General features: G+C 40.9%; 4 protein-coding genes across 4 annotated transcripts; 2 read left to right on the forward strand and 2 right to left on the reverse strand.

The window, feature by feature from the left end:
- Window positions 1–8,880: 8,880 nt before the first annotated feature.
- ppm1lb (protein phosphatase, Mg2+/Mn2+ dependent, 1Lb) lies at window positions 8,881–33,153 on the reverse strand. The gene is made up of 4 exons (XM_084419025.1): window positions 32,192–33,153; window positions 15,391–15,550; window positions 14,817–14,978; window positions 8,881–9,716 (listed from the first exon to the last, which is right to left on the reverse strand). The coding sequence occupies exons 1-4, from the start codon at window positions 32,657–32,659 to the stop codon at window positions 9,370–9,372; spliced, it is 1,137 nt and encodes a 378-aa protein (XP_084275151.1). The 5' UTR covers window positions 32,660–33,153; the 3' UTR covers window positions 8,881–9,369.
- A 9,964-nt stretch (window positions 33,154–43,117) lies between these two features.
- LOC311296494 (uncharacterized protein) lies at window positions 43,118–44,958 on the forward strand. The gene is made up of 3 exons (XM_084418320.1): window positions 43,118–43,331; window positions 43,906–43,975; window positions 44,533–44,958. The coding sequence occupies exons 1-3, from the start codon at window positions 43,225–43,227 to the stop codon at window positions 44,689–44,691; spliced, it is 336 nt and encodes a 111-aa protein (XP_084274446.1). The 5' UTR covers window positions 43,118–43,224; the 3' UTR covers window positions 44,692–44,958.
- Window positions 44,676–48,176, reverse strand: LOC311296492 (uncharacterized protein; the record flags this gene model as incomplete). The annotated part of the gene is made up of 11 exons (XM_084418318.1): window positions 47,840–48,176; window positions 47,624–47,735; window positions 47,106–47,307; window positions 46,742–47,009; window positions 46,487–46,664; window positions 46,304–46,380; window positions 46,035–46,215; window positions 45,673–45,921; window positions 45,192–45,363; window positions 44,959–45,107; window positions 44,676–44,854 (listed from the first exon to the last, which is right to left on the reverse strand). The coding sequence occupies exons 1-11, from the start codon at window positions 48,116–48,118 to the stop codon at window positions 44,676–44,678; spliced, it is 2,046 nt and encodes a 681-aa protein (XP_084274444.1). The 5' UTR covers window positions 48,119–48,176.
- A 1,247-nt stretch (window positions 48,177–49,423) lies between these two features.
- nmd3 (NMD3 ribosome export adaptor) lies at window positions 49,424–64,222 on the forward strand. Its single transcript, XM_084418319.1, has 16 exons — window positions 49,424–49,565; window positions 49,772–49,817; window positions 50,035–50,169; window positions 51,997–52,093; window positions 52,174–52,254; window positions 52,332–52,460; window positions 55,169–55,259; window positions 55,330–55,408; window positions 57,446–57,542; window positions 58,834–58,951; window positions 60,202–60,347; window positions 60,539–60,651; window positions 60,733–60,805; window positions 62,599–62,705; window positions 63,801–63,871; window positions 63,956–64,222. The coding sequence occupies exons 2-16, from the start codon at window positions 49,774–49,776 to the stop codon at window positions 64,090–64,092; spliced, it is 1,518 nt and encodes a 505-aa protein (XP_084274445.1). The 5' UTR covers window positions 49,424–49,565; window positions 49,772–49,773; the 3' UTR covers window positions 64,093–64,222.
- Window positions 64,223–72,089: the final 7,867 nt, after the last annotated feature.

Here is a 72,089-nt window from a genome sequence, read left to right on the forward strand (position 1 = left end):
CACCAGGGAAGGTCTGTTGACTCCTTCCCCTCAAGCCTGGCTGTGGGCCTCTACCAGATTTTCCAGCAAGACCACTAAGGCTTGTATTTTCCTCCAGGAGAGGAGACGTCTCTGACCCTGGATCCCAGTTCTTCCGCTGAGAAACTGTCACAGGCTCTGTAGGAATATCCTAACAACACCACAACTTGCCATGAAATCAAAGCAACCGAGATCCCCAACATGTGAGGCCTCCATCTCCAAGGTTTTTACAGCAGGCCCCTCATCGGACCCCTTCCTGACGTTGGCTCCAGGCCTGTTAATGGCATGAGAAAAAGTAGATGTCATGACAGGCCTCCGCCCAGTTGAACAGGTTAAGGTGATGGACTAGAAATCCATTGGGGTCTCCCCCAAACATTAATATACCAACAAATGTTGTTAAATAGGTTGTGGTCTTAGAGTTTAAATGAAATTAATCTATACACACTGTCTAACAAATCAATACTTTAAACTATCTTTGGTGTTTGCGTCTACATATCTCTGGTATGAATCCTTACTTATAAATCCAGGTAGGTTGTCAATGGTATTCCTAGTGACAGGCTCACCTCTTACTGCCATTTCTGCATTTATAACGGGAGGCTGATTTGGAGGGTCTCCTTTTGCTGCATGACTGGGTGTCTGAGGAACTCCACTGTCTACCTGAGAGGGACTCGGACAGACTCCAGTTGCTGTGGGACTCTGAAGAACTACTCCTTCAGCTGTGTGAGAGGGATTTACTAGGGCCTCTTCTCTGGCTGTGTGAGAGAGACTCACTGGACTGATCTCTCTGACTGTGTGGGAGGTACTTATTAGGGCTTTACCAGTGACTGTGGGAGAGGGACTTACTAGAGCTTCTCCTGTGACTGTGGGAGAGGGACTTACAAGAGCTTCTCCTGTGACTGTGGGAGAGGGACTTACTAGAGCTTCTCCTGTGACTGTGGGAGAGGGACTTACTGGGACTTCTCCTGTGACTGTGGGAGAGGGACTTACTAGAGCTTCTCCAGTGACTGTGGGAGAGGGACTTACTAGGGCTTCTCCTGTGACTGTGTGAGAGGGACTTACTGGGGCTTCTCCTGTGACTGTGGGAGAGGGACTTACTGGGGCTTCTCCTGTGACTGTGGGAGAGGGACTTACTGGGGCTTCTCCTGTGACTGTGGGAGAGGGACTTACTAGAGCTTCTCCTGTGACTGTGGGAGAGGGACTTACTAGAGCTTCTGTGACTGTGTGAGAGGGACTTACTAGAGCTTCTCCTGTGACTGTGGGAGAGGGACTTATTGGGGCTTCTCCTGTGACTGTGGGAGAGGGACTTACTAGAGCTTCTCCGGTGACTGTGGGAGAGGGACTTAATAGAGCTTCTCCTGTGACTGTGTGAGAGGGACTTACTAGAGCTTCTCCTGTGACTGTGGGAGAGGGACCTATTGGGGCTTCTCCTGTGACTGTGGGAGAGGGACTTACTGGGGCTTCTCCTGTGACTGTGGGAGAGGGAATTACTAGGGCTTCTCCTGTGACTGTGGGAGAGGGACTTACTAGAGCTTCTCCAGTGACTGTGGGAGAGGGACTTAAGCCTGTTTTATACTTCTGCGTCGAACTGCCGCCGTAGCTACGTCGTAGGCTGTGTGTAGCGCGCGTACCCTTCAGCGTACCCTGACGTGCACCTCTCCAAAAATGTAACAACGCGTCAATTCTACGCGGACACAAGCGCTGTGATTGGTCTGCCAGAACCCCTCAACGCGGACAACGACACAGAAGTATAAATTAAAACCAACACGTTGCCTACGGCGTATAGGCTCCGGCGTATGTCCGACGCAGAAGTATAATGAGGCCTTTCCTAGAGCTTCTCCAGTGACTGTGGGAAAGGGACTTACTAGAGCTTCTCCTGTGACTGTGGGAGAGGGACTTAAGGTCCTTTCACACTGGACGCGATTTTGACGCACAAATAATTTGTGCGATGGTTTTATATTTTGATCAGCTGTTTTGTGTAATGAGTGCTTCCACACCGAACGCGAATGTGCTGTGGCGAAAAAACTACTTTTATTTTTTTTGCTTCGATGTCGTTTTTTTTTTTACTTTTGCCGCGACAGAAAAGGCTTCAGCCAATCACATACTACAAGGACAACGATTTGAAAGACAGTGTGTGGTGTAGTATTGCCAACCAACTCGGTTCTCACGACTGTGAGTATGTTGTGTGATAGTTTTAGTCGTTGTATAGTCCTGTGCTGTGTAGGCTAGCAGGCTAAACTACATTTGGGATAGAAAGCTAACACTATTATCGTCAAAGATAGAGACAGAGAGCGTGTTTACTTTGAACATGTAACAAAATGTAGTGACACTATTTAGGGCTGCTTTTAGTATACTATACATTCTTTGTGTGATATCTATAGTTTCTAGTCAGATGATTTTAACTTGTTACTTCGTGTGTTACATGTAATGTGTATTGACATTACAAAACGCACTGTTTAGTTGAAGATGCAAAAAAACTGTGGAAAAACCTCAGGGACACCTATGTGAGAAAAAGGAGAGAGGAAAAGGAAACTAAAAGTGGACATTAGCATACTCCCCTTCAGACTCTGTTCTTTAAGATTGGGTGCACCCAAAACCTTCTTTTCTGTCTTTGAAAGAAAATGAAAAGCTCGTCTTCACTGGATGATGATGATGATGATGAAGTGTCCATGTTTTCTCAGCTGTCGGCGCGAAAGTTTTGGAATGTTGAAGCTCTGAAAGTCACAGACGTCGCAAATTCGCGTCGCGGCTGCTGTGAATGGTTTTGACGCGAACTATTCGCACACAAACTATTCGCTTTTTCGTTTCGCTTTTTCGTTACGCATCCGGTGTGAAAGGGCCTTTACTGGGGCTTCTCCTGTGATTGTGGGAGAGGGACTTACTAGGGCTTCTCTTGTGACTGTAGGAGAGGGACTTACTAGGGCTTCTCCTGTGACTGTGGGAGAGGGACTTACTAGAGCTTCTCTAGTGACTGTGTGAGAGGGACTTACTTGGGCTTCTCCTGTGATTGTGGGAGAGGGACTTACTAGAGCTTCTCCTGTGACTGTAGGAGAGGGACTTACTAGAGCTTCTCCTGTGACTGTGGGAGAGGGACTTACTAGAGCTTCTCTAGTGACTGTGTGAGAGGGACTTACTTGGGCTTCTCCTGTGATTGTGGGAGAGGGACTTACTAGAGCTTCTCCTGTGACTGTAGGAGAGGGACTTACTAGGGCTTCTCCTGTGACTGTGGGAGAGGGACTTACTAGAGCTTCTCTAGTGACTGTGTGAGAGGGACTTACTTGGGCTTCTCCTGTGATTGTGGGAGAGGGACTTACTAGAGCTTCTCCTGTGACTGTGGGAGAGGGACTTACTAGAGCTTCTCTAGTGACTGTGTGAGAGGGACTTACTTGGGCTTCTCCTGTGATTGTGGGAGAGGGACTTACTAGGGCTTCTCTTGTGACTGTAGGAGAGGGACTTACTAGGGCTTCTCCTATGACTGTGGGAGAGGGACTTACTAGAGCTTCTCCAGTGACTGTGTGAGAGGGACTTACTGGGGCAGGAAAAAAATCCATGATGTCAACATATTCAATTCAATTCAAATTTATTTGTATAGCGTTTTTCACAATACATATTGTTTCAAAGCAGCTTTACAGAAAGTGCATTTCAGAAATGTACATAGAAAAATAAAGTTAGTTAATCATGTATTAATTTAGGGCATAAACATATCGCCAGCGTCGAGTCGTCTCTTCACAGGCGTCGAGTCGTCTCTTCACAGGCGTCGAGTCATCTCTTCACATGCTTCGAGTCGTCTCTGCACGGGTGTTGGGGCATCTGTAGTTTCCATGGGAGGCTGGATACAAACTGGAGCTGACGATCTGTATTTACCTCGGGACTAGCGTCCTGAGATAACAACAGAAAAGCAGATGGGAAAAAAACATATACTTGTTCTAATTGGAGGAGAAAATAGATATTGTTCATTGAAATGTATCCTTTCACATTTCACTGGGATGCCATTATTATGTGACGCTCAGTATCAAATAAAAAAGCACGGGATCCCTTGCAAAACTGCCCCTGCGTAATGTATCGAATCATATGCGGCTATCTTCAGATTCCTATAGGGAATTAACGTTATACTAGCAACTAATAAAAAAAAATTGAGGCCTAGCTAGAGTTATACATACACTAATTGGAAGCCCTTCTGAGTTCTCTCCACCTTTTGAACGCTTTTCAGATGTAAATTCGGGACTTCACGTTCCTTCTCCTTTTCCCTTTTCTTTGTTATTTGTTCATCGCAACATTGTCTCTTTGGTCATGTGTTGGCCATATCAAAATTCTCAAGAATATACCATTTTAACGTTAGTCGTTGTTAGGACATCTCTCCTCTAGCTAACTTTCCTCTTCATGCTTCTCTCTCCTCCACTCCACACACACCCCCCTTCATGTGCTCGCGCACTTACCCCCCAACCCCCACCCCCAAGTCATTCTTGTCGGTTATTGGCAGGAACACTGTTTGTTATGTTTCGTGGTCAAGGCTAGTTTTTTTTTTTCTTGCCGTTTGTGGAGCTTGGGCTGTCTACAGAGATCGTGTTTTTTTACAGTGTGTTCAGGGGACAGGCAGCTAGTGGATAGTGAGGAGATGTTTGCTGGATGTGACAAAAAAAGTTTTGACATCGCTTAGAGCACCTTTAAACAAGTTGACAGGACAGTTAAGGCGTAGTCTGGCAATGTTTGTAAGATTAAAAAAAAAGATTTTTTGACTTTCTTTTGGCGTACTTTCATGTCTCGATTCTCCCTCAACACAGGCCGTTCTTTTGCTTTGCGTTCGAGGGTCAAGCATATCAGTACAAAGTCCTCCCCTTCGGGCTGTCCCTGTCTCCCTGCGTCTTCACGAAAATCGTGGAGGCGGCCCTTGTTCCCCTAAGAGAACGTGTTGTTCTCATTCTCAACTATCTCGACGACTGGCTTATACTGGCCAGTCACGAGAACAGTTGTGCGAACACAGGGACATGGTGTTCAGTCACCTCAGCCAGTTGGGACTTCAGGTCAACTGGGAAAAAAGCAAACTCTCCCTTGTGCAGAGGATCTCTCTTCACGGTATGGAGCTGGACTCGGTCGACCAGACTGCACGCCTCACTGAGGCACGTGTCCGGTCAGTGTTGAACTGCTTAAATTTGTTCAAAGGCAGGATAGCGGCCCACTGAAATTGTTTCAGAGGCACCTGGGACATATGGCAGCCGCAGTAACGCCGCTCGGTTTGCTTCATATGAGGCCGCTTCAGCACTGGCTTCACAGCAGAGTCCCTAGATGGGCGCGGCAACGCGGCACGCACAAACCTTCCGTCTGTGGTCGGACCCTTCATTTCTACGGGCATCCAGGCATGCTGCTGTCTACAGATGCCTCTACCACCATCTGGGGGTCCATGTACAACGGGCATGCAGTTTCAGGGATTTGGACGCGTCCACAACTGCATTGGCACATCAACTGCCTCGAGTTGCAAGCAATACATCTTGCACTGGGCCGCCTAAAAAAGCAGCTACAGGGCAAACGCGTATTGGTCCGTATGGACAACACTACGACCGCTGCGTACATCAACTGGCAAGGTGGTCTACGTTCTTGTCACATATCGCAACTGACAGTTATCTGACAGATAGAGCTGTTGGCTGGGCGACACCTAAAAGGTTCACTAGATTATAGCCTTCGTGTAGAGCCGGTATCCTCCTATGTTCTCACCTCAATCGGGGTAAAAATACAGAGAGGCCCCTGCTTAGTGTCGGCTTGCTTAGTTCTCTACGGGCAAACCCTGTTGAGTTCCTCCATCACCCTCATAAGATTATTGAAACCGATGCTAGGCTGGATGCCCATATGTAGAGATCCCGAGGGGATCCCACATGTGTATTCTTCCATGGTATAGCTCCTAATCGGAAGCCTGTGTCTTTCCCTTGGCACAGTCCGTCTTTGCCAGGTGTAGCCTCCTCCCTAACTAGGCCGCAGCCTCCCAAGAGACATTCTAAATGTAGCACATATATGTAAAATCCACATAATACCTCCCTGCGGGCAGGATGTGGCTTTTGCAGCATTCCTTTTCCAGTGGAAAGGGCAAGTGTTATTCAATGTCATCCGAATCTCACTGAGTGGGTCATGCAGAACAGCAGTGATCGACCTTCTTTGCTTAAGTCCTGTCTCATCTTCCGCCCCAATAGGCGTGGAGGGATCCTTGAAGAAGGGAACGGAGACCTCATGTCCTGTCACCACGGGTGCTGTACCACTGCTGGCCGGCCGGGGTCTCTGGCTCAACTCCTCAGCGAAAACCTGAAGTGCGATCGCACATGCTTCCGGATTTATACCTGCGCCGTATATACACTCAAAGTAGATTGGTCTCTCTAGCAATATTGTCTTGATGCTAGAAATGTTTTGAAATCCACAAATGTGCGCGGTGATCCTCAAATGCACAAGAAGCGATCCACAAATGTACAGGAAGCGATTCACAAATGAATGCCAGGCAGAGTTCTGTTTGTGACAAAACAACATATTTGTTAATCTCTTTACATTCATTTGTGGATCATAATTTGTTTGGAATAAAGGAGCAATTATAACCTCATATTCAGGGCCTGATGATGGTCCTGCATCCAGCCTCCTTGCACTCAACAGCAAGATTTGCGTACGTCTACCTCTTCCTCTCTTCTGCTCCTCCTACCATGTAACAGTTGACTCAATAAGGAGAGCGGTCTTGACACCACTGGACCATGTCACTATATCAGGACGTAGACTTGTGCTGGTAATCAATCCTTGCCAGAATTGGCAAGAGAGCTGCTTCAACACGCCTCTCCCCATGTTCCTATCAGAGAGCTCCGCCGTGTGCAGTCAGTCTCCCAAGACATCTAATGGACTGGTCGGCCAGCAGTGGAATTTTCTCGCCACCCACAACAAGGAGATCAATGTAATCAGGAGGAACCATCATGATGCAAGGAAGCACATAGTAGGCAGAGAGGCACATTATATACAGCCTGTAAAGTTTGTGAGACAAAAAATGACATTAAGTTGTTTTAAAGGCAGTAAGTTAAATAAGCCTACAAATGACCACAGACACTGAGTCTTGGGTTCCATGTCAGCAACTGAGAAAAGCCTGAGAGAAATTAAAACAAAGATGAAAAAAGATGGAGATTCACACACTGAAACTTTTCTAAAAACTTTTCAAACTTTGTTAGAAACAACAAAATGGCCTGTGCTTCCCTCAAAGCTGTGCTTGTTTTTGTTTTCTCTGTCGTCTCTACAAATGATAAAATACAACCTTTAAGCATTTTTAATAAAATATTTATTATCAATTATATTTTTTGTATATTTTTAAAATACCCATTACACAGTAAATTAAACAATCTTGAACACAACAAATGATTCAGAGTCATGTTTTATTTTTATTAAATAAGCATGTCTCACCAATTGTCATAATTGATAAACACACGCACAGGAATAACATCAGTAAAAGGAGCCTAATTTGCAGAAGCTTCGTAACATTATTTGATGATGCTTTTGACGCTTCTGAAAGTCAGGCTCCATTGACTGATATTGCATCACCTTGTGTTAATATTTAATATAAACATTCATTTTGTTATTCTTCGTCTCAGAGAGACATCAATATGTAAAATAATACACTGACAATTGACACTGTAAACACAAATTCTGGACAAACACAACACTTCTGGCAAATAAATTCATGATAGAAAGAGAAATAAAATAAGTTTGTTCATTAAAATAAGGCAACATATTTGGATTAAAATCTTCCAATGATCATACTGAGTCAAGTCAAGGCTGTGAAAGTCAGATATACCTGAAATACGTTTTAGTAAAGTAGTTTGGTAACACTTTGTTTTACAGTGTCCTTATTACATGTAGTCACTGTAGTAACGACTATAAATTATGCATAATTACATGCGATTAAGCAAAACCCTAATCCTACCCTAACCCTATAGAAAATACATGTTGTTAATTAAAATGACTCATTTATTAATAACTATACTTACATTGTAATAAAGACACCTTTAAATAAAGTGTAACAGTAGTGTGCTGATGTGTTTTTGAAACAATCATCACGTCCACATCTGACAGTTATAGGCATAAACAAGTGAAACTTTTGCTTGGTATAAATGTCTTCATATTAACAGAAAACGCCTTCCAACAGAACTAGGCACACGACACTTCAGCGCCTGTTAAATATGACCGTTTCTGTAACTTATGAGTTTGGAGTGATGACATGAGGTCAACAGATGCAGTCACGTTGCTTTGTGTGAGAAACAGACCCACTTTCGCGTCTTTATTCCCCCCTCCGCCAAAGGGAAACTTCGGAAAATGTTCAGATTTGGACAAGGTTTGTTTGTGCCCTGAATGTGTTCTGCACCAGTTCAAAGAAGAGGAATGAACATTTATTTTTCTTTACATGTGTGTGTATATCTGTATTATTATATATTCAAGTGTACATGGATTTGCTATGGTATGGAAGCTTGTTTCCATCACAGAATAAAACATTTTAAAAGATAATTGTGACTTTATTTTTCAGAATTGCGAGATATAAAGTCAGAATTGCGTGATATATCGCAATTGCGTGTTATAAAGAGTTTAAATTCGCAATTCTTACTATAAAGTCGGAATTGCGAAATGTAAACTCTTTATAACACACAATTATATGCAATACGCCAGTGGTTCCCAATTCCAGTCCTCGTGACCCACTGCTCTGCACATTTTGTAGGTCTCTCTTATCTGACACACTCAGTTCAGTTCATGGAGTCTCTCCTAATGAGCTGATGATCTGATTCAGGTGTGTTAAATAAGGGAGACATACAAAATGTGCAGAGCAGTGGGTCACGAGGACTGGAATTGGGAACTGTAGCGGAGGTTTTCAGGCAGTTACTTGATACTTCAGAGCTTGACACACATGGTCACTATCACAGTTTACCTGTTTCTCCATGATTCATGGTTTACACACTGTACGTGTTGGCTGGGTTATTTCTTAAGGCAACCTACTGTTAATTATTGAAAATATTATATGTAATAACCAGGGAAATTAAAACCAACATGACAGATAAAAACAGATCAAAGTGAGGAATAATGATAATATTTGAACAGATTTATATGAGAGAACTGTGTAAATATTCTTCAAAAATTCCCTTTTTATGTTCCTCGAGGGAGCTATACCTTTAATGAAGAAGTGATTGCTTAAATCTGTACCATTAAATTTAAATACAAAGCGTTGCTTCTCCAAAAAATACAGCCTTTTAACATTTTTATCTAACGCTAAAGTTATGCATAATGATAAACGCTCATCCAGTCACTCAGATATCGGTTTGCAGTCCATGATCACATGTGAGTTCAGATCCGTCTTCACTAGCCAGCAGCTTTGGAGCCTCTCTTTCTGAACTTGACCACCATCACAGTGATGTTGTCCGGACAGCCGCGGTAGAAGGACTGCAGGACGATGCTCTTCGCACCGAAGTGCGGCTCATCCAGACGCTCTTTGATGAAGTGCACGGCTTCCTCGCTGCTGAAGGCGTCCCAGAGTCCATCTGAGGCCAGAATCATGAACTGAGGCTGTAGTTTGTCCAGGTCAAAGTTCAGCACATCAGGGTCAGGGATCAGCACCTTCAGCTTCTTTAGCGGATAGTCGCCAAGTGAACGGGACATGGCAAGAACGCCTTGCACACGCCAGGAGCCGTTGAAACTGATGAAGCCACCTAAATCAGAGAAGCTGATTACTGCTGGATTAAAGCAGGCCAGTCATTCAATAAGACAATTCAAGGTGTTTCAGAAAAGAAAATTTTGTTTTGTTTTGTAGGAAGTCGAGAGACCATGTGTTTCAGATGCACACACAATGACAGTTCTGCTAATAAATCTATAACAGTTGCAGAACATATTTAACTCTTTCCCTGCCATTGACGGAATTTTCCAGCTTTCAGTGTTTCCACTGTTATACGGTAGGGGGCGCTATTACACATCTAATGAAAGAGTACAGCATCTCCTGATCACAACACAGGTGAAGAAGAAGCAGAAACAAGCAATATCATATGTAATCATATGCATATGCAAAATAACACGATCATCAACAATAAACAGCATATAAATAAAAACTAATGTTACTGAATGAAATGTCGACCCAGGACGAGTTACAGGACTGTGAAGCTTTGAGGGTGTTGATGGACTCAGTCTACTCCATCTGTGTTTTCATCATCTTTGAATCTGATCCAGATGTAGTCTTTGACAAAAACATGATTTTCTCAGCTTTTTGCTCAAAATGTAAAAAATTTTATGAAACTTATTCAAGTGTTGATAATAAAAGGCATGAAGCTCTGTTCTTTCTTTTGCTAGATTGCATGTTCAGATATTCAATCAACAAAATATTCTGAGGGCCATGAAACGTTTGTGAAAATGATCCGAAATGCTGGCGGTGACAGGCAACTTCTTTAGAAAATGCTGGTCGAGGAAAGAGTTAAACTGCAATTTAATGTCAGCTTCAGAGATGTTTGGCAGAATGTCATGAAGGTCGTATTTAACACCTAAATTAAAAAAATTGGCATTTGTTTCATGTCAGAACCAGTAATGGTGATTGTATTTTCCTCCCTCTTGTGATGTACATTACAGTGAAACTGTTTCAGGAAAAGTAAAAACAAAACATGTGGGCGGGGCTTGATTGACACAATCTCATGTGATTGAAGGTTGATGGAGGGGAGGGATGACTGTGCACATCATCAGAAGAAAAAAAAATATGAGGGGGAGGAGACTGAAATATTTCATAAAAAATAAGAATGATCCATTTTGATTTCATAGTGACTTTAACAGAAAAGTTATTTTAAGACCATTAATATGGTTTTCATTAAAAAATTTTTTTTTTTTTGACAATTATTCACTTTTCGGGCCACCTTGTATGTATATAGCAGGTCTCCTCTCACTTTGAGAGTTGTTGAAATGAGACTATAACTCACTTCAGACAGATGATGTTCATCTCAATATCTGGCTTAGGCATGTGTGTACTAGGAATTTTTTGGAGGTGGTCTGCTTGAAGCATCCTCGCCTTGAGCCCCTCAGCATCTGAGTGTAGGTTCTTTAGAGCTAGAGCCCATCAGTTCATCTTCTGTAATGTCTAGTTTCCCTGGTACTGGCCTCCTCTTATTACAAGAGTCGTCTAACCTAGGCCCACCTTTGCACTATCCAGCTAGGCCTTAAGTTGGTTTTCCTCTAGGCTCCTTGAATTAAAACTCAAGTCACAAGGCTGAATGTAGCTGGCCTCATAGTTGAGGCCTCCATTTCCCTCGGGCTTAGCAGTGAAACAAGGAAACTTGTCTTTTAATACAAGATAAATAGGCCTCGACCAAGAATTTATTTTTATTTTTTCTCAGGGTCATGCTGATGGTACTCCCCTTGTTAGGGTCATGGTTAGAGTGCTTTGCTACCCACAGCTCTAGTTTATTCAGCCTTCACCACTGGGGTTCAGGTAGAGACACATGAAGTACTCCCTTCCATTTGGGTCGGTTTTGAGTACACCCCCTTAGAGCCTAAGCATTGCCATGGGCTGACGCTCTTGACATTCGAAGCTGTAGGCCTTTCAGTAGGCCGCCTTGATAGTCCTGTAGCGTAAGATTGTACTCCCCTTGTTTAAAGGGTCGATAGCACTTCTGCTTAGTACACTGCCTGTTGGCGATGTAAAGTAAGTATAACCAGGCCCACAGAAATGTCTGTGAGAGCACCTAAGACGTCTGAGGCTAGCTCTGCTAACAAGTATCGCCATCAAGTAGTTAGGCCTTCACAGGCCTCCTTGAAGGCAAATCCCCAATGAGTTGGATGTTTAGCAGAGATGGGGGACTCGAGTCACATGACTTGACTCGAGTCAGACTCGAGTCGCAAAATTAAGGACTTGAGACTTGCTTGACTAAATAAAGAAAATGACTCGACTTGACTTTGACTTGAGATCCAATGACTCGAGACTTGACTTGACTTGAACTGTATGACTCGAGAATGACTTGATATACATTTTTATATAAATCATCGCAACATCAATTGATGAACAAAATGAAAGCAACGGAACCATTGACGCCAGTCATCAGATTCTGCGCGATTGCGTGACGCTGCACAAGCCCTGAAAAAACAAACATCGCGGTGAGCGCGGCAGCGCGCTAAATACAAAAACATCTCACAGCATCGTTTCTTTTTGGATATAAAGACTAAAATTGACCATATTCATACAAGAAGATTTGCTGTACGCATAATAACTGGCAAGGGATATCGGACGACCATCACAAGCTCGAACAGTCGAACTTCATTCACCACGTCTAAAAGTAAGCTATGGCTTAACCTGTTTGTTAATTTGACTTTCTTTAAAACTAAATCTTTAAATCTAGAGAGAATATTGGTCAAAACAGCATGCCTCTTTATACACAATTATGTTTTCAAATGTAGCTTAATGTTGTCAATATTCAAATGATAATTAATGATGGCATATGTTTTGTATAACATTTGCCACATTTCTTTCGAATCATGCTTTAAAGCCAAATATATTGTTCTTTCCAATGACAAAAAACAACATAGAAAACATAGTTGTGTTTTATGTTTCTCTTAAAGCAGGGTTAGATGTTATCAGGGGGTTGGGGGCAAAATGCCAGCAGAATTAATATGCACCCAAAATTCAAAATGTGGTGGAAAAATTGCCCTAGTATGAGTTATTTTTATAATTAGCCTAGGCGGATTTAACTTCATATTTAAAAATATATAACTTATATAAAGGGGATGCCAGTTTGAAGAATGCCATTTGGTGGCATAGGAACCATTATACTTTTTGTGAATTGTTTAAATACCTTTTAATGGTCTTCTGCAATGTTTGAGGCATATTTATTTTTTCATGATTTAATGTTGGCCTAATTTCAGTTACATTTACATTTTAGGCTATGTAGTTTGAAATTTTATTTATTTTTTATTTTTTCGATTTTTATTGTAGTAATCACTCAGCTGTATGTGGAAATGCATATTTTAAAAAAAATGTTGCAAATAAAACCATAGTCCACAACTTCTGTAGTTTTAACTTATTTTAATATATAAATTCAGTGAAATCATCAAACGTGTGTATGACTTGCCAGTGACTTGTGACCCAAGCTACGACTTGACTTGACTTGCTTGACATAAAGCAGTGACTTGACTTGACTTGACTTGCTTTTCGCAAAATTGACTTGGACTTGCTTGAGACTTGAAGGTTAAAGACTTGAGACTTGCTTGTGACTTGCACATGTGTGACTTACTCCCACCTCTGATGTTTAGCATTAATTATCACGTTGCAGGCTCCCTTGGAGCCTCCCTGATTTTAGCCCAGAGCCTGGTCAATATATATCAGGTTGAACAAAGTGTTTCAGATACTATCTGAGGTTCGCTCTGTATGAATACTTAGCTCCCTAAAGTCTGGTGGGAAGGTCGAAGGACTCTCACGAGGCCTCCCTGTTATAGCAGCCCTAGAGCTGGAGGCGCTCCCCTTATTAGGGTCCCTTTTTTAGAGTGCCCAGCATCCACAGGGCCTTGAAGCACTGTGTAGATCCAGGATTGAGTAGAGTTACTCCCCACGTTTGCAAGGGTTATAAAGTGCTATGTTATGTTTTGTCACAGCCATAATTTGGCATGCACTCGCCTCAGCATGGCGGTGTTGGTATATCATTCCCCAAAGCGTCATCTACCCAGTGCGAGTTCCCTTTCGAAAGGGAACGTCTCAGGTTACGACTGTAACCTATGTGACACTGCGTCGCTAGCCATGCCTCGGGGATGCCTGCTGAACTGTCCCTTCAGACGATAAGTGGGTGACATGTTCTCTAGGCACCCTTTTTATACTTCCGGGTCGCACCAGTAGTTACGTCATAGGCTGTCGCCGGTCAATAACAATTGCCATGATTGGATAAGCTTTCAGACCCCGGTTCACGCGGAGGCGTTCCCCATAGCATCATCGACACAGTGCGAGTTTCCTTTCAAAAAGGGAACCCTTTTGCTGTTCTGCTCTGCTGCAAACGAGATGTATAACCAGACAGCAGCTTCTGGCAGCGTTCCTCATGAGCAATGGCCTCCAGTTCAGTAATATTCTTGGGTTTGCGTCCTGCAACCACCTTCTTCAAATCCCACCAAAATCCCACCAGAGATTTTCCATGTGGTTCAAGTCCCCAAAGTCCCCAGTTTCCATGGGGTTCAAGACTGTGATGCCACTGTAGACTCTTCCATGATTTCTTCTGCAACCAAGCCTTGGTGAAATTTGAGGTATACTTGGAATCACTGTCCTGTTGGAAGGTCCAAGCTTAAGCTTCCTCACTGATGGCAAGACGTTTTCTCCGAGGATTTCCTGATACTTCAATGAATCCACTTGCCTTTCCAGTACCAGAGGATGCAAACGTAACACTTAACAAACCTAGCCAGTTCAGATATTTCATGTGTTCTAGCTCAAGCACACCTGGTGCAACTAATGAAGCCCTTGATTAGTGATACAGCACCTGTTTTGCAGATTTGTGCTGTTGTGAGGGATTATATTCAGGGGGTTGAATAATTTTGAGACTGCAGACGTCATTAAAAGTAGCATTTTCAGTTGAATTTGGGGAAACAATTTAAAAGTGAATTTGCATAATAGATCCCCTTTAAATCAGTGTAAAGGAAGTATAACTACTACTACTCTAATACTTTACAATTATCACATTACAGTAATGAGATTTTTGGGCTAAAATGTTTTTAATTGACAGGACATCAATGTGACGATGCAAAAAAACAATCCTAAACAAAATTTAATATATATACATGCATGACTGCAGTAGGCTGCTACTCACCTGCTTTCTTGATTCTCTTTCGCTCTTTGACCTGGTAGGGTTTGTGGTCATGTGACAGCGGGACGGCATTACCGTCTTTATCGCACAGCACTGCCCTGGAATCGCCAACATTAGCTACAGTCAAGTCCTTCTCAGACAGCAGAGCCACCAGACACGTGGTACCTGAGCGAGACACAAACCGGATGTTCAGCTCTGGGCTGAACTTACCCGTTTACAAGACTGAAAACCTTCATAAAAGGGAACTCTGAGTTATCAATGGAAAACCCAGGCCGGTTTCATAGGTTTCAACCAATAAAAAAATAAAAAAATCAAATGAATTATTTTTTAAACAGACTGCAACAATGAACATTTTGTCAGAACCTCTAGTAAATCACATGATATTTTGTTTAGTAGCCTATTCAGAATCTACTGAATACTGTCAGGTACTTTTTTCAAAGCAGCACAGAGTATGACACGACAGTGCAGAATGACCTCATCACGTCATGTTTGATTCTCAGGTCGAAGGTCAAATTGTCGTAGACTTGCACTTAGTATATCGTGATTCTGAGCCATCCATCGGACGGTGAGCTCTCACCTGCTTCATCATAGGAGGCCGACAGTTTCTCCAGCATCTCTTTGTCCATGTTGAGGATCTGCTGCCGGAGGACGGACTGAGGAGTACGAGCGCTGTTTTCTTTCTGAAGCTGCTGGCGCAACATGACGGGAAGACGAGACTTGGCGTACTCTGCAGCTGCCTGAGAGACAAACACAGATGACATTTCTCATTCTTGAGCAATACGTCAGGGGATTCACATCAATTTATGAACACGCTCTTCTGCGCATGACTGTGGTCATTTAGTGTTCATCATACAGTGCATCCGGAAAGTATTCACAGCACTTCACTTTTTCCACATTTTGTTATGTTACAGGACTTATTCCAAAATGGATTAAATTAATTAATTTCCTCAAAATTCTACAAACAATACCCCATAATAACAACGTGAAAGAAGTTTGTTTGAAATCTTTGCTAATTTATATATAAAAAAAAAAAAAAGGCCTTTGCCATGACACTCAAAATGGAACTCAGGTGCCTCCTGTTTCCACTGATCATCCTTGAGATGTTTCTACAACTTGATTGGAGTCCACCTGTGGTAAACTCAGTTGATTGGACATGATTTGGAAAGGCACACACTTGTCTATATAAGGTCCCACATTTAACAGTTGCATGTCAGAGCACAAACCAAGCCATGAAGTCCAAGGAATTATCTTTAGACCGCAGAGACAGGGTTGTATTGAGGCACAGAGCTGGGGAAGGGTACAAAAATATTTCTGCAGCATTGAAGCTCCCAATAGTGATGGCAAAATGAGGCTTCCTGAACCACTGAGATCTCGCAGCCCATCGGCTTCAGCCAAAGGTTCATTACTCGAAGCTTCATTCAGCATTGCTCACTAGTGACACCTAGCTACTGTGCAGAGAAAAAGCAGACAAATTAATTCATTTCCACTTACTGTTAATGTCTGTAACCTTTCATTTGCAATAATAAAAAGACCTAAGCAGACATTTGTCCATTACCTGTGTATAATATAAAATATGTATCTTTCTCTGTCTGCATTAAAAACGCATGTGCTCATTTCAGGCAGATATCCAATAAGAAGAAATGAGCACAAGCTACGATGGAAAGACATTTACTTAATAAATCCCTCGATGCGCAACAAAACAATCAGCAGAGGCTGTGATTGGATAACTGGACTAACCAGCGGACCAATGGCATCGCAGCATCTCAGATGTTGGTTTGGTGGTCCTGAAACGCCTGAGTGTTAGGGCCCTATTTTAGCGATCTAAAGCGCATGGTCTAAAGCGCATGGAGCAAGTGCACTTAGGGCGTGTCCGAATCCACTTTTGCTAGTTTAACGACGGGAAAAATGGTCGGCAAGCCCAACGCATGGTCTAAAGGGTTGTCCCTAAAGGGTTGTCCCTATTCTCTTAATGAGTAATGGGTGAGTTTTGGGCATAACATGCAATAAACCAATCAGAGTCTCATCTCCCATTCCCTTTAAAAACCAGTTGCGCTCGTGCCATCGCTATTTACATGGCGGAATTTGCAAGTGGAAAGACTGAATGGTTTTCTAGTGAGGAAACGGATCTGCTCGTGCGCGAGGTTAAAGCGGACCATCTACGGGACAAAGTGCAAGCGTTGTGGACCCGCCTATAGGCGCATATTACTAACGCCCTCCTTCCCAGGAAGTGACGATTTTGTTCTCTTGAACACATGGGATGGAAATGCTGCTTTATTTGCAAATGTTTTATGCCATATTCCAATTTTGAGCACAAGGTAAATTCACGCTTTGAATGTAAACATGGCTAATATTACTCTGAGAAATGGTCTGTTCGCGAGCGTCAGCAAGTCTTGTTTTATGTAACTGCATCAGCTCTGGGCACACACGTGACCTTTCAGCGTGATTACGTAATGTGTGGCCCATCACAGCTTGTGCAAGACCAGCATTTGTGGTTAAAAGTATATAAATGTTTCTTTATAAAATGTCCGCTGGTTTGTCTAGATAAGACTCTTATTCCTCGGCTGGATCGTGTCGAGACTTTGAAGCTGCACTGAAACTCACATTTGGACCTTTGACCCGTTGGACCCCATTGAAGACACTATATGGAGGAACATCCTGGAGTGTTTTCCTCAAAAACCTTCATTTCTTTTCGACTGAAGAAAGAAAGACATGAACATCTTGGATGACGTGGGGGAGAGTAAATTATCAGGAAATTTTAATTCTGTAGTGAACAAATCCTAATTGAACTTGTAGGGTCATTAAGGGCTTTCGTAACTAGCCACCAGGGTGATTCCCCGAAAACGAATGATTCCCCTAGGAACGTTTTCTGGTTGCATTCGCTCCGCCAGTAGGAACTCTGAAGTGACGTGACCTTTATTTTGATGACCCTGAGAACGCCAGAGCCTGAGCTCACAGTGCTCGCATTCTCCGTGTTCATTAGTTCACGATCTGTCTGACAGTCCTGTCTAATGTGTTATTATTAGGGCTGGGACGACACACCTATCTCCCGATTTTAGTTATTTATTTTAACACTAGACCATGGGGAAAAGTGAAATCATACACTTATACAGACTGTACATGATGTATAAGATGAATCATATTTACTAAAACAATTCATCACATCTTTCTGACTTATTTCAGAATAATCATACAATCCTGCATTCTCTTGAATAAATGATTCAATAACAAATACATTTTTTAAGTCACATGTTGACACCTTGTGGCGAAACAATGTAACCGATAAATGCGTTATTTTAAGCGCCAAATCAAAGGCTGATTTACTCTATTTTGATCGCTATCGTAGACATCAGTGTTTATATTTGAACCTTAAACTTTTATCCCAGTACTTCTATGATGATTTGAACTATTGCCTCACAGAAATAATGACACTATGAGGTTGAAAAGACTGAAGCTGTTTCATGACGACTCTCTCCGGGTCAGCGGCAACAGATCTGAATGTCACGATATGATTTTATCAAAGTTTAATAGACAGACGAAATGGAAGAAGATTGTGTGTGTTTGAATGGAGATCAGTGTTTTAGAGATGAATGGTGCAGCTCTAGTGTCTTCTCTCTCAGTATCTGAGCTGTGCGAGGGCTTTCAGTGCGTTCAGTCTCACGACTCTTCCACGCAAACCCTAACACTCATAGATAACGACACATCTCATCCTCTGTTGGAACGAAAGTGGCCAACTTCGGTCAACCTCGCCTATAAGCAAGGACAAAAATAAAGCAATTGAATTTGAATTAATATGATTCTGTAATAAAAAAATTTATTTTCAAATCGTAAAAAAAAAATTGCGATACCTAGGTGAATCGATTTTTTCTCCAAGCCCTAGTTATTATATAGAACTATTATTCATAGAAAGTAGACAGTAATGGAAAGTAAGTAGCGTATGCCGTGTGGTTGATGTCCAGTGATGCTAGCAGAGCAGAAATACATAATCACGTTTCGCTTGGTCTCCTCAAAGTTACGTTGGATTTTCTCCTCAGCGTAAAGGTTTAGAGGCCCATCTATCACTGTTTTCCATGTTCGTAGAGTTAGTTTCTGGAGTAAATATATAGGCTATAATCTGTGTGTTTACAAAGACTTTTTAAAAATGGCGGGTGCTGGTGTTTCGCGTGCGTTCGGTCAATCAGCGTACACTAACGTCACGGATAGTTCATATAGTGCTGGTTTAGACCGACTCTGAAGAGGGAGTAAATGAGTTCCTCCAAAAGGAGTTCCTAGAACTAAACTCGTTCCTAGTTCCTGCGGTTTCCTACACAGAAACCCAACTGAACTCATCCCTCATACTGTAAACATGAGCGGGAAAGTTAACAGTATATTCATGTATGATGCCTCAGTTAGGCATCATTTTCAACACCGTTGAACAAAATCAACACTATCCACTAACATCATAAGAGAAATCCCCCGAAAATGTCCAACCAGTCAGCATGTACTCAAAACTGACCCTTTTCTTCTTCTTCATGCTTGTTACTGTTATTACTGTGAATGAATCATCTGTGCATGTCCTTGTTTGACTGCTTCACTGATACTACTGTGTACTTGATAAACTAACTGGAGGAAAAAATAGTTGGCTGGGGGTGGAAATGATGCCACAATTGAGGCCGAACCCGTCTAAAACTGAATAGAAATCATTTACGCTTTTAATATCAAAATGTTTTATAGTTATCTGGTGTTGTATTTGTTCCTTGCACTGGCAGTCAAGTTTAAAGCAAACGAGTTTGGTACCAGCATTTTTGCATCTGCTGCCTGAGGGTTAATACAAATGAATATTTTTACATGTACACTCAGTAGATCAACGTTCACAGTGATTTTAATAGTAACACGCATGACAGAAGCTTCGGCTGATGAAAATCAAGACACTGGCATTCCACATGTCTGTATTTGCATCTGCTTTTCCTGCTTGTGTTTGGTTACAATTACGAACAACTAGATTTGTACTCAGGATAAGACACTTTGCCCTTGCAGAACTCACCAACCCATGTTTGGGTCAAGAATGGACAAATCCAACCGTTGGGTTTAAAAATGAAATGTTGGATGCTGGAGCCTACAGGATGAGCATCATTTTACATTAACTGACTCAAACATAATCAAATGTTCAGCGTCCTGTTCTGACACAACCTCAGTCTTTCTCAGTGAAAGAAATATACTAATTTGAGCTTTTATTCTGTTTACACACTAATTTTAGGCATAAGGGCTTGGCGGAATAATGCGTTTGCCCCATTTGTGTCCTTCTGTGTCATTAGCCGCGTTTCCATTACCCTTCAAACTGCGCAAATTGAAATTGCTAATTGAAAATACGCCCAATGGAAACACGCAATTTTCGCAAAAACTCCCATTTATCGCAAAAAAGTTTTCCCGCTCGCATGAGGAGGTTTTTCAGGCAATTCGAGAAAGAAATATTTCTCAAAACTGCAATGGAAACAGTTTTTGCGCATTTACAGGTCACCTGACGTAGACGACACGGTGTGTTTGGACAGAAGACGAGACAGAGCTCTTTATTAAATTCATAATAGACAGGAGAATTACAGGAATAATGTATTCTAAACCTCAAATAAATGCCACAATCAAGACCTGGAAGCAGATCTTAGGTAGAAACACCCAGAAACTCCTCATATGTGCCGCTCACTAGTGTAATAAGGGTCGTTTCTTATCATTAATGCTTGGAAAACACACACACATCTCCTTCCATTAATAATAATGGCCAGTGCAGTGGCTGGGATATACTACATAAACCCACCAATGCACGTTGCCATGGTTTTTGGAATGATTTTACTGATCGCGAGAGGAAAAAAAGTTTCAGTTTCATAACATCGGTTAATGGAAACGCTGTCATTTCGCAATAGTTTTTTGTCGACATTTATAAAAAAAATAATAAAAAAATAAAATAAATAAATTCGCAAAAGTTTTGCGCAAATCTGTAATGGAAACGCGCCTATTGAGTCCCCTGTCCATCTTGACTGTCAGATATACATCTATATAACATACAGCATGGAATCCAACACCGATCATAGTGTAACTACAAATTATTCAACTTCTTCAGCAGTCAGCATTTCTCAAATGGACTAAAAACAACTAACTCTGACATAGAGCTGCATGATTAATCATTTAAAGGTGGTGATCTTGATTCAAACACCCATGTGATCTTGTTTCTAAAGGACAATGATTCAGCTCTATGTCTATTAAACCTTTGACTAGTCCGATCACAGTGAACATTCAGATCTGTGTTCTGAGCCGGAGAGAGCAGGTGTCATGTGTAGGTATGAAACAGCTTCACAAACAGCCTTTTCATCCACAGAGTATTGGTACTTCTGTGTTAAAAATATTCAAATTATTGGGATGAAAGTTTATAGCTCGGATATAAACACTGATGTCTATGGAAACTTGACCCTTCAAATAAATGTTGTATCAATTTCATCATTGCACCAGTAGGTGGAGACAAGTGACTGTTAAAAATGCATTTGTCATTGAATCATTCAAGAGATTCATTCAAAAACACGGATTCATCCAGTAATGAAACAAGTGAAGCATTTATGAGCGAGTCATTAATTCAAACCGATTAAAAAATACAGCAATTAATCTCTAGTAAATTACAGCGGGGGAAATAATTATTTGATCCCCTGCTGATTTTGTAAGCTCGCCCACTTACAAAGAAATGAAGGGTCTATAATTTTTTATGGCTGGTTTGTTTTAATGGAAAGAGACAGAATATCAACCAAAAAAATCCAGAAAAACATTTTAAATAAAGGTTATAAATTGCATTTCAGTGAGTGAAATAAGTATGCCCACGCAAAACATGCCTTAGTACTTGGTGGAGAAACCCTTGTTGGCAAGCACAGAGGTAAGACGTGCTTGGCAATTTTGCTAACTTTTTCACTTTGTTGATAAAGACCGGAGGATGGAAACTTGGCTGTTGATCCCAATGACTGTATCAGTGCTGCTCACCGAGGCTTGCAATGGATTTATCTCTCTTATTCTTGAGTCTTTGATAGAAGCAACAAAACTATTCATTATCTGCTTTTTAATTCTGCGCTGGTCTTTTTCATCCATGACCTTCAGCCTGAATGAGAGTAAGGGATGTTCTGATCCTTCCTACCAAACACTGATTATCCGGGGAATGTTGATGTTTCTGTGGACGATGTGTCCGTGTAGGACGGAGTGACCCAGCGGGTGAATAACTCCTGTTTCAAACTAACCCACAATGACAAAACAAGATAAAAACTTTGTTTGCAATGTGACTACAATTACTTCATTATATCTCATTTTTCACACTTATGCGTATACTTATGAACATATTATATCTACCACTAAAATAAAAAAACATTTACTTACCTTTTTACTTTTCTATTCGTTTGCACGGTTGCCTGCACCTTTTAAAGTTTGATTTCTCTGTTTGCATTATGCACTAATAAAGACTTTACCTCAATTTTTAACATCGTACGTATTGTGTGTATTACAGCACTAACTTGTTTACTAATAGTTTCAAGAAGAATTGAGTGAAAGCATAAATATGAGGTATGAAACGTATGAAATTGCTCACCCAGACTTTGAAGAGTGCAACAGGTCAATACAACTGATATACCTTCGTCAACATTACAAACAGCGATTCTGTGAACATTGTAATCTTAACCTAACAGAAGCACACATTACTAGTGAGGGTGACGACGACTCTGAACTATTCCCTTAAATGTTTCCCAATCCATCTGAAGAATTTCAAAGCACTTCAACTACTCCCTTCACATGTTATTGATCTTGATCAAAGGATGTCCATCCTCTCTGAACTGAAAATATTCTGCCCATATGATTGTATTTATCAGCACATGAGATCCATCTAAGCTGGAGTAATTCCTGCTGCCTTTCCTTTTAATTCATTTCCTTAGTGATTTCCTTTCACAAGCTACATTTACATGCAGCACTTTTGTTTCAATCGGACTGAATCTCTGAACCTAATGTTTACATGAACGCTACACGTGATCGGGTTGATGTGCGCGTTTATATGTCACAACCTTCGGATCGAGCTCATTCAGATCGATTAAGGTGTTTACATGAAGGCTTTTCAGTCCGATTGAGCCGTACATCTGAATAATACTAACGGATTATTTGGTTGCATGTAAACGATTATTAGCCACTGTCTGACAGTCCGACTGAAAGCTGACAGAGAATTTTTTGTAATCAGAAGCACTCACACACACACACACACACACACACACACACTCACACACACACACACACACACACACACACACATTGACTACTACACAAGATCTTCCTGTACTGGAAAAAGCTTAACTAATCTCCTCTGATCTGAGTTATCACCAGTTAGCACAACACTTAGCTTGCACACGCACGTTTAATTTAAATTAGCACAAGTTCATTCTTTTTCATTTTAAGTTTAATTTGACAGTCTGTTGGAAACAAGTTTGCGTCGATGGATGAAATCCAGCTGTGCATCACCTTTCCATCAGACGGCAGCGTCCAAACATGTGCTCAGCAGAAACAGACCGTCCTCTTCAGCGAAACACAGATGTGTGGAGGGAAAACAAGACAGAATAACAGCGCGTGTCTTAGTTTGAGAAGTCCAGAGTAAACGAGAGCCTCGGTGTTGTACACCACACATACTCAAGCATGTGCTCGCCTATACCTTGACATACTTACACAACCTAAAAACTTTAACCTAGAGCAACAACTCTCATACTTCGCTGGCTTTGTATGCGATCCCTGCAGAGGTTCGACAGTGAATCTGACTCACTCAAAGTACCCATGGGTGATCCACAATAACATGTGGTCTGTTCTTCATTTAAATCACAATCACAGATACATATGTGAAGCATGCCTCAATCCCAAAAGCATTCACAGGACCTCAAAAACACATTACAGAGCTGGAACAGGCTACAAAAGCACTTCTCAAGACCCGGTGTTCATGAATCCACAGTATTTACAGATTCTGGATCATTCTGCATCATACAGAGATCACTATAGGAGCACAATCCTGAAACGGATGAGGAAGAACACAAGAATAACAGCAAAACACCTCCAGAAGACTGTGAAAGTCTTTGCTCATGCATCTACTATCATGAAAACACTGAGCCAGAATGGCGTTCACGAAAGGACAACAGGCAGGAAAACACTGCCGACAATAATATACTGAGGCATCAGGCATATCAGCTGTTTTCCCAAAAAGCAGATATTCTCAAATGCAATGACAGTACAGGTATCAACAAGCACCAAGAATTCGAGTATTGGTATCACACTTGCTCTGGAAGAAAGTGGTATAGGAAAACATCCCCAATGGCACTGGTGTACTGTGCAGCAGCACGTGAAAAACACTCTGGCAATGGCTTAATACTGTCACACCAGTATACCATGCAACACTCACTGTTGCCCACACATCAATCAAAGGCTCACACACAAACATGCATGCACACACACACACACACATATAGACACACAAACTCACACACACAGTTCTCAAAAAATGCTCACACATGCTCAAACACTCACTAGAGATGTGTGACGGTTCTCGGTAAAAAAACGAGCCATGCCAAAATATAATCTCACCTCTCTTTTTCTTTTTTGCAAGTTATGCTTCTCTTGAAGCTGGATCAGGTTTAATGCTCTCCCTGTGCTTCTCAGTCCCACTCTATATTAAGTGTCTTTAACTACCATGTAAATTAATCATTTGATTCAATGCACAATGTACATACATGTTTTACACAGTACTTGTATTTTCTAAAAATAACCTGCATTTCTGAGATTACATCTATAATGACAGTGTTGCCCTTCCCTTTAAATCACTCATCCCAGTCCCACCAAACCTGTCCAAACCTTTACCAGTCTCCGCCTCAGTGTTTTACACTACAACATCAACAAGTACACCGTACCTAACATTTTATTTCACGTGAGTACATAGTAGTTAAAGACACCTAATATAAAGTGTGACCGATTTTCTTTACTTGATATGACAGTGGCATCTAAAATTATTGAAACAATTATCATGAATATAATTGAAACATCTTTAACTTAAAACTAATATTTTACAATAAATACATAATCTTAGCTTAAATTAATTATTTATTTATCTTAAATAATATTATTTTTTCATGGGTGTTTTGCTGTGGTGTGCATAAATGTATGAATTATATAGGGGAAAAAATAATTTTAACCTAAATTAACCTTTTGTGAGAATCACCCTTCAATCTGATGGTTTACTTTGCTGGATATAGAAGATGATAAGAAAATTAACACGTTAAACAAGATAAAGGACGTCCGCTTACTTTTACGATAAGTAAGCAATTACAATTACTGACAGCCCTAAAAATAATATTTATTATTTGAATATACTGAAAATTAATTCAAACTAAAAGCATGTATTATTATTTCAACTGCGTCCATTGCAGATCCTGCCATTTCTACTTGCTTTTCCGCCTGAGCTTTTCCGGGTCAGTCCGTCTAGTTGTACCGTGTAAATGCATATCGGATATGAAAAAGATGTAAGCTGGTCGTCAAAAAAAATCTGATACTCAACACATGGGAAATGGGCATCAAGATCTGCAGTGTAAATGCGGCTCACACACACACACACACACACACACACACACACACACACACACACACACACACGCACACACACACACACTTACTCGCCCACATCATTCTCTTCCAGACGCTCGCCCACACCTCACACATGCTCATCTAAACGCATACACTCTTCACACACACACACACACACACACACACACACACACACACACACACACACACACACACACACACACACACACACACACACACACACACACACACACACACACGTGAGGCCTAAACAGCTGTGCTTATAATGGGGGAAGGATTAGGGTCCATAAACTGTAACAATTAGGCAGAATGAGTACCTTCATCATAGGGGTGGGCGATATGGCAAAAATCACAATTTTTTTTCAGTAAAATTACGATTCACGATTTTATCACGATTCCTTTTCATGTTGGTTTTACTAAAATAATAAAATAATTGCAGACATTAAGGCCAATGTGGCCAAGATATAAAAAAATATGTGTCATTATTTTCTTTGTTATTAAACAAGTAATAAAAAAATAAAAAAAGTGAGTGTTTTAGCGCAATTTTCTCACGTCATGGGATCACAACACTCAAAATTATTATTTATTTTTGAAGCATAAAGGAAAGATTTTTGATCAAATCTTTTTTTCTAATATTATTGTAAATTTTAGAAGCTATCGATTGCAATTTGTTTCAACTCGATAGCTATTATGGTTGCCGAGAAATTTGCAAAAAAATGAATTTTTTCTGGAATTTCCAGGAAATCCGAAATCTTTTCTATCATGAGTTAACAATCGCAATTTTGTCCGGTGGAAAATTGCGCTAAAAATAAGAACAAATGTACAGATTACACATACACAACTTAATATACTAATAAAATAAACAGTGCTTTATTTTTTCAACTACAGTAGGTGTATTTAACAGTAGCATTCAAGAAATTAAATGAACAAATATGAAAATAAAACACAACATTTATTCACTGATTGAATTATAAATTGATTCTCATTAAAGCTACTCTTAAAGTTCTCCGTCAATAGCAGCGAGTGATTTTCTCTTTGTGTTTTGTTGTTTTATTAACAATAAAGGGATAGTTCCCCCAAAAATGTAAATTGTCATCATGTAGGCTACTCTCTCAAGTTGTTTTAAACCCAGATAAGTTTCTTTCTTCTGTTGAAAATTACAGTTACTTTGAAGAATGTGGCCAACCAAACAGTTGCTGGTCCCCACTGACTTCCATAGTATTTTTATTTTGTTAATATGTACGTCAGTTGTGACCAGCAACTGTTTGGTTAGCCATATTCTTCAAAATATCTTCTTTTGTGTTCAGCACAAGAAAGATGCATATGACACTCACTGTCTATGACACGCATCAGATTGTCTCTCAAAATGTCTCTGTTTGCTATCACTTTAGACATAAGCAACTGTGTTTATGTAAACCTTGTGTGTATTTGAAAAATCGAGATATCGCACACCCCTACTTCATCAGCTCATCTGCACCTTCAGTAACGCCACATACACTCACACAAAACGTCTCCGGTTTCTATCGTAACCTCGGTTCCCTGAGAGGCGGGAACGAGACATTGCGTCAGCTATGACTGTGGAAACTCCTCCCTTCTCCACTTTTGTTTAAATCTTATAGGCTAACGCCAGCTTGGAACAGCTGGCCAATTGTCGCGAAGTATGCAAATACTGACAGGCTCGCGGGCAGTATTAAAATGCATGGGCGCGACAATTGCAACAGAATCACGACTGAACGCTTGCACAGCTGATCAAACAGCGAACATGGCTGTCTCTGTCCCGCCTCTCAGGGGACATAACTGAAGTTATGATAGTAACCAGAGACTTTCCCTTTCGAGAGCGGTAACTTCAACATTGCATCAGCTGTGACGCTGCGGGAACTGTATTAAATCCCGCCGTGAGAGTAGTGAAGATAAGCCCGGAGAAAACGGGGCCAAGCTACAGCAGCCACAGGAGAGACAGACAGTCAGCCAATAGCCGCGCCGCTAGGAGTGCTCGCATCTGATAGGCGGAACTAGACCAATGAAACATCAGCTCCAACCCCATCAAACTCAACATATTCAACACAATGAAAGCGAACGCTGCACTGAAACCAGGGCAGACACAACACAATAAGCTCTCAATGCATGAAAGTATTTCACAGTGTCAACAGCGGTAATAATTCGTTACATTTATATAACGCTTTTTCTGAGACCTCAAAGCGCTTTACATAGATGGGGGAATCTCCTCAACCACCACCAATGTGCAGCATCCACTTGGATGATGCGACGGCAGCCATATTGCGCCAGAACGCCCACCACAGACCAGCTTACTGGTGGAGAGGAGACAGTGATGAAGCCAATCAGTATATGAGGATGATTAGGAGGCCATGATGGACAGAGGCCAAGGGGCAAATTTGGCCAGGATGCCGGGGTTACACCCCTACTCTTTTTCGAAGGACATCCTGGGATTTTTAATGACCACAGAGAGTCAGGACCTCGGTTTAACGTCTCATCCGAAGGACGGTGCTCTTTTTGGCAGTATAGTGTCCCCGTCACTATACTGGGGCATTAGGACCCACACAGACCACAGGGTGAGCACCCCCTGCTGGCCTCACTAACACCTCTTCCAGCAGCAACCTGGTTTTCTCAGGAGGTCTCCCATCCAGGTACTAACCAGGCTCAGCCCTGCTTAGCTTCAGTGGGCAACCAGTCTTGGGCTACAGGGTGATATGGCTGCTGGCTTAGCAGTAGCAGTAACAACTGTGTTAACACTAGCAGCAGGACCCAACGTAAGTGAGGAACAAAGTATACACACAGCAAAGTGGTAACAGCTGTGTCAAACACTAGAACAGTTCTCAATACATGAGTGAGGAAATTAACTCACCGAACACATATGCAAAGCATACATACCTCTAGACCAGGCCCACGGAGAGGCAACAGTCCTCATCGAATGAGCTCATATGTTACGGGGACAATCCTTCCCCAGAGAAAGTCTCTGTTTTGAGACAGTTCACATCTTTCCCTTAATACATCCACCAAAGCACACGAAAAGTCTGATTGAAGGAAGGCGGCCGAGCGATTCACATACATCCGCACAGCTCTGAGCGTCAGCGTCACGCGAGGCAGACGGCTCAGCAGATAAAGCGGGCAGAGAAACAACCTGTGCTTTGAACGGTGTAGAGAGTGACTTAGGCACATAACCCCATCTCGGCCGGAGAGTAACACTGCAGTCGCCGGGTCCGAAACAGATAATATCACCGTCAATGAGAACGCATGTGAGTCCCCAATGCGCTTAGCTGAAGAAAGGGTAAGGAGAAGAGCCCTTTTCAGGGAGAGCTCCTTAACAGCAATCAAAGCTAAGAGCTCGAAAGGCGGTAGAGAGAGAGCCCTCAAAACTAAAGCTAGATCCCACGGCGGCACTGAGGGCGGCCGTGAAGGACATAATCTCCTCGCTACCCTGAGAAATCTGATCACCAGAGCACCATTTAGCAATCATTTCAATTCAGTATCATGTCAGCTTGACGCTGCGGGAACAGAATCAATCCCGCCGTACGAGAGGTTAGGATCAGGCCGAAGATACCGGGCTAAGGCTAGCGTTGCCAATAGCGTTGTTCCTCTAGGAGTGCTCACAGCTGATAGGCAGGGCCAGACCAATGAGCTGCTCAGCTCAAGTACACCAGAATTTGCATATCAGCTAGAATCTTAGGCTGTACTGAATAATACAGGGCAGCATAACAGCAGTAATCTCATATCAGTATGTACATAAGTACAGCGTCATCAGCTGAAGCGGCAACCACTGTGAACAGATGTAGTCAGATCAGAATAGCCAGTTGCGCTTACCTGGCCCATGAAGAGGCGATAGACCTCGACGAGTGAGCTCACATGTTAAGGGGGGGTCTTTCCCCCTGAACGCGCGCTTGTGAAGTGCTCGGTTGATGGGTCTCGGGTCCAGAATCGGATGGAGTCCTCCATCCCTCTTGGGCACCCCGAAATAGTGGCTATAAAACCGCTCTCCTGTCTGAGGCTGTGCACTTCCTGTCTCAGAATGGGGCGTTTTGAGGCAAAGTCAGTGACGGACCCACGCCTGAAGCGGGGTGGTCTGCGTCTGAACTGAAGAGAATACCTGTGTTGAATTATCCCCAGCAGCCAAGGTGAAACGGCCGGAATAGCCCTCCACGTGTCTAGAAAATGACACAGCGGCCGGGTTAATTCTATGGCCGTTGTCGCCAGTGGAGATGTGTGTAGACTGGAGCCCTGCCCCAGCGAGGGTAAACGAGCAGTGTTGTGCACGGCAGGGGAATATCTCGTGCCCTCGGGAGGCCAATATAGGTATGGACTGCGACTCCGCCCCTGCTATGGGGCAGGGTGAGTGACAAAGTGTTGAGTGTATGAGGAGGAAAAAGCTCTTTTTGTGAAGGGATATTTGTTTTTATTGTGGAACTCACACAAACAGACACAGCATTCAAACAAACATTACAATTGTCGCCTGCAGAAACAGAGGGGACATGATGCAGAATACGGCGCTTGGGGGCAGGGCCTACAGCGAACTCTCTCCTCCTCTTGGACGGACCATCAGGACAAAGTCTTGGTAGCCGTGGACGGTGCGCTAGCATGGCGCGGTCCTTGACGCTTCTTTCCAGGTCCCGTCCACTGTCTGCGGCAACCATCCGGCTCGGGGCGGGGGACGCGGCGGGCTGTCCGGCCGGTCCCTGGGCGGGGCGAGGTGCCGACAAAGAGCGAGACCTCGACGAGGGCTGGGAGCGAGCGACGGGTCATCACCTAACTCATAGCCTTTGCGCGCTTCGGCGCTTCAAAGAAACGCTCCGTGACTGACTCCACGGCATCGCCAAAAAGGCCGGAGGGAGTGATTGGAGCATTAAGGAGCGTCTTGCGGTCCGCGTCCTTCAGGTCAGCTAGTGTTAACCACAGGTGCCTGTTACGACCATGGAGCGGCCAATGGCCTGTGCGGAGCGCTTAGTAGCCATGAGTGCGAAGTCCGTTGCCGCAAGCAGGTCTTTTACGACGTCCACGTCCACGATGCTTTGCCTGAAACACCTGCAGTACAGCCATGGAATGCCAAGTGGATGCCGCTTCGCCTGCAGATGCGTAGGCCTTGTCAGCCAGATGAGCCGTGAATCTGCACGGCTTGGACGGCAAGCTGAGGTTCATGCTCAGAGAAGAAGAGGACGGGCACAGGTGCGCAGCGACGGTCTCCTCGACGGGGGTAATGCGCATATAGCCATGGGCTTCCGCCCGGTCCATGTGGGAGAACATAGCCTGTGTGGCAGAGTGGGTGCGTGCCGATTGGGGTGCAGACCACGACTTCATGACGTGTTCCTGGACGTCGGGGATGAACGGAGTCCTCCTCCTCGAAGCAGCCTGGTTTAGGCGGCCCGACTGGAGATATCAGGAATCCAGCTTACTCTTGGTAGGCTCATCCGGAGCATTCCATGTCAAGTCCAGTTTCTTGACAGCCTTGCTGTTAAGCTCGCGTCCGCGGAAAAGACCGGTGAACGTTGCGACGGCAGAGGGCGACGGCTCCAGGCGGATTTCTCTCATAATATCTCTTGCGGATTCCTCTCGGATTTCATAAAAAAGATCTTAATTTGTGTTCTGAAGATAAACGAATGCCTTATGGGTTTAGAACGACATGAGGGTAAGTAATTAATGTTTTTTTTTATTAATTAATACATTTTTATTTTAGGTTGAACATACCCTTTAATAAAATTTTCCAATAAACACAGAGTATTCAGCAACAAAGCTGTCGTTGAATCCATTAAAATCAAATTTGGCAAAAGTCATGGTACATTAGTGATGATTAGTGAATTAATGATTCAATTCATAATTTACTAATGATTAGTAAATTATAATATCATAAGACGCTACTGAATGAGACATTTGCATGTAACAAGCTGATTCAAAGGCTATGATATTTTTTTGGACACCCAAGTCCAAAAAAAACCAAAACATACTGAGTAGTTTGTAGTTGTGGTTGTAGTTACCACTTACAAAAACCAAAATGCACACACACACACAAACACACACACACACACACACACACACACACACACACACACACACACACACACACAGAGAGAGATGCATGCACAGACAGACAGGCACACAAATGCATGCACATGCATTTGTGTGGTGGTGGCGCAATGGATAAGACACATGCCTTTGGTGTGAGAGACCCGGGTTCGAATCCACTGTGAGACACCAATGTGTCCCTGAGCAAGACACTTAACCCCTAGTTGCTCCAGAGGCGTGCGACCTCTGACGTATATAGCAATTGTAAGTCGCTTTGGATAAAAAGCGTCAGCTAAATGAATAAATGTAAATGTAAATGTAATGCACACACACAGAGAGTGATGCATGCACAGACAGACAGACAGACAGATGCATGGACACACACACATACACAGATGCATGCATGCACACACACACACACAGAGAGAGAGAGAGAGAGAGAGATGCATGCACACACACACACACACAGAGAGAGAGAGAGAGAGATGCATGCACACACACACACAGAGAGATGCATGCGCACAAGCACAAACACACAGAGAGAGAGAGAGAGAGAGAGAAGAGAGAGAGAGAGAGAGAAAGAGAGAGAGAAAGAGAGAGAGAAAGAGATGCATGCACAGTCAGACAGGCTGACAGATGCATGCACACACACACATACAGATGCATGTACACACACACCCACATACAAATAGATGCATGCACACAGACACACACACACACACACACACACACAGAGAGAGAGAGATGTTTACCTTTCCCCCATGCCCGTCGAAGATGCCGAAGATGTCCGGATGGCTGTTGTTGAGTGTGTCCGTGAGGATGAGGAACCGGTCCTCCATGTGATCTCTCCTGCCCTGGATCGAGTACACCGCGGCAGAGCTGCTCCTGAACTGCCATGTCCTGGAAAAGGAGATCTGCTCCTCCAGCATCATCTCCCTCACCCTGCCCTTCATCATGTTCATCTGCTCCTCCAGCATCATCTCCCTCACCTTGCCCTTCATCATGTTCATCTCCTCGCTCAGCATCATCTCCCTCATCCTGCCCTTCATCATGTGCACCGCGTCTCGGCTGGACCGCACGATGGTCTTCACCTCCTCCGTGTGGAAGAAGAAGAAGCTCCAGAGAGCCAGAGACACACACAGCAGGAGCAGGAGGAGGAGAGTCTCGGGCCGCAGCAGCAGAGAGCGCATGATCCGGGCCAGCAGAGACAGCACACTCATGCTCTCACACACACACACTCACACTAATGCACATCAGAGGCTCATGCTCTCCTCCTCCGGCGAGCATGCGCGCACACACATACACACACACACACACACTTAACTAAAGCACATCAGACACTCATGCTTTCCTCCAGCACACACTCACTCTGCGCTAATGACAGCAGAACGACTGCACACATCAAACATCTGTTAATCTTAAGACTTTCCCTTGGAAAAATTATAAGCAGATGCAATGCTCTTTCCTTTAAAAATGGTAAATAAATGGCGTGTTAGTCCTCCGGCTCTGTGCAGGCGTTCTGCATACTGTGTGCTCGCAGCTCGGTGCTCGTGTGTGTTTCACAACCCGATGCCAGACAGACAGACAGACAGACAGACAGGCCTTCGTCATCAGTACTACTGCTGATTGTTGTCCGTGAGACAGACACACGACGATGATCAGTTTCACCAATGTTTATTTTTAATTCTGCTACAGCACTCTTACAAAATACACTAAACCAAACCAACTGCCTGTCAAAATAAAAGTCAGAACTTTGTGCTAGAATAGTTGTCAAAGTTTACCTGGTGGTAAAATTGCCATGTGAGAAAATATGCATTGTATATTACTTCATCTCTATTATTATTCACCTACCTACCAAATAAATAGGCTAAATGAACAAAATATTAATTTGATTTGTAATTATTTAACTATGTGAGAAATGGGTGCAAATAAGAGAGAAATGAAAGAACTATTTAGGAAAATCACTAACCTGGGACTGGAACAGTCAGCTGCCCTGTTTACATTTGGTTAATGTGTCTTGAGTGATGATTCAATCACTAGTAGCCAGGTCAGATACACTGATGAGCCAAAACATTACTTCCAATCACAGGTGAAGCAAACATGTTGATCCTCTCCTAACAAGGCCACATATTAATGTTTGGGTAGATTAGATGGTAATCAGCTCTCATAATGTTGGATGCAGGAGAAATGGGCAGGAATAAAGAGCAGGGCTGTGTTTGTCCAAAGCATCGTAAGCCTAAGATGATCAATGCTTTTGGGAAACACAGCCTTGAGTGACTTTGACAAGGGCCAGATTGTTATGGCAAGGCGACTGAGTCAAAGTATCTCTGAAACTCAATGCTTGTGTGTCGCTTCCGGAGGATCAAGCTACAAACCGCAGACAGGGTCGATGCACAAGGGCAATGAAGGCTATACCGTCTGATCCGAGCCAACAGAAGGTCTACTGTGGCACAAGTCACACAAAATGTTAATGCTGTTAATGGGAGGAATGTGTCAACACACAGTACATCACAGTCTGCTGCAAATGGCACAATCAGAGAGCTACGATGACCCCTGACCACCGTCAAAAGCACCTACAATGGGCACATGGGCATCAGATATGGTGACGGGACAGTCCCGAAATTGGGAGCTTTAGTAGTGTCCCGCATGTCTTTATTATTATTAAAAAAGCTGCCCAAATTGATGATTCAAAGCATGTAAAGCAAATATTTCCAACTAACATAACAGCGCCACCCACAGAAACGGGAATCTAGAATTATCTTCTCTCCAGGATTTAATGTCGCCAGTGTATCAGAGACACGATATAGGTGGGGTTACATTAACTAGTAGTTCTCTCATAAAGCATGCATGAAATAAATACAAATGCAAGAGACAGTATACAAGTCTTAAAATGATCACACTCAATGTCCTGGGATGCATGTTCATTTATATATCAGTTTGTCTATAAATTAATGCAGGAAAGTCTATTTTAAGGGCTGTAGGTCTTTCCAATGGCCTCAGTCTTGACCACATGATCACATTTTTATAAATAAAACCATCTAATCTGATGCTAGTCATGGTTCTTGCCCTAGTCTCGGGGATGGAACCATAGATCCCAGAGTGAGTTTTAAAGATTATTTGTTAATTATAACAAATAATTGTGTCTGATTTGTCTCAGTCGTTACAGCAGAAGTGCAACATAGTGCGAGCACCAACCGGCAGAAACATTAATCGGTGCATATGCCAAGTTTGGCAACGAATGTAAATCAATATTTATACAGCATAATTGTCATGAGTTAGGTTTGTTTACATATGGAAGGTGGAATCTCCTCAACCACCACCAATGTGCAGCATCCACCTGGATGAGGCGACGGCACCCTTACTGCGCCAGAACGCCCACCACACACCAGCTTATTGGTGGACAAAGTGATGAAGCCAATCAGTATATATGGGGATGATTAGGAGGCCATGATGGACAGAGGCCAATGGGCAAATTTGCCCAGGATGCCGGGGTTAATCCCCTACTCTTTTTCCAAAGGACATCATGGGATTTTTATTGACCACAGAGAGTCAGGACCTCGGTTTAACGTCTCATTCATTCATTCATTCATTCATTCATTCATTCATTCATTCATTATTTATTTATAGAGCACATTTAAAAACAACCCATGGTTGACCAAAGTGCTGAACAGGACAAGATAATCAATACAATTAGTAAATACTATACAATACACAATACAATATACAATACTATATAATAAAATTACAAGAGCAGTCAATATGATTACAAGCATACTAAAATAAAAAACACATTAAAAATAATACATTTACAGGTTAAGAAAGTAGATTAAGGATCAGCATTAAGAAAGTATCTTTTAAGCTTTGATTTGAAAGTGGCAATTGACGACTCTGATCGAATTGATAATGGTAGGCTATTCCATAATTTGGGGCCTGCTATTTCAAAGGCTCGGTCACCTCGATGTTTCAGTCTCGATCGACGTACAGAGAGCAATCCAAGGTTACTAGACCTGAGTGACCTGGGTGGGTTGTGATAGTGTATGAGGTCCGATAGGTACCCCGGTGCTAGGCCGTGTAATGATTTGAAAACAAAAATAAAATTTTTGAACTCTATTCTCTTTCTGACTGGTATCCAATTTAGAGAGGTTAGGATAGGCGTAATGTGATCGAACTTTCGACTACCAGTCAACAGCCTGGCAGCAGCATTTTGTACTAATTGAAGGCGCCCTATTGATGATTTGTTAGCTCCGAAATAAAGTGAGTTGCAATATTCTAGTCGTGAAGTGATAAACGCATGAATAACTATTTCGAAGTTCTTAGAGGAGAGAAAAGATTTTACTTTTGCAAGACGCCGTAAGTGAAAGAAACAGGATTTAACAACAGAGTTAATTTGTTGATCAAACTTAAGGCCTGAATCGAATAAGAAACCTAGATTTTTTGCTGATGAAGTAACATGAGGATTTAACTCATCAAGATCTAAAGTACCGGAGTCATAGCGATCATTTGGTCCAAACAATATTACTTCAGTTTTGTTTTCATTAAGAGCTAAAAATTTTTGTGTAAGCCATATCTTCACTTCCTGAAAACATGCAAAAAGGACTTCTAGAGAGCTTGAGTTGTTTTGTTTAAATGGAAAGTACAATTGGGTGTCGTCGGCATATAAATGAAATGACACTCCGTGTTTAGAAAAAATAGAACCCAATGGTAACAGATAAAGAGAGAATAATATCGGAGCTAGAATGGATCCCTGTGGTACACCACAGGAAAGATGAGCTGCTGAGGAAGTGCAATTTTCAATGCATACAGAGAATGTTCTATTAGTTAAAAAGGACTGAAACCAATTTAAAACGGTGCCATGAATGCCTAAATTTTTCAGTCGAAAAATAAGGGTTGAGTGATCGACCATATCGAAGGCAGAGCTCAGATCTAAGAGGACCAGGGCAACAGCACTCCCAGTATCTGTAGCCAACATAATATCATTCGTAACTTTCAGTAAAGCGGATTCAGTGCTGTGGATTCAAAGAGTCTCATCCAAAGGATGGTGCTCTTTGACAGTATAGTGTCCCCATCACTTTCCTGGGGCGTTAGGACCCACACAGACCACAGGGTGGGCACCCCCTGCTAGCCTCACTAACACCTCTTCCAACAGCAACCTGCTTTTCCCAGGAGGTCTCCCATCCAGGTACTGAACAGGCTCAACCCAGCTTAGCTTCAGTGGGCAACCAGTCTTGGGCTACAGGGTGACATGGCGCTGGCTGCTCTTGCTGTAGGGTCCTCTCTCCGATCCTTGACAGAATAATTTGGTCAACTATGGACCCAGCAGATGAAACGCCAATCCGCTCTGTGGTCGAGATGCAAGGAGACTTGCTGGGCAGACATGAAGAGGAGCTTTCTGTCACCAGACACGCATTGGAGAGTCTGTCAGCCCAGGTATCCAATTTAACTAGCCAGCTGTATCATCTTCATCAGAAGCATGTCGCGCTGTCCATGCCTCGTAGCTCTGCAGAACCCAGGATTTAAAATCCTCCTTGTTATGCGGATGAACCTTCTCGCTGTCGTGCCTTTTTATCCCAATGCGAGCTTGTGTTCTCTCTTCAGCCTACCACCTATGCCAAGGAGCGCTCCAGGGTTGCTTTCGTTGTGTTCCTCCTCACTGGGAGTGCACACGATTGGGGAATGGCCATGTGGGAGTCTGATTCCAAGTGCTGCCAGCTGTTCGCCTCTTTCAAGAAGGAGATGATAAGGTTGTTTGATCGCTCTGTTTTCGGACGGGAGGCTTCTCGTCAACTCGCTGACTTGCGCCAGGGTAAGCGATCCGCTACCAACCTTGCTATTGAGTTTTAGACTTAGGCTGCTATCTGCAAGTAAAACGAGCCAGCTCTAACTGCACGTTTTCTGGATGGATTGAACGACGAGCTCAAGGACAAGGTTTTTGGTTGTGAAATTCCCTCCTGGTTTGACCAGCTGGTGGAACTGCCAATTCGTCCCACCAAGTGTTTTGATCTCCATCTCCGCGCTCGCGGTAGCACACCTGAACAAAGGACATATCCTTCCGCCGCATCTTCCTCATCTGAATCATGCACTTATGTAGAGCCTTTGCAATTGGGGAAAATCTGGATCTCCTTCACCGAACGCCAACGCCGAATTCAGGAGGGGCTCTACCTGTACTGTGGCGGTTCCGGTCACTATGTTACGTCCTGTCCAGTAAAAGCTAGAGCTCACTAGCAGTAAGGGAAATACTGGCGAACGCGACCCCTATCTTCCCACCGTTCAAGACCCATACTTCATTCAAGCCCCTGGTGAGCTGGCGGGGCTCTAGGGCTGAAGGGAATTTTATAGATGAGGCGTGGGCTAAAGAGCATGGCATCCATCTTAAGGAACTGTGTGATCCTTCCACCATCTTTGCCTTAGATGGTCGTGTTCTCTCAAATATTCATCTAGTCACCGTAGATGTGAGCCTCACCATCTCTGTTAACAACCCAGAGACTATTTTTATTTTTCATTCTCCTCTAGTTCCTATTGTTTTGGGTCATCCGTGGTTAGTGCACCATAATCCTCAGATTAGTTGGACACAGGGGTCTATTTTTTCTTGGAGTTTACCTTGTCATGTCAAATGTCTTGTGTCTGCTGTCCCTGATGTCTCTTCTGTCCCTGTTTTTTAGGAGGAGTCTATTGATCTGTCTAATGTCCCAGAGGAGTACCACAATCTGTGAGCGGTGTTCTGTCGCTCGCGGGCCACCTCTCTTCCTCCCCATCGTCCATTTGACCTTCTCCCGGGCAAGACAGCACCCTGCGGGAGGCTATATTCCCTGTCCACACCTGAGCGCCAGGCGCTTGAGCAGTATTTGTCCGAGTCGATAGTTGCCAGTACCATTGTCCAGTTCCCCTCTCCCGCCGGGGCAGGTTTCTTTTTCGTGAAAAAGAAAGACGTTCTCTGCGTCACTGCATAGACTATCGGGGGCTGAACCGTTAAGAACTGGCATCCCTTGCCGTTGATGTCTTCAGCCTTTGAGATCTTGCAGGAAGCAAAGATTTGAAAATCGCGAAATTGGATCTCTGCAATGCGTACCATTTAGTGCGCATCAAGGAGGGAGATGAGTGGAAGACTGCGTTTAATACCCCTCTAGGCCACTTTGAATACCGGGTTTTACCGTTCGGGCTGGTAAACGCTCCCACTGTCTTTCAGGCTCTCCTTAACGACGACCTAAGGGACATGCTTTATGTCTTCGTCTTCGTGTATCTAGACCAGGGGTGCCCAATCCTGCTCCTGCCGATCGACTGTCCTGCACAGTTCATCTCCAACCCTAATCAAACACACCTGAAGCAACCAAATAAGGTCTTCAGGATCACTTGGAAATTAAAGGCAGGTGTGTTTGATTAGGGTTGGAGATGAACTGTGCAGGACAGTCGATCGGCAGGAGCAGGATTGGGCACCCCTGATCTAGACGATATACTGATATTCTCGTCCTTGCTTCCGGAGCACATCCAACGTGTTCAACACGTGTTACAGCGGCTGTAAGAGAATTGCCTCTTTGCCAAGGCTGAGAAATGTGAATTTCATTCTGAATCTGTCACGTTTCTCGGTTCAGTCATGCCCGCAGACGATATTAGCATGGATCATGCTAATGAATCCCGTTTTCTTTTACAACACGTGGACGGCTGTGGATGTGTGCGCCTTTACCTGGGGAAATAATGGCAGCAGGATCACTGTGGGACGATGAGCCGGGGGAATGTAAAGCTTTGGACAATGATCTGCTGGCAAACCCTGGGTCCGGACATTCATGTGGACGTCACTCTAACACGTGTTGCATACCTAAACATCACTGCAGAGCCCTACAGCCCATGTTCCCTGGTGGAAGTGGCTCTTTCAGCAGGATAATTCACACGACACACATTGACCAGGAATGGTTTGAGGAACATAATGAAGAGTTCAAGATGTTGACCTGGCCTCCAAATTCCCCAGATCTCAATCCAGATGCTCAATTGGAATGTGCTGGACTAACAAGTTCGATCCACGGCACCTCCACCTCACAACCTACAGGACGTGAAGGATCTGCTGCTGACGTCTTGGTGCCAGAGACCACAGGACACCTTCAGGGCTCTTGTTATTCAGCTATATTACTAGCTTGACTGCACTGACACTATCGGACGAGAACTGCTTTATAGACTTTGTTCACAGACTTCCGTTCAGGCACATCAGCCTCTGATTGTCAAGTGATCCTGAACTCCTTTATTAGCTGGTTTAGGTGTGTTTGATTAGGGTTAAAGGATTAGTTCATATCAGAATGAACATTTCCTGATAATTTACTCAGCCCCCCACGTCATCCAAGATGTTCATGTCTTTCTTTCTTCAGTCAAAAAGAAGATTTTTGAGAATGTGACTTCAATGGGGTCCAATGGGTTGAAGGTCCAAATTGCAGTTTCAGTTCATCTACAAAACGGCCACATCTGCATTTTTTCACAACTGCATGTGTGTGACCTATCCGGCGCTACCTTATTACCTCTTTTCCATCCATCATATCTTATTGGAACAACATTTTTGATGATATTAAGTGGTCGTTTGTCTGGTCAGTCACCCAGAATTTTTTCTTAACAAATAAAATCAAAGAAATATACTTTCAAGTTTTTTTTTTTTTTTTTTTGCAGAAATTTAGAAGCCACACTGATACATCCAGCTCTTTTTGTGATGTTTCTCCTGAAACTGTAAGACATTTGTTTTGGGAGTGTCCTTTCGCTCACTCTTTCTGGAATAATATTAATCCCATGCTTTTCCAAAATGTGTTCTGTGTTTTTTCCTGATCTTATAGACACATTCTTTTTGGCTTATACACTCACCTAAAGGATTATTAGGAACACCATACTAATACTGTGTTTGACCCCCTTTCGCCTTCAGAACTGCCTTAATTCTACGTGGCATTGATTCAACAAGGTGCTGAAAGCATTCTTTAGAAATGTTGGCCCATATTGATAGGATAGCATCTTGCAGTTGATGGAGATTTGTGGGATGCACATCCAGGGCACGAAGCTCCCGTTCCACCACATCCCAAAGATGCTCTATTGGGTTGAGATCTGGTGACTGTGGGGGCCATTTTAGTACAGTGAACTCATTGTCATGTTCAAGAAACCAATTTGAAATGATTCGAGCTTTGTGACATGTTGCATTATCCTGCTGAAAGTAGCCATCAGAGGATGGGTACATGGTGGTCATAAAGGGATGGACATGGTCAGAAACAATGCTCAGGTAGGCCGTGGCATTTAAACGATGCCCAATTGGCACTAAGGGGCCTAAAGTGTGCCAAGAAAACATCCCCCACACCATTACACCACCACCACCAGCCTGCACAGTGGTAACAAGGCATGATGGATCCATGTTCTCATTCTGTTTACGCCAAATTCTGACTCTACCATCTGAATATCTCAACAGAAATCGAGACTCATCAGACCAGGCAACATTTTTCCAGTCTTCAACTGTCCAATTTTGGTGAGCTCGTGCAAATTGTAGCCTCTTTTTCCTATTTGTAGTGGAGATGAGTGGTACCCGGTGGGGTCTTCTGCTGTTGTAGCCCATCCGCCTCAAGGCTGTGCGTGTTGTGGCTTCACAAATGCTTTGCTGCATACCTCGGTTGTAACGAGTGGTTATTTCAGTCAAAGTTGCTCTTCTATCAGCTTGAATCAGTCGGCCCATTCTCCTCTGACCTCTAGCATCAACAAGGCATTTTCGCCCACAGGACTGCCGCATACTGGATGTTTTTCCCTTTTCACACCATTCTTTGTAAACCCTAGAAATGGTTGTGCGTGAAAATCCCAGTAACTGAGCAGATTGTGAAATACTCAGACCGGCCCGTCTGGCACCAACAACCATGCCACGCTCAAAATTGCTTAAACCACCTTTCTTTCCCATTCTGACATTCAGTTTGGAGTTCAGGAGATTGTCTTGACCAGGACCACACCCCTAAATGCATTGAAGCAACTGCCATGTGATTGGTTGATTAGATAATTGCATTAATGAGAAATTGAACAGGTGTTCCTAATAATCCTTTAGGTGAGTGTATATTAATGACAATTATCTAATCAAAGCAGGTTTTTGTATTAACCTCCTTTTATTTATTGGAAAGTTTTATATCCATAAATGTAAATATACAAGGAGTAAACCCCGCTTCGACATCTTCAAACAAGATTTGAAGTTGTACTTAAATGCAATCTCAACATCTGTAAATAAGAAAGTTATAAAGAATTTGTACTGTTTAATATTCTTTCATAATATGCTTTTCTTTTTTTGTGCCCCCACTTTTTTCTTTTCTTTCTCTTGGCATATAATTTTCAATAGATAAATCAGGCTTTTTTATATTATTTTTCTTGTTAATTATTGAACTATAACTTGTTTATTGTCTAAAAGTTTGTCTGTCTTTGTATCATACGTTTGCTAAAATTTGCAATAATAATAAAAATAAAAACCTGCTACAATCTGATCATCCTCCATAATGCGCTCGCTATTTACATCTCATATCGTATATGTAAATTCTTGCATTACCAGAGCAACGACTGATACATATGTATTGCGTAAAGAGCTCCGTTATCAGCCACACCATGGAAAGTGAAACTATTAACCATATTAATATATAAAATAAAATATATGAGCAATATCACAAGAATAGCAGTGCCATATGGCTGTATATCAGCAGCACGGCTGTGAGGCAATAGCTGATATAGAGCCATATCGCACGGCTACGAGTGTGATATTACATTTATACGTCAGTTTGACGGCACAAGTGTGTAAATAAATAAGAAACAACAACGGAGTGTCTTTAAAAACCCTCTTTTGTGCAGAACTACTTCCTTCCGCCATGGACTCAGATCTCAAGTTAACAGTTTCACAGTTGAGCCCAAGCCTCCGTTACTAACTCTAAAACATCACTTTTGTACTAGTAATGAAGGAACACTGAGTCGTTTCATTGAAGATTATTGTACTATGTAGAGTATATGAGAGAGAGATCTTTTAAACGAGTGCATTACCTGTGTCTAGCTGATATTCTTCAGATCAAACTTATATTCATAATCACAAAATCAGTTTGAATGTGCACTGAGGATATCTATGTCTTTGTCCTTTTAACAGTTAAGGGGATTTCTCATTACAGCGCTGGTCAATGCAGAGTAAGTTGCGTCTTATAAGGTGCAGTTTGAAGTAAAAACAATGGCCTTGTTTCCTTTTTTTCAGTCCCTTTCAATATAAAGGTCTTTGCTGCCATCTAACGGTGTAATAATGTAATGTTCACTGCTGAAATCACAATTATAACGGGTCCTTTCTCAATATTTAGACCTCAACAGTTATTTATTTATAATATTATTCATTAAATTATATTTAAATAAACAATATTAGCCATTATAAAAGTATAAGAGGTTTGTACAACATGAAATAAACACAAACAAACAGTTCAGTCAAAAGTACGAAAGCAGCGCTAACTTAGTAATAGTAGCCTACAGGTTTCAGTTAAAGGGGTCATGAACTGGCTTTTTAAAAATTTTTATATTGTTGTCTGAGGTCAACTTATGACGGTCGCTTGGTTTTTACATTCAAAAACATCAAAATGAATAAGTAATAGGCTATTTTCTACCCTAGTTTTGAGCCTAGCTCAAAAACGCTCGGTTTTTATGGGCGTGTCGCATTGAAGACTTGGAAGTAAACGCCCACTGCTGTGAGTGGATAACAGTTTTGCATATTATAATAAGTTTCAACTCACTCGTCAGTGCACGTGGGGGAAATTGTTTTGAAAACTTCCAACGTTGTAAAATGGCAACCGGAATGATTCGCCCATACATGTTCGACCCAGAGTCTGATCCCGAATCGCAGGACAATGAACCAACAACACCTCAAATACTTCAGCCTGTGACAGCGTGGTAAGTTGTTTATGCTACTTCTAATGTATCTTTAAGGTTTTTATAATTTGATATTATAGTGTAAGCGAATATGATAGTGAAAGTCTTTTGTCAAAATTAAACAAGTAATAAAAACTCAGTGAGTGTTTTAGCGCAATTTTCTCACCTCATGGGATCACAACACTAAGAGATAGTAAATCTTTTCCTGGATTTTTAGACCTTCCTTAACATAATGCCGAAAACCCGAAGTCTCTAGGTGGTCTGGTTGAGGAGTAGATAGAAGTGCAAGATTGGTGCGCACAGACAGAACAGAAATCATGAGTTAACAATCGCAATTTGTCCGGTGGAAAATTGCGCTAAAAATGTACCAATAATGAAAAAACAATTATGCATAATAAATAATCGTAATACGTTATGGTTGTGACAAATCAGGTATATGTACTTGTACTTACCACTGATATATTATAAATAATGGTTAAATTACTGTTTCGTGTTAATGAATAAAACATAGTTTGTCGAATGTTGTACCTTAGTTTTTCGTTCAACATGGTCAGTGAGGTGTAAAACATGCATGTCTTTTTTCAATAATCTGTAGGTGTAACTGTGCAAACTGTGCTGTTATGCCAACTGAAAGAGAAAATATATGCTGCTTGGAGATTCCTCAGGTAAGTACAAGACACACAATGTTTATGTTTACTTATATTTATGTGAATGTTTTTAATTATATATATATAGAGAGAGAGAGAGAGAGAGAGAGAGAATTAAAGTGTTCTTGTATTGTAGATTGTTACAAGGATTAACCAGGTACCAGACATACTTACATGCATGACCCATCACCCAGGCTTTGAACCAGTGTGCCTTAATGTGTATTCTCTGCAGAACGCACTTAATGTTTACAGAGCTGATTATGGCGCCTTGAGACTCAGAGGAATAGAACAGTAAGATTTGTGTAATGTCAAAAAAGTCTTTATAATTCACTTTGTAATACAATAACTATTTTGTAAAGCAGTCATTACATTAGAATAGAATTTAAGTAAATTTCATAACAACAGTATGTTTCAGTGAAAACGCTATTTTAACAAAAACAGTTTGATTGTTTTTATGTTTTTTTTTTCTTCAAATTCAATACAATAGAATAGATGTAATGACAACATTTGTCATCAATTCACAATAATAGCAGGTAAAGCAATTTATCTCATTTTGTCAATGTCTTTCACATTAGGCGCTACAGGCACTTAGCGTACAGGACCTTTGTGAGCTGGTGCCGGGGCTATCTGGGCAGGAAGATCAGGGTTGTTATCCCGTCTTGTGTTGTCCTGCGCATACGCCAAGAGTTTCCAGACGCTGGAGGCAGCTACGTAGGATTCAGACCTCCCCTTGATTGAACCGTGATACATGCCTTGCGATGGCCTCTTCCATGGAGGGTCTGTCATACTGGGCAGAGAGTGTTTCAGGGACATTTAGTTTGTGTATCTCCTCCATGTAGGGAAGAGGGTCTGGGATTACCTTTTCAAAAAGGAATGTCATCAAATTGATGACATAGCCTTGAAAAAAAGAATTGCACAATAGATATTATGCATGTTATTTATTGATTCGAATTTTTTATTTACGTTATTATTGTGAACAACAATAAATGTGTTTAACTTACAGTATGTTGCCTGTGATTTTAATGGCCTCATGGAGTATATTCCTTTTTTGGCTTGGGGAAACAAAAGCCTATACATTGGCTTTCCAGTCAATGTTTTAGCCTGAGGACGATTTGAGTTCTCGTTGAAATGCATACCTGCCAAATAAAGTCTGAAATAAAAACAACTAAATACATCAACAAAGTTATTAAAGACATCATTATAGAGGTTTTAATCATATTAATTTAAAACACACCTGCACAACATTCCAAGGTAAGGATAAACCACATTTTTGGGTGCAAAACGTAAAATGACACTGTGAAAAGATTCCAAAGACGAAGTTTGATAGTGAGGACTGAGTTTCTCGATATCTTTCATCATTCTCTTGTTTGTAAGAATCTTTTCTACAGTACATAGTGCTTTGGTTCCTGTAACCAAATAACAAACAATTACAATTGTATAAAAAAAAATTGGTTACCGGTACACTTTAATTTTAGGTGTCCGTGTTACACAGTGTAATACTACTGAGTAATATAACTTAACTACATGTTCCTACTATAGGGTAATGGTAGGATTAGGGTAGTTGCATGTAATCATGCATCATTTACTGTGATTACTATGTAACAGGTGTAACAAGGACACTTACCAACATATTTATGAAAGTAAAAATGTACAAATTTACAAACGATAAGCAATATATTTTGTCAATTTGAAACAAATAAATGTAATGTGGTCACCTGGTTGGAACCATTTGCTGCGATCAGTCGATTCACGGATTTCATGGTCGCACTGGGGGTATGATGGGTTGTCATGTACGTGAATGTCTTGAATATGGTTTACCATGGACTTCCATTTTGCCACCCGCTCCACAGGTGTTTTTGAAGTAGCTGCAGTCCAGTAGACGTGATTTTTAATGCTATGCTGCCACTTTTTCACTACTTCACAGTCCTTATCTTTGCTGATTTTTTCCAACTTCTTAGACAAGCCTGAATAAATTAGTATTTACAATATCACGTGTACTCTGGAAATAATCACATCATCATTGAACATAAGGGAATTACAAGTAAAATCAACATTTACAATAAAGGAGAAAAGGTACCTTTCTCCAGATGCCAGACATCGTAGAACTGTGGTATGTTTATTTCCCTCAAAAATGTTTGGATCTGTGGGTGTCTATCTGTAACAATGCATTCAAGCTTCACACCATGTGCCTCTAGATGTTCAAGGCTTCGTTTTAATCCCTCCTTTTCCATATGGTAACTTCCTGCTACCTCATTGCTCTATTACCAAAGTAAAGTACATACAAGCAGCAAATGTTATATGTAGTTAGTGCAGTTGAAATTAGTTAATTGATGTATTGGTACTCACCTGCACTAGCTGTATGTCCAATATGATGTTGCTCGCAAGGTCCATTAAGGTATATGCACCATACTTTGCTGAGTGGCCTAATATATATGGTCATAATAAATGATACGATAAAAAAAAAAAAAAAGACTGATCACAGTACATACAAATTTAATTAATCTACACAGCTAACAATTATTATTTTACCTGGTGAGTCCGCTCTCATATCACCACCCGCTATCACTTTGTCCCCCTGGCTTAGCTGGCGCAAGACTTCTTCTTGTTCTTTCTTCCACGTATAGATTATTGCAGGTTCCAGATACATGCTGGCATGCTTTCGAAAAGTTCTGTGTGTAATCATCTTGACATGCATTGCGTTGAATACCTAAGTCATATACAAAACATTTTTGTATTTAATCCATTAATTATATTAGCGAATTTCAGTATTTCCTTTCCAAGTACCTTTTGTAATTTAAAGAAGGATGCACCAGTGAAGTATATGGCAGCAGATAATTGGAGGTTGCCCAAAGGTGTGCTGCCAACAACAGGTTGGCTTTGCCATTTTCTAAAGTATTGACAATGTGGGCACAATTGATCAATTGCAACAAAAGAACCTTTTCTTCGAGGCCGAACGTCACAGCATCTCGTGCACACTGGGCAGATTTCAAAAAGTTGCAGGAGGCACTTTTCAAATACAATGTATTTTGTATCCTGCTCTATCGATGTACATCTTCAAACGAAAGAAAAAAACTAATTACATTCCAACAAAGTTATGTGATTTCTTAAACAGGCTATAACGAGAATAAAGAAGATAAAATCCACTTACAGAAGTTGTGATGACTCTGTGACAGTCGTGACAGACTCAGCTGGCTCATATGTTGTGTCCTGGCTATCAAAGACTTCAAAAGAAACACTTTTCTCCTCCTCCAGTTCTAGACAAGCTTTTTTTGCTGGCCTAAAATCCTTCAAAGGTGTTGAAGTTGTGAATGGAGCACCTTCACTTTTGCATGACACCTCTGTCTGTGTTCCTATAAAAATAAATACAAGAATTTAAAAAATATTTATTATTTATACATATGTTATGTACTAAAAACATCTAAAAACAAGCCTATATGTGAAATGTCAGAAAAAATACAACCAATCAACCATTAACACGACTTTAAATAATACAATGTACAATGCCACATTATACATTAAAATGTCTGACCATTGCCACCAATAAAGACGTTTTTTTTGTATAAAAACAAACCTTTATAGGCAGATTTGTGTTTAAAATTTTTAAAATAAGTTGAGTTGACAGAGATGCTACTCACATGAGTGACAAGTGTACAGATAAACACAAACCTTTGCTTCTGAATTTAGGTCCTAAGGTTCCAAAAGCCAGCTGTGTGCCCTGTGATGTTAAATTAAATTCTGTTTGACAAGCTACATCCTTCATAGTTGGACTCTTCTGTGACTGATTAGACACGTACACATACATATTAGATATCAAACGATCTGTAACAATGCAATACTAGCCTATCAGATTATTTTTATTTTTTAAATAAAAATTTTACTTACATAAGTGTGTTGCACCATTCCTGTCGGATCCAATATAGAAGGCACAGCACCGTTTTTTAACCTTAATCGGTCTGCAAATCCAGTCTCGACCTGTGTCTTGTTTACAAAACAATCCTCAGTGAAATGAAGCGAACAAACGGACAATGTTTTACCCACATCGGCTGGAACGTCATTAAAAATAAAGTTTAGCCATGCATTCCTATTGGAATCCAGAGGAAGCTTATGCAGCGACTGTCTTTTTCCACAACCAGGCACTGCACAATATTTTGTAAACGGCATGTTTGATGTTTATTGCTCAGTCGCTCGATTCCGTTTGTCATGTCATCACGAGGTAGGCTATGTTCGGTGGGCGGGGCTAAACAGGCCGTGTTGAAGTAGGCGTTGATCTTCTTTTGTGGAGGCGGTGTTTTATCCTCTTTGACGTCATAGTTCCCCACTTTAGTTTGAAAAACGAGTCGTTTGCTGAGCCTGGTGTCAATAAAAGCTTTTATTGGACTAACAAGGACGTTTTCAGTTCTGAAACTTACAGGATATTCTTATAATATGATGACCTCTTATATGTCAAAAGCTCAAGGAAAATTTGATTTCTCAGTTCATCACCCCTTTAAATGTAAAGTTATGAAACTTAATTGATTTGCTCTGGAAAATGTAGGCCTAATAGATCAATAAGACCAAAGATTGCCCGTTTGATATACCCCAAATGAATTATATCTCATGTTTAACCACTATCTTCATAAGAGCCAGCGGCTAATTCCCGAAGGACTGGCCGAGATGAAGCTGTTCTCTGCGGGTACATGAGCACTGAACGCCCGCTGACGGCGAAAGCGGCTAATCAAATTGTCAAATATGTGCTTTGTTTATATATAAGTCGCATGTTGAGGTCTAAATAAGTACATTCTCTACTAAAAACTCTTAAAATTACATTCAGTGACACATTAACAGTAGGCTATTCGTAAAATGATGGTGGTTTGCTCGTCCGCCATGGCCCTCTCTGTGAGAAATGTTGCATGCGGAGTGACACTAACGGTGAAGCGGTTCCAGTGCTGAGACTGGGGGAACATCGCACGCCTGGAAAAGGCTCTCAGCCAATCAGATTCGAAAACCAGAAAGAACTGTTGTATAAAAATAAATAAAATCTATCTCCTCTCTCTTTATAATTTACCATTGTTTCTTAAACATCATATTCTGTATCTCTTCGCCAGCAGTACTGGTCTTTATTCATCGTACCATTGACGTGTGACATCTATACATGTACAGTACAACAATTCATTCGGATGCTTTTGTATTTTGCTTTAGGTCCCCATTCAACCCTAAATAGCCTACCGGTAGAACTCTTGTCATTACTGAATCCTGACGCTCTAAAGATTAACTCCTATTGTTGTTTTCTCTGTATAAATGCATCCCTTTATCTCCAAGGTCCAAGCTTGATTTAATTACATTTCTCGATAATTACTTTTGTTTCTGCTTTACTGGGGTTTGATGTGAGCTCTATGTGTTCATTTCATCGAGTTGCATTTGTTTTCCTTCTAATGAAATGTTCCACATTGTTGTTACTCGCATTTACATTCAGGCCTCTGACGGGCAGCTTTTCTGGGTCCTGTCATTCTGAGTGGCCACGCGTGGTGACGTCATCAGCAGTCGCAGACACATGTGTATGTTCATGTGATGTTCGCGAGGAAATATTGATATAATTTATTGAGTTGGTTAACGCTGATTCTCCAACACAGTGAGTATTGATTTAGTGTGTGTGTGTAAGTTAGCGGTTTATACTGAGAGTCACTCTTCTAAACAGCACTGTGGCAGTACCACGGCACAGTGACGGACTCAGACGCAATAGGGGAGATCATATTGTCATCTATATTTTAAGCTTTATGAATGACAGCAGAGCCGAACAGAGTTTGGTCTATTAAAGTGATTTCACTGTTATTGTAGTCATGGAGTACATGCAGGCCCCGCCATCGAGCAGCCACGGCAATATGTGAGTATTACACGTGTCCTTCTTCACATCTCATGACTATAGTGCTGTGATAACAGTGATAACTCATAACAGTGTTTATATAGCGACACCTTATAACACTGTTTTTCCCCTTGAGAAACGTTATACACATGTATGTAACTTTAGAGACGCTCCTTAAACTGAATGTCGACCGTCAAGCCTGTTAGAGAAGTGTGTATAATCTGTGTCTTCTCTGCAGTCTCTGCTGTACATGTGGTGTTCCCATTCCTCCAAACCCTGCCAACATGTGTGTGTCCTGCCTGAGGACTCAAGTGGACATCTCCGAAGGCATTCCCAAACAGGTGTCAGTCCACTTCTGCAGGCAGTGTGAACGGTACACCAGTCTTCACCTTCACAGCTGAGACACACACACATATATACACTACCGTTCAAAAGTTTGGGGTCAGTAAGATTTTTTAAATGTTTTTAAAAGAAGTCTCTTCTGCTCACCAAGGCTGCATTTATTTGATAAAAAACAATAAAACAGAAACAGTAATATTGTGAAATATTATGACAATTTAAAATGACTGTTTTCTATTTTATTATATTTTAAAGTGTAATTTATTCCTGTGATCAAAGCTGAATGTTCATATGATGAGTTGATGATCAAGAAACATTCATTATTATTATCAGTGTTGAACACAGTTGTGTACAATTTTTTTTCCAAAATTATTTGATGAATAGAAAGTACAAAAGAACAGCATTAATTTAAAAAAGAATATTTTCTAACATTATAAATGTCTTTACTGTAACTTTTGATCAGTTTAACTCATCCTTGATGAAGACAAGTATTGATTTATTTTATTTCTTTCCCCCAAAAAATAAAATAAAATTGACCCCAAACTTTTGAACGGTAGTGTTTAATGTTACAAAAGCTTTAGATTTCAGATAATGCTGTTCTTTTGAACTTTCTATTCATCGTAGCATCATGAAATAAAAATGTAAAAAACAGTTTTCAACACTGATAATAATCAGAAATGTTTCCTGAGCATCAAATCATCATATTAGAGTGATTTCTGAAGGATCATGTGACACTGAAGACTGGAGTAATGATGCTGGAAATCCAGCTTTGATCACAGGAATAAATTACACTTTACTGTATATTCACATAGAAAACAGATGATTTACTGTATAATAATATTTCACAATATTACTGTTTTTGTTTGTATTTTTAATCAAATAAATGCAGCCTTGGTGAGCAGAAGATACTTCTTTTAAAAACATAAAAAAAATATTTCCCCCAATATTTTGAACGGTAGTGTGTGTGTATATATATATTTATATATTGGATAAATGCCACAGTTTGGGATGACATTAGGTGTAAATGATGGCAGAATTTTCATTCGTGGGTGAACTATTCCTTTAGATCATTAAAAGCAGACAACTGGAAAAAACCTGAAATCACACATAGTCCTTTTAAACGTGTTAAGACGAAATGTTACACACACACTTAAATAAATAAATAAATCATCAGAAATATATATACATGTAAATATGTATATACTAAATACATACTTGCGTGCGGATGCTAAACTGAGCTCTTTCACGTCGTCTTGCACTTGACCGGACAAATTCACATAAAATTGTCAAAAATTAGTGAGTATCCCAGTAAACAGCAGATTATGTCTTAAGTGAACGTAAACACGTGTGTATCAGTGTATTCACTCTTAAAGTGACAGCATCCTCATATTCCTGCTACTCTCTGTGTTTAATGTTAATCAACTGAGGACTGCAGTCTGCTGATGACTGAATAACTTTATTTTCAAACTTTAATAAGGATGTTTAACTAGTACAGTGAGGACTAGGCAGTGTTATTTTACACTTGCTTACTTTCTTACATTTCGGTACTTGAAGACCTTCCTGAAGAGCACTGCTTATTTCATTTGTATCTTTGTTATATTGTATTTATTTGTGCTTTTGCTTGTAATTTGATTATTTGTTCTTATTTCATTACTGACTGTTTGCTAGTCTTTAATAATGTTTTAAATGTATATTAGTTAGGCTAGAGGTTTCAGCTGTGGGATAGAACATTGAAATAGAGAATTGTGAATTTAATAATAAATATTTATGGTCAGGTGTAGCAAAAAGTTAGTTTTAGGCCGTGTGTGTGTGTATACAGACAGTATGTGTGTGTGTAAGTAGTGTTGTCTTGTGCGGTCAGGTACCTGCAGCCTCCGGGCACCTGGATGCAGTGCGCTCTGGAGTCCCGGGAGCTGCTGGCTCTGTGCCTGAAGAAACTGAAGGCCTCCATGACTAAGGTTGGTGACTTGCACGTTCGTCCCGTCAGGAGCCGCTGCAGCTGATGCCCGAGTTCACGTTGTGCTTCATCCCCATCCAGGTGAGGCTCATTGACGCTGGCTTCTTGTGGACAGAACCCCACTCTAAACGAATCAAGCTGAAGCTGACCATCCAGAAAGAGGTACGGTGTGTGTGTGTGTGTGAGTCTGAGGTGATATCCCCGTCAGATCTGTGTTTCAGTGAGAGCGTGTCCCGCAGGTGCTGAACGGGGCCATCCTGCAGCAGGTGTTCGTGGTGGAGTTCGTCATCCTGCATCAGATGTGCGACGACTGCCACCGAGTCGAGGCCAAGGACTTCTGGAAAGCAGTGGTGCAAGTCAGGCAGAAGGTGCGTGAGCTTTACGTCGACTCTCCAACCGACGGGACCGGGTTGTTAGTATTGCAGACTAGGCCGTTCCAGGATGACTCTAGCTTTTAATATCAGGAGATGATCCACCAACTGTCCAAACTCTCTGTCATATGCCGTGTTTCCACTGTCGGCCCGGATGAGTTCATATACCAGCTGACATCAGCATTAAAGACTTTTACAATCCTTTTAGCTCAAAACTCACTTTCAGACCGCAGCGAGTCTTTGAAATATCCATTACCGTAGTAAACCTGGTAAATACGACAGCTTGAAGACATCAGACACATCATATAGGCTATCGCAATCATGTTTCTATTTGATCTGTCAGTACGTCTCGTCTGATATCCATATTTAGCTCCGCATATGTCATAAGCTCCGGGAGTTCCTCTGTTTCTCTGACTGAAGATATCCCTGTATCTGGACCGTCACTGGAGAGAGTGCTAAAGGTGGAAGTGATCATTCTTTCTAAATGTGACATAAACACACTGTCCTGTGACTGCAAATAAGCAGAAACAGGCGTGACTGAGATATGAACTACACTTAAAGCAGTACTAGCCTAACTAGGGTTCGCTGTGGTGTTAAATAGGGCTGTGCACGAATATTTGAATATTCAAATTGGAATTATTTTGTGAAAAATAAACTACTCTTTGAATTTTACTGTGACGCTTTGCTGGCCGTAAACGCAGTGGGTCCATGATAAATCCCAGCACTAACTCACAGTTATAAGTAAATGCACTGGGTGGCGCTGTGGAGCGTGTTTAACTCCGCCTCCCGAAGTTTGGAATTATTAGATGACTGATCTTATAAATAATGATATTAAGAGATGATCACTTCTGATAGCAGAATGATTTTGAGACATATGCTTCCTTTAAGTTTCGTTGAGGGAGACTGGGACCGGTTTCACAAAGCTATTTTAGGCCGGCCTATAGTGTTAGACAAGTCTAAAATTTGCTCATAGACTAGTCTAATGCAAGTTAGACTGTTTCACAAAAATAAAGACTGACTTAATTTAGACCAAAACAATTAGACACCTTACCCCCAGGCTAACTCAGGTCTAAGACTCTATGTTACCTTGGCAACCAGCAGTAATAATCAGTTCCATTACAAACAGCCAAAAGAAAAGGGAAAATGGCTCATAATTTAAACATTTCTTCTTGTTACTACATTCTCCGCTAAATTTCCCAAGTAAAATGTCCTTGTAACTGTTATACTCCTCCAACAAACACATGTTTTCCGCTGGGGTACACTGCACTGAGCGGTTCAATGTGCTTACTTGATCCGCCATGTTTTTTGTTTTGAAAAGTGTCTTATTTTACCCAGAATGCATTGCAGTGTAGTCCTACTTAAGATAGTCAGAGTCTTAAGTGCTTTGTGCTACGGTCTGATTTAGATGTCTATCTGAAGTCTGACTATCTACTATATTTAAGCCATAGTCAAAGTCTATCTTTGTGAAACCGGCCCCGGTTTAAAGGAACACTCCACCATTTTTTGAAATAGGGCTTATTCACCTTCTTTCCTACATTTAGATAGGTGGGCAAACGCATTTTTGTCTAAGTGCATGCATTGTTTTAGTTTGACAGGGTCGGCACTATCTTAGCTTAGCATAATGAATGGAAACCTATGTTGCCAGCTAGCATGTCCTGAGTAAAAGTGATATAAAAAATAAAAAAACCCACCTAATTACTACTTGTGGCCTGCGTATTCACAACAAGTACAAATAGCAATGCAGATTAACACTAGGCGATTTCCTATGCAGATATTGACTTGGGACTATATTAGGGGGAAGCACAGGCGAAGCACTGCTACTTGGGCGCAGAGATATCACAAACAAGTAGCAGTGCTTCGCCTGTGCTTCCCCCTAATATAGTCCCTAATATATGTCAATATCTGCCTAGGAAATCGCCTAGTGTTAATCTGCATCGCTATTTGTACTCGTTGTGAATACCCAGGCCACAAGAAGTAATTAGGTGTTTTTTTTTTTAAAAATTATATCACTTTTACTCAGGACATGCTAGCTGGCAACATAGGATTCCATTCATTATGCTAAGCTAAGCTAGCGCCGACCCTGTCAAACTAAAACAATGCATGCACTGAGACAAAAATGCATTTGCCCACCTATCTAAATGTAGGAAAGAAGGTGAATAAGCCCTATTTCAAAAAACGGTGGAGTGTTCCTTTAACAACAGAAAACACAAAGTGCTGTTAGAAACGCCGCTATCTTTGAGTCTCTGCAGCGTCTGTCAGCGCAGCGTTCTCACTCCAGCGTGTGGATATTACTGTGTTTCTCAACATGAACGTGAAACAATACAAACCCGATAATCATGACTCGAGTGTACGATAACTGGCTGAATCTGCTTTAGTCGCGTTTTTTTTTAGCTTAAATGCTTTTGTTCTTTATATTTTTTGTTTACACACATTGTCCAACTAAAAGAAAACCTTAAGATATATCGTAAGCTTGTTGTGTGTATTGCCTAACCGTGAGCTTGTGCAGAAAAGGTGACAAAAAAATGTAATAACTTAAACTTAAAAAAATAACGTTTCTTGTTAAACGTCATTTAAATAAACAAATATTAGATTTTTAAGAGCCTGAATATTCAAATACATTATTTTAGAAAAATGTCCATCGCTAGTATTAAAATTGGTAGCAGGGATTCTGGATTAAATAGTTTAACCTGTAATGTTCCCTTCAGACGGTCCACAAGAAGACGTTCTACTACCTGGAGCAGCTGATCCTGAAGCACAAGCTGCACCAGAACACCGTGCGCATCAAGGAGATTCACGGTGCGTTTCCCATCATGCTCAGTGCTGCGAGTGACTGGGTCTGTGTGTTCATCTCTTCTTCATGTTTCAGAGGGCATCGACTTCTACTACGGCTCCAAGCAGCACGGCCAGAAGATGGTGGATTTCCTTCAGTGCACCGTTCCCTGCAGGTCTGACACACACACACACACACACACACCACAGCACATTCACTCACTCAATATCAGGGCTGATGTTGTTTGTGCACCTGCGCTGTTTTCTGTTTCCTAAGCATTAGAGTCTAAACACGATAGACACACTTTCATGTCACTTTAGTGGTTTAAAGGATCAGTTCACTTCAGAATTAAAATGTCCTGATCATTCACTCTCCTCCACGTCATCCAAGATGTTCATGTCTGTCTTTCTTCAGTGGAAAAGAATTTAAGGTTTTTGAGGAAAACACTCCATATAGTGTCTTCAATGGGGTCCAACGGGTCGAAGGTCCAGATGTGAGTTTCAGTGCAGCCTCAAAGTAGGGCTGAACGATTAATTGCATTTGTGATAATATCCCGATATAATTCATTTTATTTTTATTTTTTTTACCGCAAAGATGCGATTACACCCTGGTCACGTGACACGCGAGAGTAAACCAGTCTGTGTTGCATATAGGCCTGGCTACAGGAAATAACAGTTTGTTTAATTTGTGATATTCTGTTATAGATTCTCTCCAACGATTCTGTATCGATTAAGATAATTTCTAAGAGCTTAGTTTTAAACACAGATAAGTGATGACGCTACGTGTGCTTTAATAACAACTGTATTCTGCTTGCTTCTAATTCCTGTCTCACACACACACACACACACACACGACACCACTCGAACTTTCCAAAAAATGATCTTTCATAAAGTTGGGAAACGTTGAAGTGAAGAGCGCTTGAGCATGCGGCTGTGAGCGACTCCGTCCACATGGTTAAATGTGCTCGCATCTCAAAATGCTTTTATGACACGGAATAAATGTGACAGTCAGTTATATCATAATCTTATCATTTCAGAAGAGATGAACACGTTCAGACAGCTGACTCTAAAATACTGAAAGCACTCTTTGTTTATTGCTTGTAATGTTTTTTTCTCCCTCTTTGTTTTGTTTTGAAGCTATATTAGTTCATGTAATTGTTAATTTAGTTTTTTAATGTGTTATTATTTTTAAAAGTAGGCCTACTTATAATTACATATGTAATTAAATATTTTAAGTTTAATTAATAAGATTAATTAATTTAATTAATTAATTAATTAATTAATTAATAAGAAAAGAATGTGATCGGCTCAGGAGGTGCCTAAAGATTCCCATCCCTATTTTACAATGATTTATTGCTTGTTTTTGTTGAATAATAGAAAAGATAAAGAGCTTAAAAAATTATCGCATATTAAATCGCAGTCGCAATATTGGTAAAACGAAATCGCAATTAGATTATTTCCCTAAATCGTTCAGCCCTACTGCAAAGTCTCGACACGATCCAGCCGAGGAATAAGAGTCTTATCTAGACAAGCCATTTTATAACAAAATACACATTTATATACTTTTATCCACTAATGCTGGTCTTGCACAAGCTGTGATGCGCCACACATTACGCAATCAGGCTGAAAGGTCAAGCGTGACGTAGGCGTAAGAACAGACCCAGTGTTTACAAAGCGAACGAGCAAAGACTGAGACAAATAAAAGGTAAAACAACGGTGGCGGGCGATTTTGAAGTTGGAGGAGAAAATGAGATGGAGTTTTTCACCCTACATGTTTTAACCAAAACACGCGACCTTTCAACCTGATTACGTAATGTGTGGCGTATCACAGCTTGTGCAAGACCAGCATCGAGACTTTGAAGCTGCACTGAAACTCACATCTGGACCTTCGACCCGTTGGACCCCATTGAAGACACTATATGGAGGAACATCCTGGAGTGTTTTCCTCAAAAACCTTCATTTCTTTTCAACTGAAGAAAGAAAGACATGGACATCTTGGATGACGTGGGGGAGAGTAAATGATGAAGTGAACTAATCCTTTAAATGCACAATGATTTAAATTCCAAATGAGTGGTTGACTCGGCAAAATCTAAGATTCAGTGTGTCAGGATAGAAGTGAAGCATTATGGGAGTTGAGAGAGAGCTGATGGCTTGCATCAAACCCTTATTGTGAGGTTCTTGTTGAGATCTGACGGTGAATGTTGTTTCTGCAGGGCGAAGGCGTCTCAGCGCTTGATCTCTCATGATGTTCACTCCAACACCTACAACTACAAGAGCACCTTCTCCGTGGAGATCGTTCCCGTGTGCAAGGTGGGGTTCACACCGGAGTCACGGACACAACCGTCGGATTCTGGAAATCACACTGACGTCTACACAAACATATTGCACTTTATTTTTATACTTTGCCAGTTTTTATACACCCTCTATCATTTTGGGGAAGTTCATGGGTCACTTACAGTTCATATCGGTATTTAAGAATCTCTGTCTGCTTATTTTAGGAAAATGTGCATCCAGTCATTTTAAGATGCACTCAAACTGGACCTTAATTCCTGAATAAATGTCGGAGAGCCTTCTGTGTGAACGCAATCCCGGGATCAGGACCGGGGTTTAACGTCAGAGTGGGGATGTTGTTTACTGTGTGAAGGAGGAGGACATATGTTTAACACACAGACTATATAGTAACTAAAGCTCTCTGTCACTGTGACAGGACTGCCTGTGAATGAACACACTCCCAGTTATCAGAGTAACGTTGAGAAAGAGGTGTTCTTCGCTCCACACATGCGGAGGCACTGGGTTTACGTGGTTCTTGCAGTAGTTTGGGTCAGAGGTGCTGAATGAGGCTGTTCTCAGTTGAACGAGCTGAGCTTGCCTAGCAGATTGAGTCCTGAAACACTATAACCTTTGAACCATTTCGACCAAACCTGGAAGGATGTGTTGTTTGAAGAGACTGTATGTGTGAAGCCGAAGTCGCTTTCAAGGAAAGTCTGTCCTCTGGCCAGTGAACATGGTGATGGCTTTATCAATCAGCGATTGGCTGTTTTATTTAGACTTATTCCACCATATTGTGCAGTTTCTTTCTCTCATTCATAATTAATATGAGTGCACATCTCTCGTAAACATGAAGTCTTTAATGTAGCGCAGTGTAATCCAGGGCTGTGGACGATCAGTCACATCCAAACAGTTCGTTTGCATAATATATGTGTGTGTACTGTGTAGAATTATTTTGTCACATATAAATACACACACATGCATGTATATATTAAAGAACAATTTATATATTTTACACACACAGATATATATATATAAAAAATTTAAATGTATGTGTAAAATATATATATATTGACCGTATATATTTAAATATATACATGCATGTGTGTGTATTTATGTATACAAATTAAATATACACTAACACAGTACACACACATTATGCAAAAAAACTTTTATTTTGTGATTAATCGTTTCACAGCCGTAGTATAGCCATTAGAGCCTTATTCTGTCCTGTAGGTCCAGCTCTACACACACACACACACACACACACACACACACACACGTTGACTTCACATGTTGTGCATAACTAGAGTGTGTTTGGTGTGTGTTGCAGGACAGTGTGGTGTGTCTGTCTCCACGGCTCGCCCAGAGTCTGGGTAACATGGGTCAGGTGTGTGTGTGTATCCGGGTCTCCAGCTCCATACACCTGATGGACCCCAACACCCTGCAGGGTGAGTTCCTGCCTGGATACAGCCCCGTTCACCTCACCAGCACTCCTCGTGTAGTGTGCTGACCCAGCAGGGCTCTGAAACGACAGATGCTACTAATAACAGTGTTGTTGTATTTTACAAATACATATTTATTATAGTTGCCAATATTATAACATTTGTCTCATTAAACTGCTCGTCGTACAGTAAATGAATCAGCTGTTGATCGTATTGCGTGTCACTCCAGTCTTCCCTGTTCATGACTTCACCAGTAAAGAGCACATAAGCAGTGCTTAGAGTTAGAAAATACACTCGTTCCATTGACAAGACTAGCGGTCGACTGATATTGATATATACTTTTTTTTTTTTTTTGATAGCTGATTGCCAATATCTTAGAAAACAGAATGGCCGATATAAAGCAGATTGTGTGGATCACACTATTTATTTTTTAATTTTTTTATGAGATAATAAATCGCCTTCCTAAAAATTGCAGAAATGAAATTATTTATTTTACATCATCTTTACTCATTTGGAGAAAAATAATTTGAAAATGAGTTATATGGGATTTTTTTTTGTGAACTTGATAAATCTGTAAAGTAAATAAGTTATACTTTAGATGGCAACATTTTGATTCTGTTCGACCCATTATAGTATTTATGTTAAAAATATGAACGTATCCATATTTGTGCAGCAGAAATGCATCTGTGCAGTATCGGTCAAAAGTTTGGGGTCAATAAGGTTTTCTTCTTTTGAAAAGTTAAGTTTTATTTAGCAAATATGCATTAATATGATGTTTCTTAAAATCATCATATTAGAGTGATTTGTGAAGGATCATGTGACACTGAAGACTGGAGTAATGATGCTGGACATCAGCTTTGATCACAGGAATACATTACACTTTACTGTATATTCACGTAGAAAACAGATGATTTACATTAGAATAATATTTCACTGTTTTACTGTATTTTTGATCAAATAAATGCAGCCCTGGTGAGCAGAAGAGACTCTTTCAGATAAATATTCCCGACTCTAAACGGTTGTAGATACAGTTTGAGAGATACAGTTTGTCCAGTATAAGAAACATTACGTGTGTGGAGAGTCTCTGCGGCAGCAGCGTGTGTAGCAGATCTAATCGCCACCACATGCATTAGCATAGTTTTAGCATGTTAATGGATATAAGATCGTGACAGAAATATGTCAAGCATGATGGCCAGTTCTGTTGAGGATGGAGTCACACACGCTGTGTTTATTAGTGTGTAACGTGTGGTTTTCAGTGGCCGAGGTGGACGGGAGCACGTACTGGCGTCACCCGTTCAACAGCCTGTGCAGCCCTCGTCAGCTCGAGGAGTTCCTCGTCATGGACATCGACATCATCAGAGACCAGAGGCTAGGGGCTGGCGCTGGCCTCACCTCCAATAAGGTGAGATCTCCCACACACACCTCTGTTAACAAGGTTCTGCTATCGGTTCGGCGATTCTACTGAAGTGAACAAAGTATTTCACATATAATAACGACTAAGATTTAGAGACTTGGGTTTGTAAATACAATCAAAAATGCATGAAGATGCAATGATGTGTGTGTGTGTGTGTGTGTGTGTGTGTGTGTTTGCAGCACACGCTGGCTGAGGTCTGGGTCCAGAAGACGTCAGAGATGGACTCGGGTCAGCAGTATCACTGCAGGACTTTCCTGGGTCACCTGCTGAACATCGGAGACCTGGTCATGGGGTCCGTCTACACACTGCACTGATTTCACACACACATCATCCAGTGCGTTGATCGTAACACGCTTTTGTTTTTATATCTCAGCTTTGATTTTGCCAATGCCAATATCAACGATGAGTTCCTCAACAAAATGAACCCTCACCATGTTCCTGATGTGGTAAGACAGTCTTCACAACTCTTCATCACAACTCTTCATCACATCTCTTCATCACAACTCTTCATCACATCTCTTCATCACATCTCTTCATCACAACTCTTCATCACATCTCTTCATCACATCTCTTCATCACAACTCTTCATCACATCTCTTCATCACATCTCTTCATCACATCTCTTCATCACAACTCTTCATCACATCTCTTCATCACATCTCTTCATCACATCTCTTCATCACAACTCTTCATCACAACTCTTCATCACAACTCTTCATCACAACTCTTCATCACAACTCTTCATCACAACTCTTCATCACATCTCTTCATCACATCTCTTCATCACAACTCTTCATCACAACTCTTCATCACAACTCTTCATCACAACCCTTCATCACATCTCTTCATCACAACTCTTCATCACAACTCTTCATCACAACTCAGAATGTGAAAAGAAAGAAATTAACACTTTTATTCATCAAGGATGCATTAAATGTATCAAAAGTGACAGTAAAGACATTTATAATGTTAGAACAAAAGATTCTATTTCAAATAATCGCTGTTCTATTGAACGTTTTGTTCGTAAAAGAATCCCGAAAAATTTAATGAATGACGTTCCCACAAACATATGAAGCAGCTCAGCCGTTTTCATCCCTGATAATAAGCAGTAGGGCTGGGTATTGACACAAATTTCACAATTCGATTCGATTTCGATTCACAAGCTTGCAATTCGATTCGATTCAATATTGATTATTTTGGATATCAGGTTCAACACATGGCACATTTTCTCAAGGAAAACAAATCTCTTCACTAATGCTGTAAACTATGGGACTCAGGTGTGGCCTATAGGCTTCATTAGCCTACTGTAATACTGAAGGTACAAATGAGCTGATTTGTATACAAACACTTAAATTACACTTTTATTTATTTTTATAATAATAAAGTTATATGAAATATAAACATTTAAATGGTGGCTGTCATAAAAACCTGCCAGATTTATTCAAACAGGCATTAAATATTGAAGAATATTATAATGAATATGTAATATGGTGCATATATTTAGCAAAATGCTCCTCTAGAGTTAATATTTCTCACTGACTGACGAGTTTATGGCCACTGGATATGGTTTTTCTAAATGTGACGTTACATGACATTGTTTACAAGCTGTTTTACTGACGTCTTTCCACGGTTGAAACAGTGATTGAGCGACTCCATGTCACATGATACGGACTTCGATAAGTTGTACTCTATCTTTAACACACTTTCAGAAGCTCATTCATGTTTATCTCGCGCTGTAACTGGTGTTATTAAGGTGGAAGAGAAGATCATGTGCTTCTCTAGAGCTGAGCCAGAGCGATCTCACGCCACAGCGACAAAACGCTATTTATGTTTTTGAATTTCGTAAGAAAATGGACGTAATATGAAATCTGAGACTTTGTTTCATATCAATAGTAACAAAGCACTAAGATTATTGAGAGTTATTGGATGGGATGCGCTACAGTGTCGGGATCACAGGAATAAATTATTCACTGTATATTCACGTAGAAAACGGCTGATTTACTGTATTTCTGATCAAATGAATGCCGCCCTGGTGAGCAGAAGTCAAACCTCCACTATGTGCCGTAAAATATTCAAAAAACCTCACACTTGAAATCTGAACATAACGTACGTTTTCAGTCACTTCATCATGCTTTTACCCAGAGTGAGTTGCGTTGCATTGAAGATCTACATGAACTCGTGTGTTTGAGCTGTGCTGTTTGAGCGGCAGGAGAACATGACCGTGTGTGCCGGTGTTCAGGTGCTGATAAAGAAGAGCTACGACCGCATGAGGAGAGCGAGGAACCGCGTGTGGAAGCTGAGGGAGCTGGAGCGCGAGAGAGACGCCGCAGACACCGACGACGAGAGGTCAGACACACCACACGGGTTAACACATTTACAGGAACACACGCACCATCAGGCTAAGAGCGCTCACTGTTAGTTCATGATAGATGATGCATTAACTTATATTACCAAATGACACCTTACTGCCTAAAAGTTAATCTGCAGTATTGACAAGAAATGGAGAAAATCACTTGTTGTCTTGATAACTTCAGGAACTTTAAGATACTGACAAAATATGTAAAATAAGCCTCTGATGAGTGTGTGTGTGTGTGTGTGTGTGTGTGTGAAGTTTTAGCTCAAAATACCCCACAGATAATTTATACAGCATGTTAAAATTGTCACTTTTTGAGGGTGAGCAAAAACACACCGTTTTTGTGTCCGTTCCTTTAAATGCAAATGAGCTGCTGCTCCCGGCACAGGGGGCGGAGCTTCAAGAGCTCATTCTTAGCAGCTTCGATTACCTCACACAGACACACACTGAAAATTTCAAGAACTTAGCCTTTTATGTTCCAACAAAGATGGAGAGACTCAAGAAGTGACATGTAGACAACATTTCTGAATGGTTAGTTGGTGAATTTATGTTGCTGATGTGTATCTTCTAGTCATTGATTAGCATATTCTGTCATGATAATCTATAAATCGTGTTCCCGGGGGCGGGGTTTATGTAAATTTTAGGGTTAGTGATGTCACTAACACGTGAAAAAGGTCACTGTAGTCTCTACCAGCCGTGTGTTGTAGTCCTTAAAAAGCGATTTCTTTAAAAGCAAATATCTCTCTTTGCTGTGAACTTTGAGCGTCGTACATTTGCAGATGTTGTTTATGATCAAACAGCAACATTACACACTAACTAAAGCTAGAAAAGTGAAATCATAATCAACCACCCCTTTAAAGTATTGAATAATATTCTTTAGTAATATTTAAATTAAACCTTTGATATAATTCAGTAGAATAAAGGAGTTTGTTCAGTAGCAAATTAGTTTTTCCTGTGGTGTTGAAATGATCAAGTGTATAGAAATACATCTGAGCTATTACAAAAACTTTTGTTTTGCAATGAAAATCAATCATTATTCTCTCCAAATCATCTTTTGTTGCCCGTCTGATGATGATTGTTTCTCATAGACAATACAATGAATTCCTGGAGGACCTGGAGGAGGATGAGATCCTGAGGAAGAACGTCAACATCTTCAGAGGTGATGAAGCCCTGACCGTACATCTCATGTTCATGTTCTCACTGTACTCGCACTGTACTCACATCAGTCATGTTCCCTGTACAGATGCTTCAAAGATCCCTGTGGAAAGCGACACGGAGGATGACGGCGCTCCCAGGATCTCTCTGGCCGAGATGTTGGAGGAGCTGAGCCTGAGTGACGCCACCGGTGGAGAGGGGGCCGACATGATGACGGATTCATGAACTCATGAGCTAGATCAGCACACGTCAGACGGCTGTGAAGGAGCAGTTCTCACTGTCTTCCAGAGAATCGCATTTCCTAATAAACCGGCGCAGTCATGAAGTTCCACAGTCAATAAAACATCTAAACCCAGTGTCCGTGTCTATGACCGGTGCTTGAGAAATAAGAGGGGATGGTTGACCCAGAAATGAAAATGCTGTCGTTTACTAAACTGGTAACACTTTACAATAATGTTCATTAGTGAACTTAAGTTAATGTATTAACTAACATGAGCAATGGAGCCTTCGCATTATGGTTTAGAAGGGGCATTGTAAATATTAATGATCTCTTCCATGATAATACTTTTGTACCTTTTTCATATCTATCAGACAAATTTAATCTTCCGAAAACTCACTTCTTTAGATATCTTCAGACTCGTGAATTCATAAGAAATAAATTCTCTCGCTTTCCTCATGCACCTCTGAAACAAGAGATTGATCAGGTTGTGGAAGTAAAAGTCTCTAAAGGTGCTGTCTCCAATATTTACAAAACAATTTTTTCATTTACTGCACTCTCAGATTTTTCAACCATGTCTAAAATAAAGCAGAATTGGGAATCAGATCTTAATCATGTTTTTACTGGTGAAGAGTGGTCAAAGGCCCTTTGTCGCCTTCATACCACCTCTGTTTGCGCTCGTCACTCACTAATGCAATTTAAGCTGTTACACAGAATATTCTGGACGAAAATATACCCGGATCTCGATCCTACTTGTGACCGATGTCGACCGATCATACTTTTGGGCTTTTCCCAGCGTTGACCTCTTTCTGGACATCAGTCTTCAAGTCAATTTCTAGTTTTCATGTTAGATGTTGAACCGTGCCCTTTAGTGGCATTATTTGGTCTTAACCCCGCAAAGGTATCCTTATCATCTGTACAGTCAAACGCTTTAGCTTTCTGCTTAATAATTGCCAAAAGGCTTATACTGATGAACTGGAAAAGTCCTTTTCCACCCAGCTACTCTCATTGGATGCATGACCTGTTGCAGTTTATTCAAATAGAAAAAATTAGATTTACAATGATTGGCAGAACAGAACAATTTCATATGATTTGGCAACCTTTTCTTTTGCATTTAAAAAAAATAATTTTCCTATAATTAACCATTTATGTAACCACTCCTTTGAATTTGACCCTAGCTGTTTTTGTCCTCTCTCTCATCCCTGTTTGTTTAAGAAACTGAGTAGATAAGAAATAAATACAATAAAAAGTTCTCCTTTTCTCCTTAGTAATATTTACAGTTTTTGCTGTATTTTATTTATATCGCTACCATACTGTACATGCATACTACATTAATATTATTTTTACTTGTATTATTGTGTAATATATTGGTCACTGATTCTTGAGAGTCGGGACAAAACACTTTTTAAAAAACTTTTTTTTTAAACACACACTATATCAGTTAGAGTTACATGTTTCTGCAGAGAAAGGTCTTAGCTATTTAACCATGTAAAGGAACAGGTTCTAAATAAAAACACATTTTTAACAAATAAACATGTTTCCCTTCAGAACTGGATTTGTGTCAACTCCGTCAGACACACTAAAAAGTATACAATTTTAATTCTTCAAATCCAACAAGAATCTAAAGTTCTGAAGTGTATTGTAATAGTGTTTAGTTACTCTGATATGTAAAAAAAAATCCAATATATAAACTTAAGTTGTGGTTTCACACTATTCTGAAAACTCAGGTTTCTAAATATTTGCATTTTCAAACTTAAATTTTAATTTCAATATTGTAAAAACAAATTCCTTAAATAAATAAAACATAAGAGGATGTAGATCAGATGGTCCTTTATTACAAAAACTGAAGGAAGAATATTTTTTCCCCCAAAAAAATTAACATAAACATTCATACATCCAACGCTGTTGATGAAGATCTAACGGTGTTGACGAAGATCTAACGGTGTTGACGAAGATCTAACGGTGTTGACGAAGATCTAACGGTGTTGACGAAGATCTGACGCTGTTGACGAAGATCTAACGCTGTTGACGAAGATCTGACGGTGTTGACGAAGATCTGACGGTGTTGACGAAGATCTAACGGTGTTGACGAAGATCTGACGCTGTTGACGAAGATCTGACGGTGTTGACGAAGATCTGACGGTGTTGACGAAGATCTAACGGTGTTGACGAAGATCTGACGGTGTTGACGAAGATCTGACGCTGTTGACGAAGATCTGACGGTGTTGACGAAGATCTGACGGTGTTGACGAAGATCTGACGGTGTTGACGAAGATCTGACGGTGTTGACGAAGATCTGACGGTGTTGACGAAGATCTGACGGTGTTGACGAAGATCTAACGGTGTTGACGAAGATCTGACGGTGTTGACGAAGATCTGACGCTGTTGACGAAGATCTGACGGTGTTGACGAAGATCTGACGGTGTTGACGAAGATCTGACGGTGTTGACGAAGATCTAACGGTGTTGACGAAGATCTGACGGTGTTGACGAAGATCTGACGCTGTTGACGAAGATCTGACGGTGTTGACGAAGATCTGACGGTGTTGACGAAGATCTGACGGTGTTGACGAAGATCTGACGGTGTTGACGAAGATCTGACGGTGTTGACGAAGATCTAACGGTGTTGACAAAAAATGTTTGAATGTTTTACCTCAGATTTGTGAAATGTTCACCTGGTTGTCATAATATGTTCTGACAATAAAACCACAATTAACGCTCTGTTTTCTACAACTTTCACTTAGGAGCAAAAATCTGCCTTTAAACTTGAAAGAAATAAAGATTTGACATTTATCGTGATAATTATTGATATCGACTGATATAAAAAAAATGTATCGTGATAATTTTTTTTGGCCATATCGCTCAGTCCTACACTGGCTTCTCATTTCTCTATCTCTGTCTCTACATATATAAATATATATATTAAAGTGCTGGCAAAGTTACACGTTACACAATAATAAGCAGACCACTGCCTGCCCAATATCTAGCCTACAAGTCAGATGCGTACGGTTAAATAATGTAATGCATGCTATGTATGAGCATTTATGTGTAAATAAAACCCTGAAATAACAGTTTAACCCTTCACTATATTCACAAATAAGTTTAAGTTTAAAGCTTTATTGATCCCCATGGGGTAATTAATTTAAGCTTACATAGTGCCTCACATAAAACACTTGACATATACAATTTAAACACATAGAACAAGAGAAAAAAAAAATAATAAAAAAAAATAAAATAATAAAGTCACCTACGTGTGTTACATAACCGTATTGCTTCAGGCACAAAAGTAAATTTATAACGATTTGTAGAGCATTTAATTGCTCTTAAACGTCGCCCCAGGGGCATCCACTCAAAGTCCAAGTGCAGCGGGTGAGTACTATCTCCTAATAATATATATATAAATATAAAATAATATTATATTCGCACATTAAGAGGATGGATTTGTCAACTGCGTCAGCTTACAGGTCAACTCCGTCAGACATAGAACCTGACGGAGTTGACGTCTGACGGAGTTGACGTAAGGGCAAGTATTTTCCCGCCAAAACATGTATTGTACACTGCAGCTAGGTAGTTTTTCCTCAGTTGCTAGCTGTCCCAATAACCTCACTAAAATGCTTAAATTCAATCCACTATGGTTTAAAAAAAGTATCTGAACAGAAAGATGGTAGCCTATTGACATGGTGCAGCTGTGACCACAGGAATATTGACATTTTTTGTCTAAAATATAAAAAAATGTAAAATGTACCAGAGCATGTGTGGTAGTGCTGCATTCACCACAGGCAGGGAGATGAAAAGGGGTCCTCAGGGATATAGCTGACCATGCTATTTCCTGATTTAAGGAGCTTTATGAAAAAAATCTGAGGAGTTGACAGAAACTGAGGACACAACTTTAATAGGCAGATTTTTATGGAAAATAATAATAGTTTGATGTTCACTTCATGCATTGTTTTTTATATTTATACCCCTTATTTTTTATTTGATATGTTTTCACAATTGTAGAGCTTTTTTAAAGTTTTTTGGGATGGTTAATATTGTGACCTCTTGCTGAGGACAAGTGCAATAACATGGACCTTCTAACCACAGGCCATACATTTAAACAAATTTTCCCCAAAAAGATAAAAAAGTTTATTCTAAAAATCAGATAGGTATATACCATTCCTTTAGATTTAACTTTGTAAGTATGTCAATCATGATGAATTTCTTAATTTTTGCTATAAATTAGACTTTTCTATGTGGGACATGTTTTGTCCCGACTCTCAAGAATCAGTGTAGTATGTTTTGAAGCAAGCATTTATAATCCTTCTCTTTTTTCTTTTCTTTTCCCTTTTTTGTTGAATCAGAGAGTAAGTAATTCCTCTGCTTAACTTCATCTGTATGATTTTGGTCAATATGTCGAAACAAACACTGTATTGTTTTTCTTTTATTATCTCTCTGATTGGTAAAAACACCAATAAAAAAAGAGTTCAACTTAACTAACATGAGCAATACATGTGCTACTGTATTTGTTATAGTTAGTGTTGAAATTAACATGAACAAAGCTTAATAAATGATGTGTAAGTGCAGTTCATTATTAGTTCATGCTAACTAAAGTAGTTCATGTTAACTAATGAACCTTATTGTAAAGTGTTACCGGAAAAACCGAATGACTTCCTTTATTATGAAGGAAAAAAAAGAGTAGCGAAACTCGAGAGCATGTGGATGTGAATTTGAGAACTTGTACAATATTCGTGGTTTGCATCTGAACATTTACACTCACAGCTCCAATGTGAAACCCGGTCAAATAAAAATTTGAAGTTGAATGTTGAGATTTGCACTCGCAGACAATAGTCACAAATGTGTAAAATGCCACTCACGGAAATACAATGACAGACACAAACTTGTAATATATATTTGCATTTATCTTTCATTCATATTCGCAGTACAACCTCAATTAGGCACTTGCAACTTCTCAAATCTGTCACTGCAATTTCAAATTTCGTTGTTCAACTTGCTAAGTATTCTGATGAATTATTTTGTCATTTTGCCTCCACGTCCCCCCGATTGCCCGCGAGCTTCTCCTCCTGTCCATACGGTAATCTCTCTACTGTGCGACAGAGAGTCGCGAGGTTATGACGCAATCGTTAGCCTAGTTTTACAAAAACTGCTTCTACGGGGCCATAACGTAAGATACAAGGTAATGGAGCCTTTTATACATTGTCGTGTTTCTTTAGAAATAAATAATGGACAAATGGAGTCTTTAAACGCCTCAGATGTGAAGTTATTCACTGTCAAAATGAATGGGAGTCAATGGGATGCTAACAGCAGGTGATGGTCCGCTAACCAATGGCGGCGCCCGGGGAAGCTTCAGATCTTTTCGAAACATTGGGAATGTTCCGTCCGCCGGCATTTTGTCAGTCAAAAATAGTCGATCTGAATTTTAGTATTGTTTCTTATATGAGGATCCTTTTTCAAATAATTAATTAATAATTAGTTACATTTATATAGCGCTTTTTCTGAGATCTCAAAGCGCTATACATATGGAAGGGGGGAATCTCCTCAACCACCACCAATGTGCAGCATCCACCTGGATGATGCGACGGCAGCCATATTGCGCCAGAACGCCCACCACACACCAGCTTACTGGTGGAGAGGAGACAGTGATGAAGCCAATCAGTATATGGGGATGATTAGGAGGCCATGATGGACAGAGGCCAAGGGGCAGATTTGGCCAGGATGCCGGGGTTACACCCCTACTCTTTTTCGAAGGACATCCTGGGATTTTTAATGACCACAGAGAGTCAGGACCTCGGTTTAACGTCTCATCCGAAGGACGGTGCTCTTTTGGCAGTATAGTGTCCCCATCACTATACTGGGGCGTTAGGACCCACACAGACCACAGGGTGAGCACCCCCTGCTGGCCTCACTAACACCTCTTCCAGCAGCAACCTGGTTTTCTCAGGAGGTCTCCCATCCAGGTACTAACCAGACTCAGCCCTGCTTAGCTTCAGTGGGCAACCAGTCTTGGGCTACAGGGTGATATGGCTGCTACAAGGTCAATATTGATTTACACTAACGACAAAACAACAAATTATCCGTGAATTTGGGTAGCCTCGGGTAGATTAACAAAAAGACCCATATAGGTTGCATTTTGGCGAGAGTTACGCTTTAAATTTATTACTATGCTATTAAATATTTTTCATATTGGGCAGATTAACATTAGAAATTACGGAAGAGGATTAGGGCCAAGCAATAATAAAAAAAATAAAACAATCTCGAGATTAAAGTCATTATAATGCGAGATTAAACTCGTTCAATTTCGAGAAAAAAAGTCTAAAAACAATCTTGAGAATAAACTCATTAAATATCGAGAATAAAGTCATTGTGTTTCGAGAAAAAACTCGTTAAATTTAAAAAAAAAAAAACTCGAAATACAATCTTGAGAATTAACTCATTAAATTTCGAGAATAAAGTTGTTGTGTTTCGAGAAAAAACTCATTAAATTTCGAGAAAAAAAGTCGAAGTAATCGTGAGAATAAACTCATTAAATATCGAGAATAAAGTTGTTGTGTTTCGAGAAAAAACTCATTAAATTTCGAGAAAAAAAAAAAAAACTCGAAATACAATCTTGAGAATAAACTCATTAAATTTCGAGAATAAAGTTGTTGTGTTTCGAGAAAAAACTCATTAAATTTCGAGAAAAAAAGTCGAAGTAATCGTGAGAATAAACTCATTAAATATCGAGAAAAAAAAAAAAACTCGAAATACAATCTTGAGAATAAACTCATTAAATTTCGAGAATAAAGTCATTGTGTTTCGAGAAAAAACTCGTTAAATTAAAATCCAGTCCAATTTGCGCTTTTGTCCAACATGAAATTCATGGAGGTTTCGTGGTTTCCCAGGATACCATAAGACGCATTATTAAACTTGTTGATCCTCAAGGTGTGGAATTTCGACGAAGGAGAGTAGGCTACACTTGCGCTGGCCCAAATGCACTCTGGCATATGGACAGCTATGATAAATTAAAACCGTACGGCATTGCCATTATATGACTGTATAGAATGTCACAGTCGTTACATTCTGTGGATGGAGGCCTACACAACCAACAACGATTAATAATGCGTCTTATGGTATCCTGGAAACCATGAAACCTCGATGAGGTTGATATCAGTAGGCTATGCAATGAACACTGATCGAATGCGTTATTCTCTACATTTCATTTTGACTTAATTCTCGAAATTGAATGAGTTTATTCTCAAGATTGTATTTCGACTTTTTTTCTAGAAATTTAACGAGTTTAATCTCGCATTATAATGACTTTAATCTCGAGATGGTTTTATTTTTTTATTATTGCTTGGCCCTAATCCTCTTCCGTAAGAAATAGATTAATGGATTATTAGTTATTATTATTAGCCATCAAGACCGTTAATTATACTGACTTTTCAAAAATCAGCTATAGCTACATCATGTTTCTTGATTAGAGCCCCTATGGAGAACACAGAGCAACATGATGTACGTCTCTGTACCTCCCAGAGATCCTGCGCACAGAGACACACAGGTACAAGAAGGACAAGGCCTGGTCTACAATAGCAGACTCACTGAATTGCTCTCGAGATCTTAAATTCAGGGTTATGTAGAGGTCAGTGAGGGAGAGATGCACCTGGATTCAGGTGAAACACAAGGCCAGAAACAAAGATGAGAAATAACAGAGCTTGATGAACTCGTAGAAGGAATAACAGAGAAAGAAAGAGCAGCTGAGGAACACAAAGAGAGTGATGAGAGTATGAGGAAGTTAGAGACGGACAGGGCCAAAGCAGAAGAGGCAAGAAGAGGGCCATGGAGAGGTTAGCCAGACCAACAGAGGCTTAGTGAAGAGGGAGAGAACTGGGAGGAGGAGGAGTGGGAATGACACCGTTGAGTTTTTGAGGGAGAGAAGCCAGACTGAGAGGGTTCTGGGAAAAGGAAAAAAACACAGGTTGAAGAGGAGCAAAGGCAGCACAGACTCAAAAGCAGATGAGTGACATGATGCA

Source organism: Rutilus rutilus, assembly GCF_951802725.1.
Source record: "Rutilus rutilus genome assembly, chromosome: 9".
Lineage (NCBI taxonomy): Eukaryota > Metazoa > Chordata > Actinopteri > Cypriniformes > Leuciscidae > Rutilus > Rutilus rutilus.

What these genes read in the sequence shown, in the direction of transcription:
- ppm1lb (XM_084419025.1), bottom strand. Translation starts at nt 32,659, where the DNA reads ATGAGTGTGCTGTCTCTGCTGGCCCGGATCATGCGCTCTCTGCTGCTG. An exon ending in TCGACGGGCATGGGGGAAAG is followed by an intron (nt 15,551 to 32,191) that starts GTAAACATCTCT and finishes TTTGTCTCTCAG; the next exon opens with GCAGCTGCAGAGTACGCCAA. An exon ending in GGCCTCCTATGATGAAGCAG is followed by an intron (nt 14,979 to 15,390) that starts GTGAGAGCTCAC and finishes TGTCTCGCTCAG; the next exon opens with GTACCACGTGTCTGGTGGCT.
- LOC311296494 (XM_084418320.1), top strand. Translation starts at nt 43,225, where the DNA reads ATGGCAACCGGAATGATTCGCCCATACATGTTCGACCCAGAGTCTGAT. An exon ending in CTTCAGCCTGTGACAGCGTG is followed by an intron (nt 43,332 to 43,905) that starts GTAAGTTGTTTA and finishes AATAATCTGTAG; the next exon opens with GTGTAACTGTGCAAACTGTG. An exon ending in GCTGCTTGGAGATTCCTCAG is followed by an intron (nt 43,976 to 44,532) that starts GTAAGTACAAGA and finishes CTTTCACATTAG; the next exon opens with GCGCTACAGGCACTTAGCGT.
- nmd3 (XM_084418319.1), top strand. Translation starts at nt 49,774, where the DNA reads ATGGAGTACATGCAGGCCCCGCCATCGAGCAGCCACGGCAATAT. An exon ending in CAGTGCACCGTTCCCTGCAG is followed by an intron (nt 55,409 to 57,445) that starts GTCTGACACACA and finishes TTGTTTCTGCAG; the next exon opens with GGCGAAGGCGTCTCAGCGCT. An exon ending in CTGGCCTCACCTCCAATAAG is followed by an intron (nt 60,348 to 60,538) that starts GTGAGATCTCCC and finishes GTGTGTTTGCAG; the next exon opens with CACACGCTGGCTGAGGTCTG.